A 72,089-nucleotide genomic window follows, 5' to 3' on the forward strand; every position below is an offset into this window, starting at 1 on the left:
TCCCATTACAATTTTTCCAGGAACTATTTGAAGATCGTGATTTAACTTACTTAAAATTTCCCTGAAAACCTCTGTTTTTGTCTGCAGCTATCTGGGCACAGCAGTTTCGGCATCCATTGAAGAGTTGGCACTACTGTAATCTTTCAGTAGGAACTGTGGCGAGGCTGAACCAATGGAGACATTTATGTGGTTGCCTTTTGTTTGTGCTGCTAATCATTGCTCCTTTTCAATTAGGCCTTGCACAAAATGAGTTTTTTCCTTGCTAATTGAAGTGTATGATCTGTGCTGAGAGCTTATCTTCAGCATAAAAAGTCCCTTATTAAAATGAGTAGCAATTTGTAAATTGATGATTGAGAGGGACTTTCTCTCCACAAAATTTCCCAAAATATCAATGATTTTATTATTTATTCCACAAAGCTTCACTATAGTTTTCATGTTTGGTCTTGTGGAAAATTTAGCAGAATTTATGCTGCTGTGGTTGAGACTCTTTAAATTTATGTCATTCTTCCTGACAACTCAAACTAGATCCTGTCTATAAGTGTTATAATAAGTTAGTACTAGTTTTTTTGGTCCAAATGTTTTTGATGTCTATCCATTTTTATTAGATTAATTTCCTGTTAATGTTTTAAAGGCCCCACATATGCCCATGATTAATTTGTATGTGTGAGACAGATGGACATTTTTCCAAAATACTCAATACATGTCCTTTTTGTAATTAGATGATATATAGTTAAAGAACTTCAAGAGGAATATCAAATATTAGGCAGTTTGTATAATTCCAGAAAATATTGATGTGATATGAAGTGTATTTAAACTGTTCCAGAAAAATCTATTTTGGATTTTTATGCTATCTCACACTTTCTCCTTAAGTCTGTGTATATGTATGCTACTCATCTCCTAAAATGCTCTCAAGGTACATTTGCTCTTTTACTTTGGAATTTAAGGAAATCACTTAATTATACATTTACTATATTTGAAAGGCAATGAGATAGGACAGGCACACAATGAAATCTTTTTTTTTGTTGGTTTACTGCCCAAATGTCCTCAATACTCAGGGCTGGGCCATGCCAAAGCCAGGGGCCTGTCTCTCATTCAAGGTCTTCTAATTGGATGACAGGAATCAGGTTACTTGAGCCATCAGTATTCCAAGGTGTGCATTAACTGGAACCTGGAACTGGAAGCAGAGGTTGAACCCAGGTGCTTCAAAATGACGTGTGGGCATCCCAAGTGGTGTCTTAACTGCTGTATCACGTGATTGCCTCTCAGGAACAAAATCCAATATCAATAATGGAGAACAGATGAACACATTTTAGATTTGGGATGAATTCCAGAATAACTCAGCACTTGCCTGAATTTTCTCATAAAAAATGAAGTGCCAGAAAACTGTGGCAGCATTTCTAAATTTGTGAAATATTTTAATTTTGTATCCCTTCTCTTTATTTCAAGGTTTTCATACCTTGGTTAGTTGTGTTGGTTTATTTGCCTCCTGGTTGCTATTGAATTCAAATCAATAAAATTATAAATTTAATGTCTGAAAGCATCATGAAATAAGCTAAATACAGTATTTAAAACCAGAAGCAAAGATTCTAGATATGATTTGTATAATGCACAGAAAAGAAGAAAAAAAAAAAACAGAAAAAAACACCAAAATTTCAAGTCTGCTAAAATCATCATTCATGTTCCAGCTAGAATTGTCAGGAAGCAACATGGATATTTTATAGCACCTCTCAACAATAATATTATGGCTGTGGAATTTTGTTATAATGCATCACAATATGTTATCTGAGATGACCAAGAATTAGTATTTATATTTGTTTCTAATATCCTGTGGTATTCTGTTTTAGAGAATTCACTGTTTTATAACTAAAATCACTAAAAATTATATTGGCTGGCGCCGCAGATCACTAGGCTAATCCTATACCTCCGGCGCTGGCACACTGGGTTCTAGTCCTGGTCGGGGTGCCGGATTCTGTCCGGTTGCTCCTCTTCCAGTCCAGCTCTCTGCTGTGGCCCGCGAGTGCAGTGGAGGATGGCCCAAGTGCTTGGGCCCTGCACCCCATGAGAGACCAGGAGAAGCACCTGGCTCCTGGCTCCGGATCAGCACGGTGCACTGGCAACAGCGTGCTGACTGCAGCAGCCATTGGCGGTTGAACCAACGGAAAAGGAAGACCTTTCTCTCTGTCTCTCTCTCTCTCTCTCACTGTCCATTTTGCCTGTCCAAAAATAAATAAATAAGTAAATAAATAAATAAAAGTTATATTTAGATCCTTAATATATTAAAATTTATTTTTAAGCACAATCATTTGACTGTAATAGAAAAATGTTTTATGAGATTGCAAAATTTTAATCCTATTTTATGTTAAAATTATATATATCTACAGTCCTCAGTGTGACATTTCAATACATTAAAAAACTAATTCCATTAACAAATGAGTTAACTTTCCATTGAGTCACTTGTATTCTAAAGTTATTTTTCTTCATGTTTATCCTCTTCAAATGAACCACATGAACCTGTTTGCTTAATTTTCTTGTTTTTATGTCTCAACAGAGAAGCAGGCGCCTAGTGAAAGTACAGATGTTCTTAGATAATCATCTTGCAGAAATGTGGAGAATGGAGAATCTCAGTGGATATGAAACATTTTCTAAAATTGGATCAGAAACTTTTTAGCACATTTTGGTCCCCTGAAGTAGAAGCTTAAAGGATTGAGAGTAAATCCACTTGTCTCCTATCATATTAAAATGGCAGCATTCCTGTTGTGCTAAAATAGTTTGTTCTGTTAAGCTGAAAAACTAATTCTGTTTTGTTTTGTCTAGAAGAAAACACTTGGACTCAAGATATAGAGTCTTAATCTTGATGCACATTTGGAATTATTATCTTAGAAGAGAAGAATGTGAATAATAATTGATGTTTGGTATAAATACTATCAAATATCCTTCATTTGTTCTGCTTCTTTTCAAAGATCTATCTGGTTCATATTTACTCTTCTTTAACTTCTTAACTTTATTTCTTTCTCTTCCTAAATGCATTCCTGGTTTTGGATGAATTTTTAGTTCAAATCATATGAATGGATTTTTAAAAAATTTTTGCCCACATATGAGTTAAAACTTGAAAACTTATATATGTATATCTACATGTATAGTAATCCCAAGTATTTTCCATCCCTAAATAATCAGAAATACTATTAATCCATATGCATCTTTCTACTTATAAACTATGCCTTTCCCTTTTTTCTTAAGAGTTTTGACATGTGCTATTCTTAAATAGTATCTGTAATGATCTACAAGGGATACTAATGAAATTATTTATCAGAGCCTACTATTGGGAAAATACTTCCTATGCCAATCAAAAACATATGTAGAATGAAGTCTTCATGGTTAAATCATTTGATTTAACCTTACTTATCTTTGAACATGCCTTTTCCATAGTTTACCTATGATAAATTGTATAATTTATGCTGCTACAATTGCTCTCCAGGATTTTCCAATTGGGTATGTTTTCACTTTCCAGCTTTTGCAGGTAATTGAAAGCAGAAACTATGTTTTTGTATCCCTAGAATATCCACAGAGGCATTTAATAAACGGAACTGATTATAAATTTATATTTTTACTTTTACCATTAAATATATTATTAGTTATCAATTGTTATTGGTAAGAAACCATATTAATAACTTAGGAAAGTATACATCTTGCAGTTATCTGACAGGTAAAACTGTGACCATCAAGGAGAGCATGATAAGGAAAAACCAATTCATTGAAGTGCTAATTAACAAGCATTAATTTTACTATTAAACATATATATCCTATATGAGGTTAGGAAACGCAGGACAACTGTTTCTTTTCGTGTATGGCGACAATACAATGACAGTATATTTGCACAAGGCAGGAGTCCCAATTCTAGCATGCTCTCCAGTGTTTGCTGTTCTGGCAAATATATATCCTATGTTACAAGTGTAGAAGCTTGGGCGAGTGTCGGTAATATGTGCTAGTCCCACCTTAAACTTCAGCCCTTCTCTGTGGGCTTCGCTGAAAGTCTGGACACCCTAGACAACAAGAGAGTTTGAGAGACATCTCAAACTCAGGAGATAAAAGCTGAAAGATGCTTCTGTTTTTATCCTCTTTTTCCAAATGGAAAACAAACCCATCCAGAGCAGGCACTCCCTTGAAGTGCATCCTCAGATACTGAAATTACTTTGAAATGCCAGAGCTTAAAGAAAAAATAAAACAAAACAAAGCAAAAAAACAAAACAAAACAAAACAAACAAACAAAAACCTAGCTTTGCGCCATAGCCTGGCCTGGTTACAAATTAGAGGAAGGAGGAAGTTAGCTTCCAGAGGGAATTACTGACTACAATGTGACAGTTCTAGCTCCTCAAGGACCTCAGATTGATCAAGGGCCTAAGGGAAACTTTAAAGAAATATGCCCTATTGGTCCGTGATTCTATAGAAGGACAGGTGATTTTAAAGGAGTGGTTCCAGACCCAGCTGGGTTCAGACATCAGTAGAAAACTCCAAAAACTTGCACTGAAACCTGAAAGCTCCCTAGATAATCTCTTGGGGGAGGGGGCACCAGAGTCTTTTATAACAGAGATGAGGATGCCATTTCAAGTCCTGACTGCTCTAATTCCTATCCAGCTCTCTGCTATCGGCTGAGAAAGCAGTAGAAGATGGTCCAAGTTCTTGGGCCCCTGCACCCATGTGAGAGACCCAGTAGAAGCTCCTGGATCCTGGCTTCGTATCAGTACAGCTCCGGCTGTTGGGGAGTGAACCATCGAATGGAAGACCCCTCTCTCTCTCCCTCTTTCTGCCTCTTCTCTTTCTGTGTAACTCTGACTTTCAAATAAATAAATCTTTAAAAAATTAATAGAGGGTCTTGCAGTTCAGATCAAGACAAGCTTCTCTCCTAATATTGCCACATGATTCCAGAGGTAATGGAAGCTCCAGGATGCAAGTTTGAACAGGTAATCTCCAATACATTATACAGCCAGGAATATCTTAAGGAAATCCCCCAGAAAATGTAGGCTGGGTCCTCTTCACAGAAGGGAATTCCTTCATGGAGCACAGAACCTGCAGGTCAGTAAAGGGCTCAGGCCATAATGCCTGAGACCCATCACGCTTGAGTAAAATCTGAACCTCTGAAGCTCCAACAGACTAGAACCTGGACGACAACCCCAGATTTGATATGAGCAAGGGCAACCATGCATGTGAAGCCACTGAGGGACTCAAGCAGTTGTTTAAGAATATCCCACCTCCAGATAAGTAATTAATTCAGCACAGCTTTTTGCAGCTGAAATTCTGGGTCTTCCTTTAGTCCTCATTTCTCTGATCATCTTTATTTCTTATCTTCCATCCCATAAACTATGATATCACTTTCAAAAATACTCCTACAGTTGTCTCAGCTTTTACAGTATAAACACTTTTATTGCATTTGAATATGCCATAGCAAGGCCCACGCACACAATCCCAGTTGATGTTAATATTAACACAGAAGGTATGCATAGTACAATGAGCTTTGCAATGAGGAAATATAATAAGGGAAACAATGACATGTACTACTGCCACTCACTACATTTGATAAATATTTGAAAGCAATCTGTAGCTGGGGTGATGTACTACCTAAATGTGGAGACAGGCCACACTGCATAAACCAACTCCCAGCTTGATCTGACCAACTGTCCCAAGTCCAGCCTGACCTACAGAGAAAGATGCTCTTTTCCTTTAAGATCTTTAACTTGCCAAGTCAGAATAAATTTCACTGGTAAAATCAAAATGTCAAGACTGTAGCTGAGAACCCCACTCCCACTACATTTATAGTATATACATGTCATCATGTCATTCTCTTGATTTACACTGTAAAAATGAATGCACAGCCGGCACTGTGACTCACTTGGCTAATCCTCCACCTGTGGCACCGGCACCCCTGATTCGAGTCCTGTCTGGGGCGCTGGGTATTAGTCTCGGTTGCTCCTCTTCCAGTCCAGCTCTCTGCTGTGGCCCAAGAAGGCAGTGGAGGATGGCCCAAGTACTTGAGTCCCTGCACCTGCATGAGAGACCAGGAGGATTCACGTGGCTCCTGGCTTAGGATCGGCGCAGCACACCGGCCGTAGCGGCCATTTGGGAGTGGACCAATGGAAGGAAGACCTTTCTCTCTGTCTCTCTCACTAACTCTGCCCGTCAAAAAAAAAAAAAAAAAATGAATGCACAAAGTTAACAAGAACTGACCTCTGTAAGAGATGAAGCAGAAGTGTTTAGCCCAATCAGATGCCAACCTGGATGATATAACACAGCAGATGAGACCAGACTGGTCAATAAAAACCAAGGCATTGGTGGAGCAGGGTCCTTGACGCATGCTATGTGCTGAAGGAGTTTCCTACTAACACCACCTACTTAACGGCAAATACCTCTGCTACTATCCTCACCAAGACTATCTTACTCCTACTAGAAATTCGTGGACTCATGTAGCTTCAAATGTGTAAAAATCAAGCGTTCTCTTATATGCTTGAAATAACCTCCTCTACCACGCACAATAAACTTTCTTACATGCTTTGTGTCCTCGAGGATTAACAACTAGAAGCCATCAAACTCCAGGAGTTGTTCTAGATGAAGCCCTCACGGAAATCTGCATTCTATCAGGGACCTTCAGACTGACCCTCAAAGAACTACTCTGCTGCCATTCCTTAATGATGTCCCCTTTCAGCATGAAACAGAGCAGTTTTTACCCCATATCCCTGCCTGCAGTTAGGTCCCATTCTTTGCTGGGAGTGAGAGATGTGGGGGTGAAGAGTTATGCTACTGGGCAGTTAGTCCATTTAGAAGACAGATCAATTGGAAGACAGTCAGTTAAGTGCACTTAGTTTTACCAAAGCTAGAAAGGATTGCAATCCCCACTTTATTGTTGGTTATTATTCTACTACTCCCCTGATTAGTTAAATCTGGGTTTCATTTTCAGAAAAAGGTCAATCAGAGGGAGTCCCTTCATGTTTATTAAGGGAAGACACTGGCAAGCTTTTTAGCAACTTCTGTCTTGGGATTCCACTCCCGATCGCTGCAGCAGGAAGTTTCTGACTTTCAATAAATCTTGCTTTGCTCACTGTCCCTGTCTGCATGGAAATTCTTTAACATGAGACAAGAACTGAGATTGCCTTCATCCTTGTCTTCCCACAACAACACTACAGCATGGTGTATAGGCTAGCTTTAGGTAAATAGCTTGTACAGAATTGTGTAGAGTTAAAGGAAAGTAAGCTGGATAGCTTCAGAAGAAGTCTATTAAATGCAAGTGCAGAATAAGGGCCCCAAGAAGGTAACTGGTGTTCAGATCAGTACAATCAAACTGAAGGCCAGAACCAGTAATTAAAAACAAACAAAACAAAATAAAAGGACGAACTTAGGCAGCATGAGTTATTTCACAGTCTGGGAGTGTTGTATAAAGAGATATATTTGGCTCCATTACCTTTTATAGGAATGGCTTTGAAGATAGGATGGATTGAAAGTGAAACCTGAGAGCTTCCCTCTGCTCATAACTTGGTAAATCCAATGTAGTACTGTGTCTAGGAGAAACACAAATGTAACACACAATATCAAAAAACTGAGATATGCAGTAGTAGATATTTTATTGCATTCCAATTTAACTTGTCATTTATTTTCAATTTAGAAGATTTAAAAAAAAAAATAGGTCCTGGCCAGCACCATGGCTCACTAGGCTAATCCTCTGACAGCGGCACCGGCACCCCAGGTTCTAGTCCCGGCTAGGGCGCCGGGTACAGGTCTCAGTTGCACCTCTTCCAGTCCAGCTCTCTGCTGTGTGCCGGGAGGGGAGCGGAGGATGGCCCAAGTACTTGAGTCCCTGCACCTGCATGGGAGACTGGGAGGAAGTACCTGGCTCCTTGCTTCGGATCGGTGCAGCGCTGTCCATAGCGGCCATTAGGGGAGTGAACCAACGGAAGGAAGACCTTTCTCTCTGTCTCTCTCTCACTGTCTATAACTCTCTCTCTCTCTCTCTCTCACTAACTCTGCCTGAAAAAAAAAAGGGTTTTAGAGATGACAAGACATGTTTCATTAATTCAATGATATACATTAATCACAAACATGAAATTCATATTTTACTAGCATGTTCTAATAAGAACAGTGAGATAGATAAGAACACTATCATAAAAGTAAGTCGTTTATATATAAGAAGGTAATGAGTATGATGGGAAAAGCAACATACAAGATGAAGGTGGGAAGGGATTAGGTAGACCAAATATGGGAGTCTGAGAGAAGAAATTTTACTTTACAAGAGTGGAAAGATTACATAATGTATTTTAAATGCACTTTTCATAATATAAAATTGATATGAAATACTACAGAACATTTACAATATACAGAAAAAAAGAAGAAAAATAAAATTGCTGCTTATTCAGATATGTTTCCTTCTTTCCTTCCTCCCCCTCCTCCCTCCTTCCCTCCTTCCTTCTTTCTTTCTTCCTTCCTTTCTTTATTCCTTCCTTTCTTTCTTCCTTCCTTTCTTTCTCTCTCTCTCTCTCTTTCTCTCATTCTTCCTTTCTACACTTACCTTCTATTTTATAATGTGAAGACTATGGCAGGCAGACTTCAAGGGAAAGATCAAATAATCAATGATGGAGTTGCTAATTTTGAAATTTGGGCTAAAATCCTAGAAGCTACTTTCATATGGCTGTTAAATTTGAGAAGAGAGAAATCTAGTATAAATTAGGTAGACAGAGAAAGTCAATAATATCATGAGCTACTATGCCTTCACCAACAATGGAATGAACACAGAGAAAATACGGTGATGAAGTAAACCATCGCTCGCACCAGTCAGTCACATTACCAGAGGGTAAAAAGCTCTTCAGTGTACTGTGTTGCTAAGCAGAACTCTTGATGAGTTGGGTGTTGTAAAAACGTACTTTTTAAATTCACAGCAGATTTATTGCGACAGATATAATTCCATCATAAATTGACAAACATGTATGCTCTTTCTGCTGAAGGAATATTTCTAAAATCCTCTAAGAATTGGGGAAAGCAGAACTAGATCCATTATGGTAGTCTGTATAATAATAGTCTGTATAAATACTTTCAAATTCCTTTCATCATTATATAGCATTAATGATTTATTTAGCATTTCTAGTATAATAATATATTTTAAGGATTTATTTATTTATCTGAGAAGCAGAGGCAGAGAGTGAGAGTGAGAGAGCGAGTGAGAGAAAGATTTCAATTTACTGATTCACTCCCCAGATGTCCACAAAGGCTGGAGTTGAGCAGATACAAAGCTAGGAACCAGGAACTTCATTCAGATCTTCCACACGGGTGCAGGGGCCCAAAGACTTGGGCCCACTTCTGTTGTTTCCCAGGCCATAGCAGAGAGCTGGATCAGAAGTGGAGCTCCTGGGACTCAAACTGGCGACCACATGGGATGCTGGCACTGCAAGTGGCCTTACCTGCTATGCCACAGCGCTGGCCCCTAATATAATAATATTTTATACTACAATCAATATTCAGTTTTTTAAAAAAATCACCCTTTATGAAATTACCTTTAGGTTGTGATTACATAGCTTATGTAATTAATTAAGCAGCTGTTTGAAATCCATATCACACTACTTAACTTTATAACCTCTCATAAAAATGATCTCCTAACCTACCATTAAAAGCCTTTCCTCTAGACCTAATTTTGCCTTTATTGAAATTTACTTTAACTATCCATTATTGGATTGTAGTATAATATAAGAAGAAAAACGGAAGATCGATTTTCATTATATCTCCTAGTCACAATAAGGGTTTTCTACTTTTTCAATAATAGAGTCATATCTAGCATTTTTAATAAGGGACAAAGAGCTGCCATGTTAGTATATAATGTCATATTTAAACACCTCCCAGAGCTTCATTTCACTATCTTTTGAAGTACTGGTTTGATTATCTTTCTGAATTCTGATGTTCTTAAAACTATTAAGTGTCTTCCTAGATATTTATGTTCATCTAATAGTAACAAAGTCAAGAGCCTTGTCATATTTCTTGCATTTTGTTGCCAACTTTCTACCCTTACCCATAACGTTATAAAAATATTAATAAAATATCAAATAGCATTTTGTGTCTACCATGTATCACATGTTGTGCTGTGCAATTTGCATTTATCATATAATTATAATACTATGGAATAGATATTAATTATACCTACACAGCTTAGTTAATTGTAGGATACTGTGGTTATGTAACTGAGAAATTATAAATAGTATACAATTTAGGCATGGGTCTGTATCTAGTAACTACCTTTTGTAAGTACTGTGAGATCTTGCTGTCCAAGAATTCACTAATCATATATTTAAAACTAATATTTACTTGTGACACTTGAAAGTACCTATCAAGAAATAAATTATTTATTTAATGATACTATACCTATGGATACTTATAACCTATGCCTAGATAACTGGAGTGTTAAACATTTGATAATAATGAAGCTATTATTGATTTTTAACAACTGCCTTTTAATATGTCACTTACTTATATCACAGACTACAAATTTGTATCATTGATTGAATCTAAGTTTAGGCAAAATTCCTCTAAAATCTGTCCAGACAATTATAAGTGCATATTCTATCACTGTGGTCATATTTAATCACAGACCACACATGCATGGGAAATGTTGTAGTGAAGGTTAGTCCCTTTTGTACAACTATGGGCTGTCTTTCTAATCTACACTTTTGCACAAGAGTGATGGGTAGTACCTCCAAAGAATTAGTGTCCTGACCTCAATTTCAGTATTTCTACAGGGTAAGGATGATTGTAACAATCAGACATAATACAGCACGCAGAACCTTCAGGATTTCCAATGCAAAAAGAATATTTTCCATTAATTGAAACAAAAGGCAAAGAAAGAATGAACCGCTTAATTTTACATTATTAATTTCTATCACTCTTGACCACTGCCAAAAAAATGAAGTCAATTTCCTTAGCTATCTTATTTCTCACTTACACTGGACAAGAAATAGTCATAGAGATGACTCATATAGATGCATAGATTATCACTTCTATATCTGGGTGAGATTCTCCAAATCTGTGTCTCTAGACAACTTTATCTCATGTTTTTAATGCCATCCTCACTTTCACTGTATATTATGAAGATATCACGTTTATCATTAAACAAAATTCCCTCACATTTTTATTTTCTGGAAGAATATTTTCATTCTGTTGCCTTAATCAAATTCTGGTTCTTCTGTGTGAGTGCCGCTTCTTCAGGGCTGCTCAGAGCACTGCTACCATGTATTGGAGCCAGGATACAAATGGGTTCTAAGACTACTCCCTAAGTTGTTTTCAAGCTACTCTGCTTAAATTCCTTGCTCTTCTTTACCAATCACTACATTTTTTGATTACTACCATCTACCTCTTGATCACTGCTGTGAGTTTTCAAGACGTTATTATTTTTTAAAGTTTTATTTATTTATTTAAAAGGCAGAGTTACAGAGAGGCAGAGGCAGAGGCAAAGACAGAGTTGACAGAGGTTTTTCATCCACTGGTTCTCTCTCCAGATGGCTGCAACAACTGGAGCTGAGCTGATCCGAAGCCAGGAGCCAAGAGCTTCTTCCAGGTCTCCCATGTGGGTGCAGGGGCCCAAGGATTTAGGTCATCTTCTACTACTTTCCCAGGGTATAGAAAAGATCTAGATTGGAAGAGGAGCAGCCAGGACTCGAACTGGTGCCCATATTGGATGCTGGCACTTCAAGTGGTGGCTTTACCCACTACGCCACAGCTCCAGCCCCGAAGACTTTAATATGTGGTTCTTCTTTGTACACATGGGCTGTATTAGTCCAAGAAACTCAATGTGCATATGGATTTTTTCTAGCCATCACTCATAATGTCTGGACATTTCCAAGCCTACATGCATGATCTTATTAGAGCTGAATATGAATATTCACACATACTCCTTATGATGAGGACAAATGCAAGTGGTATTCCATTTATTCTATTCAGATTTATTATAACTACAGACATCAGGAAAAAATGAGGAATTCCTTCCCAGGTATTCTGTCTTGATACCTGTTAGAAAAAGGATAGGAGATATATATATATATATATATATATATATATATATATAAATTTTTTGACAGGCAGAGTGGACAGTGAGAGAGAGAGAGACAGAGAGAAAGGTCTTCCTTTGCCGTTGGTTCACCCTCCAATGGCCGCTGTGGCCAGCGCACTGCTCTGATCCGAAGGCAGGAGCCAGGTGCTTCCTCCTGGTCTCCCATGGGGTGCAGGGCCCAAGGGCTTGGGCCATCCTCCACTGCACTCCCTGGCCACAGCAGAGAGCTGGCCTTGGAAGAGGGGCAACCGGGACAGAATCCGGCGCCCCCGACCGGGACTAGAACCCGGTGTGCCGGCACCACAAGATAGAGGATTAGCCTAGTGAGCCGCGGCCCCGGCCAGGAGATATATTTTTAAGAAATATTTATTTATTTGAGATGTATCAACAGAGGAAAAGAATGCTCCCATTAACTGGTTTACTTCCTGGTTGCTTCCAGAGCCTGTACACTAGCCAGTATCTGGGAACACAATTCGTGTACCCATATGGGTAGTAGAAACTCAATATTTCAGCTATCATCACTGCCCCCTAGGCTGTGCATTTACAGGAAGACTTGAGTCAGGTGCTACAACTAAGTATCAGACTCAGGCACTCCAATGTGACACTGTTGCCGTAACTTACTCCCTGACAGGGCAAATATCGGCTCCAATATAGTATTTTTTTTAAATTATTTAAAGATCTATTTATTGATTTGAAAGGCAGAGTTATAGAGACAGAGAGGGAGACATTGAGAGAGAGAGAGAGAAAGAGGGAAAGAGAGAGATACCTTCTACTGGCTGGTTCACTTGCCAAATAGCCACACTGTTTGGGGTTGGGACAGGAAGGGATTAGGAGTCTGGATCCCCATCTGGGTCTCCTACCTGGGTGGGAGAGGCCCAAGTACTTGGGTCATCTCCACTGCTTTCCAAGGCACATTAGCAAGCAGCTAAATCAGAAGTAGAGCAGCTGGAAGTTGAAGTGGCACTCATATGGGGTGTTGGCATCACAGGCATCAGCCTAACACACTGTGCCACAATGTTGGCACCCAGAGATAGATTTTAAGAATGAAACTGACATCTTATGATTTGATTGTTTTTACCCCTTATTATAGGTAGTGGAATATTGAATCTGTGATTATAAAGTAAATTGAAATTATTTTATTGCAAAAATTAAAGGGAAAAAAGGGATGGAAGGAGGGGGTATTGAAGGAGAGAGGGAAGGAGAGAAGTATGGTACATATGAAATCTGGTCTCTATATTAATAAAAAATTTAAAAAAAAGAAAAAATAGCACTTTTCCTTCCAGAACTACAAATTATTTTTAATTTTAGGGCTCAAAATTGTAATAATTAAGACACTAATATGTTAATGTTTTCTATTGTACCAACATAATCTTTTGAGTATCTGTACATTTTGTTAACCTGAATATTCTGCCTTTGAAATCTTAGACCCTAATAGTCACACCTGGAAATTAGCATCTCATCTGTACATATTGTTATTCATTGACTCTTAGTTCACTATTTTCGAAGACATTTTGACACTTAGTCCCTTTCACTAGTTTTAACCACTTGATATTAGTGTGAGTCTGAGTTTTTTGTTGTTGTTGCTGTTTTGTTTTGTTTTGTGTTTTTAATAGGTAGAGTTACAGAGAGTGAGAAGGAGAAACAGAGAGAAAGATCTTCCATGCAGTGGTTCACTCCCCAAATGGCCACAATGACCAGAGCTGTCAATCTGAAGCTAGAAGCTAGGGGCTTCTTCCCAGTCTCCCTCGCAGGTGCAGGGGCCCAAGCACTTGGGCCATCTTCTATTGCCTTCCCAGGCCATAGCAGAGAGCTGGATCAGAAGTGGAGCAGCCAGGACTAGAACCAGCATCCATATAGGAATGCCGGTGCCTCAGGTAAAGGATTAATCCACTGAGCCACAGAGCCAGTCCGGTCCCAAGCCCAAGTTTTTTACTTAATTTTTTTTGTTTCAACTAACTGTAAAATGAGTTAATATTGACATCACCCTTATATGCTAGTTGTAAGAATTCATCAGGAACAACAAGAACAATGCCTGACACATAGTAACCATGAAATAATTAGTAGCAATTCACATGAATCATCTTATTAACATCATTGGCATTATTCTATTATTATTTTATGGATTCTCTAACTTAGGTTTTCCTCAGTTCTCTTCCATCTTTCATCAGGATCCATCATGTTCTCTCCCTTGCATGTTCCACGACATTACTCATTTTACCTCATCCTGGACACATGCAGCAAAATGTCAGTTACAATATATTTCCAAAGTCACTTTCTCAGCTGTACTTCTGAGTGCTGCTGAAGAAGCATCACATAGCAAAGATACCAGTGTCTGTAGAAATTCCTGGTTTTCCACATCAGCTGCCAGTTCGATACCATTTGGTAATTCTAATGCAGCTCATCAGTCAGAGAGTGTGGTGATCGGAAACCTTCACTGCGCCCTTAATTTTCTTTTGTGCATTTTCTCCTCTTTATCTAGAGTTGATCTTGTTTCCTGAATTTCTGTATGTCTCTTGTTAACAGATTCCTCTACACTTGAACTTATGAATATTCCTTTTTTTTCCATGATTGAGGAAAAAGTACTCTTTTCAAGTCTATGTCATCACTCAGAGTTTAATTTTATCATTGTATCCCCTACATCTTTTGGGGAATTACTTTATCATGCATGGTTATTTCTTTCAATTGAAATAAACATATTCTAATATGTTACATTAAGCAATCACATACACACCACACAAACACACACACTCAAACTTTAACTATTTTTCTTTCAAGCTCTATCTTGCTATAGCAAACTCTCAGAAAATGGAACCTGTGGTCTTCGTCTTTATTATTTCTTCACTCAGTCCTTACCAATTTGGTTTATTCTATCAATGCACTGAATCAACTGTGGTAAATGAGCTTATGAAAAATTACTCTAATAATGAATATCCTATATAGTTATTACAGAATCTATTTTGGGGCCAGAGCTGTGGCATAGTGTGTAAATCCACTGCCTGCAGTGCCAGCATCCTATATGGGTGCTGGTTCTAGTCCCAGCTGCTCCACTTATGATCCAGCTCTCTGGTATGGCCTGGGAAAGCAGTGGAAGATGGCCCAACTCCTTGGGCCCCTGCACCAGTGTGGGAGACCCAGGAGGAAGCTCCTGGCTTTGGATCAGTGCAGCTCCGGCCGTTGTGACCAATTGGGGATTGAACCAGTGAATGGAAAACCTCTTTATCTCCCTGTCTCTCCTCTCTCTGTGTAACTCTGACCTTCAAATAAACAAAAAAATCTTAAGAAAAAAGGATTGTTTCTGTCTGTCTATCTATCACCTATCTAACTCTGATGAGCCTCGATCACCAGAACTTATATAAATTCATTTTTAGAAAGAAAATAACAGCCTCTAGAGCAAGCACACACGGTGCAACCTCTTTTCACTGTGCAGAAACTTAGACTTCCAAGGAATGGCAAAATATTCTTATCTAAAGCAAATGTGGCAAATGACGCAACTGATGCTGCTTTAAGAAGTTGTGATATTTTCCTTCCTTTTTCTGTTTTAATTTTGGCAGAAAATTTAAAAATCAGATGTTAGAGGAGCTTTCTCCATCATGGTATGCTTTGGCTAAAGATGGTAGTGGATTAGATAGTCGCTGTCAGGCTATTCACTGGCTCTGGGCATTGTGCAGGGCCTTGTTATGGCTGCAGCGTGAGGTAAAGGCTACAGATGGAGAGAGTGGTGAGGATCTTCCCATAGACCCCAAAAGTAGCATCTTCAACCAAAGCTTCAACCCCATCATAGCTTATCACTGTATTCAGCTGCTCCTTAATTTTTATTTATGGAAAGCTTTCAGGAACGAAAACTAATGGATTGCACAGGGATTTTGGTGTCAGATACACCTGTGGTTTAGTTTTATATATCCCATTTTCTAGCTAAGTGAATTTTGCCAAATTATTTATTTTTGGACCTCATAAAAGGGCTTATGCTTTCAAATTTCAAGGCTGTAATATATAAACCTATAATATAAATAATAGAAACTTCATTTTATTTACAAAGTTGTATTAGTATTATTGCACTATTTGTATAAACAGTCATGACTTTCTGACATAACAGAAATGCTACAGATAGAATGGAATTCAAATCAGTACTGTATGGGAGCTGTCACTAATACAGCTTTACTTGGAATTCAGGATAAATGAGTAGATTTTCATTGCTCTTGCCACAAAGGCAAAACAAATAAAAGGATAATCATGAGAGATGATTGGATGTATTTTTTTTTTTTTTACTTTGTGACCTTTTTACTAGCAATATCCATCCCATTAAATCATAAGATATACCTTAAGTGAAAAATGAAATTTATTTAAAAATATTTAATTTTATTCATATTTACTTCATAGAATCTTCAGTAAGCTAAGTCACTGTGATGCTTCAGTGTATACTCTTTATAGTTTCTGAGTATTTGCTGATTTGTAACAAAAAATGCTAGCCTGTTCTTGAAGGTGGAAATTGTGGTCCAAATGTTCACAGTTGAAATTTCAAAGTGGCAGGATCAGCACTGTGATGTGGCTGAAAAAGCCACCGCCTGCAATGCCAGCATCCCATAAGGGAGCCAGTTCAAATCCAGGGTGCTCCATTTCCCATCCAGCTCCCTGTTAATGTGTCTGGGAATGTAGTAGAAGATAGTCCAAGTCCTTGGGCTTATGCACCCATGTGGACAACCTGCATGAGGCTCCTGGTTCCTGGCTTCAGTTGGCCCAACCCTGGCTGCTGCAGACATTTGGGAAGTGAACCAGCATATAGAAGATTCTCTCTGCCTCTCTCTGCCTCTGCCTCTCCCTCTCACCTTTTGTAACTCTCATTGAAATAAAGTAAAAAAAAAAAAAAAAATTTCAGAGTGATGATAGAAGCTAAAAGGAATGATTCCATAATTACATAAAAAGAATCACATGAAATATATTTATTAAAATGAAGACAGTTTTCTACTCTTAGATATTCTAAATAATCAATTCCTTACTGTACAGATTTGTGATAGAAAATGCTTTCATACTGAGTTCTGCTATAACATCCTTTATGTTATTAGCTGAAAAAATATCAAATTGATTAAAAATGATAGTCAGACTTTGAAATTTACTACAGTAATTGTTGATCATTTATAGTGTGAAAATTTAGACTTGTGGAAATAATGTTCATCATATTGACATATACGACAAACAGAGGGTTTGGTGGTTATCAAACAGCTCTGCTCTGTTTGGCATTCCATCATCTTCAAGAGCTGTTTATGGACTCATATATTCTACAACCATGAACATTATGCCTTATTTGGAAAATGTATTATGACAGAAAAAATAATAGCAGAACATTAGTCAAGTAATGATTTATTGCCTGAAAGTGCTTTATCATATAATTCAGTGTATGAATACATTGAAATAAAATACCTATATCAAATGATAAAATGGGGATTTGATTTTATTTACTTTATTTGTACCTGATCTTAATTTTTTTGATTATATTATAAATTATATAAACAGATTTAAGATACGTATCTGAATATTGTTAAGCAATATATAAATTACAGGTCACCCAATATGATTTCATTATTTTACATAACTATATAAACAACTTTCAGCACAACAAAAATATTTTAGAGATTTTTTTATGTTAAAGTAATACAAACCTTTGCTTTGTATTGCTTTCTATATTTGTGTTGAGTGCCAAATAATAATTGTACATATGTGTTAGATACAATGTTTTACCTTATGTAAACATTGTGTAATGATCAAATAAGGATAGCTAGCATATCCTTAAATATTTATCATTTATTTTTGTGAAAATATTCATAATCTTCTTACCTCATTATTTTATAATATGTAATGCATTATATTAAATCATAATTGCATTATTTGCAATAAAACATGATAACTTATTTTTCCTATTTTACCAAAACACTGGGAAATTTTAAAAACACAACAATATATCACTTTATTCCAATTAAAATAGCTATTTTTTCAACTTTATTTAGTAAATATAAATTTTAAAAATACAGCTTTTGAATTATAGCAGCTTTACCCCCATAATTTCCCTCCCACACACAACCATCCCATCTCCCACTCCCTCTCCCATCCCATCCTTCATCAAGATTCGTTTTTGATTATCTTTATATACAGAAGATCAGCTTAGTATATACTAAGTAAAGATTTCAACAGACTGCACCCACACAAACACAAAGTATAGAGTACTGTTTGAGTAATAATTTTACCATTAATTTGCATACTAAAACACATTAAGGACAGAGATCCTACATGGAGAGCAGGTGCACAGTGACTCCCATCGTTGATTTAACAATTGACACTCCTATGTATGACGCCAGTAATCACCCAAGGCTCTTGCCATGAGCTGCCAAGGCTATGGAAGCCTCTTGAGTTCACCAACTCTAATCTTATTCAGACAAGGCCGTAGTCAAAGTGGAAGTTCTCTCCTCCCTTCAGATAAAGGTACCTCCTTTTTTGGTGGGATCTCACTCACAGAGATCTTTCATTTAGGTCATTTTTTTTTTTTTTTTGGCAAGAGTGTTTTGGCTTTCCATGGCTAAAATACTCTCGTGGGCTTTTTAGCCAGATCCAAATGTCTTAAGGGTTGATTCTGAGGCCAGTGTGCTATTTAGGGCAGTTACCATTCTATGAGTCTGCTGTCTATCCTACTTCCCATGGAGGATGATTCTCTCCTTTTTAATTCTATCAGTTATTGTTCGTAGACACTGGTTTTATTTATGTAATCCCTTTGACACTTAATCCTATCTTTTTGATCAATTATGAACTGAAACTGATCACTTTGACTAGTGAGATGGCATTGGTACATGCCACCTTGATGAGATTGAATTGGAATCCCCTGGCACATTTCTAGCTCTACCATTAGTGGTAAGTCCGAGTGAGCATGTGACAAACAGTACATCCTCTCCCTCTCTTATTCCCACTCTTATATTTGACAGGGATCACTTTTCAATTAATTTTAAATCCCTAACAATAATCGTGTGTTAATTAAAGAGTTCAACCAATGGTATTAAATTATGCAACCAATAAAGATTCAATAACCAGAATCTATAAAGAGATCAAGAGACTCCACAACAAGAAAACAAACAACCCACTTAAGAGATGGGCCAAGGACTTGAATACACATTTTTCCAAAGAGGAAATCCAATTGGCCAGCAATCCCATGAAAAAATATTCAGGATTACTAGCCATCAGAGAAATGCAAATCAAAACCACAATGAGGTTTCACCTCACCCTTGTTAGAATGGCTTACATGCAGAAATCTTCTAACAACAGATGCTGGAGGGGATGTGGGGAAAAAGGGACACTAACCCACGGTTGGTGGGAATGCAAACTGGTAAAGCCACTATGGAAGTCACTTAGGAGATTGCACAGAAACCTGAATATAGTCCACCATACAACCCAGGCATTGCACTCCTTGGAATTTACCCAAAGGAAATTAAATTGGACAATAAAAGAGCTGTCTGCACCTTAATGTTTATTGCAGCTCAATTCACAATAGCTAAGACCTGGAACCAACCAAAATGCCCATCAACAGGTCTTTAATCCATGTTGAGTGGATTTTTGTGTAAGGTGTAAGGTAAGGGTCTTGCTTCATGATTCTGCACGTGGAAATCCAATTTTCCCAGCACCATTTATTGAATAGACTGTCCTTGCTCCAGGAATTAGTTTTAGATCCTTGATCAAATATAAGTTGGCTGTAGATGCTTGGGTTGATTTCTGGTGTTTCAATTCTGTTCCATTGGTCTATCCATCTGTTTCTGTACCAGTACCATGCTGTTTTAATTACAACTGCCCTGTAGTATGTCCTGAAATCTGGTATTGTGATGCCTCCGGCTTTGTTTTTGTTGTACAAGATTGCTTTAGTTATTCGAGGTCTCTTGTGCCTCCATATAAATTTCAGCACCATTTTTTCCAGATCTGAGAAGAAGGTCTTCGGTATCTTGATTGGTATTGCATTGAATCTGTAAATTGCTTTTGGGAGAATGGACATTTTGATGATATTGATTCTTCCAATCCATGAGCATGGAAGATTTTTCCATTTCTTGGTATCCTCTTCTATTTCTTTCTTTAAGGTTTTGTAATTTTCATCGCAGAGATCTTTAACGTCTTTGGTTAAGTTTATTCCAAGGTATTTGATTGTTTTTGTAGCTACTGTGAATGGGATTGATCTTAGAAGTTCTTCCTCAGCCATGGCATTGCCTGTGTATACAAAGGCTGTTGATTTTTGTGCATTGATTTTATACCCTGCTACTTTGCCAAACTCTTCTATGAGTTCCAATAGTCTCTTAGTAGAGTTCTTTGGGTCCCCTAAATAAAGAATCATGTCATCTGCAAAGAGGGATAGTTTGAGTTCTTCCTTCCCAATTTGTATCCCTTTAATTTCTTTTTCTTGCCTAATAGCTCTGGCTAGAACCTCCAGAACTATATTGAATAGCAGTGGTGAGAGTGGGCATCCCTGTCTGGTACCAGATCTCAGTGGAAATGCTTCCAACTTTTCCCCATTCAATAGGATGTTGGCTGTGGGTTTTTCATAGATTGCTTTGATTGTATTGAGGAATGTTCCTTCCAAACCCAGTTTGCTTAGAGATTTCATCATGAACGGGTGTTGTATTTTATCAAATGCTTTCTCGGCATCTATTGAGATAATCATATGGTTTTTCTTCTGCAGTCTGTTAATGTGGTGTATCACATTGATTGTCTTGCGCACATTAAACCATCCCTGCATACCAGGGATAAATCCCACTTGGTCTGGGTGGATGATCTTTCTGATGTGTTGTTGCATTCTATTGGCGAGAATTTTATTGAGGATTTTTGCATCTATGTTCATCAGGGATATTGGTCTGTAATTCTCTTTCAGTGCTGCATCTTTTTCCGGCTTAGGAATTAAGGTGATGCTGGCTTCATAGAAAGAATTTGGTTTCCGGCAAGATGGCGGAATAGGAAGGGAGCACACTGATAGTCTGGGGAGAGATAGTTTAATAAAAGTGGAGATACTGCAGGTTCAAGGAAGAGTAGGGGAGGAAACAGCAGAAGAAACTCTTCCGGAACGCGTGACTCACAGCGCACCTGCGTGGAGAGCGTGGGAGCCCACATTTCGGGACATCAGCGGCAGACTCAACACACCAGCGCTGGAACGCGAGGTGAGCCGAACCTCAATAGCCCGAGATACCGGCAGGCAAGCGGAGAGAGGAGACTAGAGGGAATGACCCCCGGGGGGGGGGGGGGAGTTCACAAGGCTAACTGGAAGAGAGAGAGAGAAAAAAAAAAAGGTGACTAGTACGGACACGGGTTTCTCTCTCTCCGCTCACCTCTCAAGGGTGAGCAAGACAAAGAGCAGGCGCCATCTTGGACATACGTCATAAGCAGAGCGACCTCAGGTCTGCACCGGCCCTGAGCCTAGCAGAAAAACCTGACTCTGGGCGGGGCGAATTAACAGGAGATTAGGAGCTAGTAAATTTGTGGTGCTACTGAACTGAGACTGTGAAAAAAAAAGAGACGGTGGGGGAGAGAACTCACGGAATTCACGTGAGCACTCTCCAGAGACGCTACAATTCCGTAACTTTGGCAACCCAGTGGGAGGCTGAAGGAGAATTTGAGCCCACTCTGAGGGCCGAACAGATTCCCTGTGGGGATCTTGGGAAAGAGCTTCCGATCTCTGGCTCCTGTGGGTATATCATTTGCCTGCTAACTACCTCCAACTTTGTTCAGCTGTGCGGAATTACTTCCCTTTTGAATCAAAAAAAAAAAAAAAAAAAAAAAAAAAAGAGAGAGAGAGAGAGAGATTTACTACGCCTAACCTGGGAGTGTCACCTTTGGCACACCAAACAGAGCTCTCAGGCCACACCCATCTCAAGCCCTAAGGCTCCATCAAAAACAGATAGTCCACTTAATCTAGAGTCATAGTATAACAAGAAAAAGCACCACAGTGAAGAAACCAAATATCTCCAATATGCCAAATAACAAACGCAAAAACCGAGGTAATAAAAACAAGGAAGTCACTATGACGCCCTGAAATGAAAAAGACACCCCAATTCAAGATTATGAAGATGATGACATAGAAGAAATGCAAGAAGCAGATCTCAAAAAATTGATAAGAACATTAAGAAGTTCTCAAAAACAAATTCTGGAACTACACAAATCCTTAATGCACAAGATAGAAAATCTCTCTCGTGAAAATGAAATATTAAAGAGGAATCAAAATGAAACGAAACAACTAGTACAACAGGAAACTGTGATAGTGACTGAAGTGAAGAATTCAATAGATCAAATGAAAAACACAATAGAGAGCCTTACAAACAGAATGGGAGAAGCAGAAGAGAGAATATCGGACTTAGAAGACAGAGAACAGGAAAGGATACAGTCAGACCAAAGAAAAGAAGAGGAAATTAGAAATCTGAAACATATTGTCGGGAATCTTCAGGATACTAATAAAAAACCCAACATTCGGGTTCTAGGAGTTCCTGAAGGCATGGAGAGGGAGAAAGGATTAGAAGGCCTTTTTAGTGAGATATTAGCAGAAAATTTCCCAGGTTTGGAGAAAGACAGAGAAATCCTAGTACAGGAAGCCCACAGAACCCCTAATAAACATGACCAAAAGAGATCCTCACCACAACACATTGTAATTAAACTCTCCACAGTGAAACATAAAGAAAAGATCCTAAAATGTGCAAGAGAGAAACGTCAGATTACTCTCAGAGGATCTCCAATCAGACTCACAGCTGACTTCTCATCAGAAACTCTACAAGCTAGGAGGGAATGGCGAGATATAGCCCAGGTACTAAGAGAGAACAACTGCCAGCCCAGAATATTATATCCTGCAAAGCTATCATTTGTGAATTAAGGTGAAATAAAGACTTTTCATTGCAAACAGAAATTGAAAGAATTTGTTGCCACTCGTCCAGCCCTGCAAAAGATGCTTAAAGATGTGTTACACACAGAAACACAGAAACACGGTCATCAATATGAAAGAAGGTAAAGGAAGGAAACCAAGGAAGGAAAGCTCACAGCAAAAGATCACAGGGAATTCAAAGCATATATTAGAACTTATCTTTGGCAAATGGCAGGGCAAAGTTACCACTTATCATTAGTCACTTTGAACGTGAATGGCCTGAACTGTCCAGTTAAAAGACACCGATTGGCTGATTGGGTTAAGGAACAAAACCCATCTATTTGCTGCTTACAAGAAACACATCTTTCCAACAAAGATCCATACAGACTGAAAGTGAAAGGCTGGAAAAAGATATACCATGCCAACAGAAATGAAAAAAGAGCGGGCGTAGCCATCTTAATATCGGACAACATAAACTTTACCACAAAAACTGTTAAGAGAGACAAAGAGGGACACTATATCATGATTAAGGGATCAATTCAACAGGAAGATATAACAATTATCAATGTATATGCACCTAACTACAGGGCACCAGTTTATCTAAAAGATTTATTAACGGACTTAAAGGGAGACTTAGACCCCAATACAGTAGTACTGGGGGACTTCAATACTCCACTCTCAGAAATAGACAGATCATCCGGTCAGAAGATCAACAAGGATACAGTAGATTTAAACGACACTATAGCCCAAATGGATCTAACAGATATATACAGAACTTTCAATCCTACAGCTAAAGATTTTACATTCTTCTCAGCAGTACATGGAAGCTTCTCTAGGATTGACCACATACTAGGCCATAAAGCAAGTCTCAGCAAATTCAAAAGAATTAGAATCATACCATGCAGCTTCTCAGACCATAAAGGAATAAAGTTGGAAATTAGCAACTCAGGAATCCCTAGAGCATACGCAAACACATGGAGATTGAACAACATGCTCCTGAATGAACAATGGGTCATAGAAGAAATCAAAAGAGAAATCAAAAACTTTCTGGAAGTAAATGAGGATAACAGCACAACATACCAAAACTTATGGGACACAGCAAAAGCAGTGTTAAGAGGAAAGTTTATATCAATAGGTGCCTACATCAAGAAATTGGAAAGACACCAAATAGATGAGCTTTCAATTCACCTCAAGGATCTAGAAAACCTACAGCAAATCAGACCCAAATCTAGTAGGAGAAGAGAAATAATTAAAATCAGAGAAGAAATCAACAGGATTGAATCAAAAAAAAATTACAAAAAAACAGCCAAACGAAGAGCTGGTTTTTTGAAAAAATAAGCAAAATTGACACCCCATTGGCCCAACTAACTAAAAAAAAGAAGAGAAAAGACCCAAATCAATAAAATCAGAGATGAAAAAGGAAATGTAACAACAGACACCACAGAAATAAAAAGAATCATCAGAAATTACTACAAGGACTTGTATGCCAGCAAACAGGGAAACCTATCAGAAATGGATAGATTCCTGGACACATGCAACCTACCTAAATTGAACCAGGAAGACATAGAAAACCTAAACAGACCCATAACTGAGACAGAAATTGAAACAGTAATAAAGGCCCTCCCAACAAAGAAAAGCCCAGGACCAGATGGATTCACTGCTGAATTCTACCAGACATTTAAAGAAGAACTAACTCCAATTCTTCTCAAACTATTCAGAACAATCGATGAATGATACCTTTTCAAGTACATTGTTATTTGGATTGCAATTTAGTACATATCCAAATAAAATCAATGTGTCACAGAGACATTTGCATTATCATGTTTTATTACAGTACTATTCATGAAAGCAAACCTAAAATCCTACATGAGGAGTAAGTGTACAGTGACTCTTGCTGTTAACTTTATAATTAACACTTATTTTTGATGTCAGTGATCACCTGAGGCTCTTGCCATGCGCTGCCCAGGCTATAGAAGCCTTGAGTCCACAAACTCCTTCAGTATTTAGGTCATAAGCAAAGTGCAAGTTTATTCTCCCTTCACAGAAAGTACATCCTTCTTTGATGACCCCTTTTTAATGACCCCTTCTTTCCACCAGGGTCTCACTCAAAGAGATCCTTCATATAGATGTTTTTTGTTTGTTTGTTTGTTTGTTTTATCACTGCTTGGCTTCCCATGCCACAAATGCTCTCATGGGCTTATCAGCTGTCCAGAATGATTTAGAATTGATCCTGAAGTCCAAGTGCCGTTTAAGGCATTTGCCACTCTATTAGTCTGCTGTGAGGACTGTTTCCCATGTTAGAAATTCTCTCACTTTTAACTCTATCTGTTGTTACTACTGGAAACTTGGTCTTATTTATGTGACCCCTTTAACATTTAATCATATCTATATGATCATTTAAACATTTAATATGATCACTTTAACATGTAAGATGGCATTAGTACCACCCAGCTTAATGGGATTTGGAGTCCCATGGCAAGTTTTTAGCTTTATCCTTAAGGGTAAGTCTGTAGGAATGTGTGCATAACTGTACAGCTCTTATTTTTTGCTGGGATCTATTTTCTTTTCTTTTCTTTCTTTTTTTATTTTTATTTTTTTGACAGGCAGAGTGGACAGTGAGAGAGAGAGACAGAGAGAAAGGTCTTCCTTTGCCGTTGGTTCACCCTCCATTGGCCACCATGGCTGGCACGCTGCGGCCGGTGCACTGCACTAATCTGAAGGCAGGAGCCAGGTACTTATCCTGGTCTTCCATGGGGTGCAGGGCCCAAGGACTTGGGCCATCCTCCACTGCACTCCCTGGGCACAGCAGAGAGCTGGCCTGGAAGAGGGGCAACTGAGACAGAATCCGGCGCCCCAATCGGGACTAGAACCCAGTGTGCCAGAGCCACAAGGCGGAGGATTAGCCTAGTGAGCCGCGGCACTGGCGTGCTGGGATCTATTTTCAATTGACATTATATACCTATGTTTAATTCTATGTTAAGTAAAGAGTTCATCCAATAGTATTAAGTAGAAAAAATAACAACAACAAAAAAAGCCATAAAAATATTTCCTCGACAGTCAAGACAAGGGTTATTCAAGTCATTGCTTCTCATAGTGTCAATTTTACTTCTACAAATTTCCTTTTAGGTACTCTATTAGTTACCACATCAGAGAGAACATATGGTATTTGTCCCTTTGGGACTGTCTTATTTCATTAAGTATGATATTTTCCATTCATCCATTTTGTTGCAAATGACCGGATTTCTTTTTTTTTAACCACTATATAGTATTCAAAGTTAAATGGATAAAGAAGACTAGTGTCTGCTAATACTAACTGAAAGAATTAAAAATGAGAGAACGATCCAACGTGGGAAGTAGGATACACAGCAGACTCATAGAATGGCAGATGTCCTAAACAGCACTCTGGCTCAGAATCACCCTTTGAAGTATTTGGATCCGGCTAAAAAGACCAAGGGAGTATTTCAGGCATGGAAAGCCAAGACACTGTGGCAAAAAAAAAAAAAAATGACCTAAATGAAAGATCTCTGTGGGTGAGATCCCAGCGGAAAGAATGGGCCATCAAAGAAGGAGATACCTTTCTCTGAAGGGAGGAAAAAACTTCCACTTTGACTATGACCTTGTCTAAATAAGACTGGAGTTGGCAAACTCAAGAGGCTTCCATAGCTTGGCAACTCATTAAAAGAGCCTCGGGTGATTACTGATTCCATAAATATGAGTGTCAATTGTTAAATCAACAACAGGAGTCACTGTGCGCTTATTTCCCATGTAGGATCTCTGTCCTTAATGTGTCATACTATGTGAATTAACGGTATAATTAGTACTCAAACAGTACTTTATACTTTGTGTTTCTTGGTGGGTGCAAACTATTGAAATCTTTACTTAGTATATACTAAATTGATCTTCTATATATAAAGATAATTGAAAATGAATCTTGATGTTAATGGGATGGGAGAGGTAGCGGGAGATGGGATGGTTGTGGGTGGGAGAGAGGTTATGGGGGGAAAATGCTGCTATAATCCAACAGTTGTACTTTGGAAATTTATATTTATTAAATAAAAGTTAAAAAATGTTAAATGTATAAACAATATATGGCATATGGATTCAGAGAATACTCTTGGTCATAAACAGGAGGAAGTCTTGCCATATGTGGCAATATACACAGATCACAGGGCATTAGGTATGTTAATTTTAAAAGGCACAGAAACCCAAATTGCAAGTGATAGAATTTATATGCATAATCTAAAAATGTTGTTCTTATAGCAATAGGAAATGGAATAGTGGTTATGCGAGGTTGGGGAGTGTATACATATACTTAGAAAATGGGAACAATACTTTTTAACTTAATGGTATTCACAAATTATTTTATTTATTTGAAAGGCAGAATGACAAAGAAAGAGAGTGAGACAAAGAGAGAAAGAGATCTTTCATCTATTGGTTCACTCCTCCCCCCAAAATAGCCACGAAGACTAGGACTGGGGCAGGACAGAACCAGAGCCTGAAACTCCATCTGGGTTTCCCACATGGGTAGCAGGTGCCAAAGCATTTCAACCATTATCTTCTACTGTTTTCCAAGATGCATTAGCAGGAAGCTTGACTGGAAGCAGAGTATCTGGAACTTGAACCTTTGCTCTGACATGGGATGCCTCTGGCATCGCAAGTTCCAGCATAACCTTCTGCATCACAATGCCAACCCAAACTTCTTATTTCATTTTATTTTGTATTTCATTTTTCAAATTTGAAAGGCAGAATGGCAGACACAGACAGTCAGAGACAGAGAGATCTTTGATCCACTGGTTCACTCCCCAAATGCTTGCCACAGCTGGACCTGGGTCATGGCAAAATAGGGAGATAGAAACTTTACCTGCATCCCAAAGCCCCCACTTACACGGATGGCAGGATCCCAAGTACTTGGTCCCCTATCTGCTGCCTCCCAGGCTCATTGGAAGGAAGCTTGATGGGAAGCAGGGGTGGGGCTTGATCTCAGTCTGATATGAAAGCTTAAATAGCTGTGCCACAATGTCCATCCGTTTTGTATCTCATTATTAAAAGCCTTACCTATTCTTATGAGGTGCATAACAAAAATACAATTTTGAATTCAGAGATTTACAGGCCTGTTTGGACAGAACCCTGTTTAGACAATTTCTTTGATCACTCCATGACATCCTGATAGTAAAGGGGAAGATGGGCAGGACATCCTGTAATCAAGAGAAAGTAAAACTTAAGTGCAATGATGGAAACACTAACTAATGTTAGGTGAGCATTACATATTATATACATCTATAATAATATCACACTGGTACCCCAAAATCATGCATAGTTATTGTGTATCAATTAAGCAGAGTATTGCAAGAATCCTACCCAAAGTTGCCTCATCCACGCTAAGAGGGTATATACCAAGATTTCGTCATTTTCTCTGAACAGTGGATTCATTTATACTTTATAACAAGTAATACTTTCAGGACATTATTCCTTCCTCCTGAACTGTGACACATATTATTTAATTATAGCATCTGCTTTTGAGTCAGAAGAGAAGAAAGTAATTAATAACAGCTGTTGTAAATAGTCTGCATTTGATCTTTGCTTTACAAAGGTTGAAGATTCAACTAAGTTCTGCAAAAATAGCAAATACAGACCATGTAATTTCTTTTGCTAAAATTTCATCTTAACGATGCATCATATCCTACCTTACCTACCATATACTTAGTGTCCATATGCTCACATTAAGACAACTAAAATAGTGGTGTTTTCTGAATATGCCAGTTTTGAGGATAAACTGGGCTTAAGCAATGGCACACCTGTGTGATAATTGGAAAAACATGATTAAATTTAGTTAATATAAATTATTATTTGTTAATAAATTAAAATTAATTAGTTAGTAGAATATAACATGTTTTGTTAATGTACTTTTATGTGTTTTCCATGGATTTTTGATGCATATTAATGTTCTATAAAATGTCTCTTAAACACAGAGGTAGATCCATTTCCAAAATGGATAATGAAATGTAAAATTAATGAAAAATAATAACTAAAAAGTAAGTGTTACAAGAACTTCATAAAATGCTCCTATTAAACATTACTATTAGAGCTAGCTCTGTAGCACAACGGATTAAAACCCTAGCCTGCAGTGCCGGCAACCCATATGGGTGCCTGTTCGAATCCTGGCTGCTCTTCTTCGGATCCAGCTCTCTGCTATGGCCTGCAAAAGCAATAGAAGATGGCCCAAGTTCTTGGACCCCTGCACCCATGTGGAAGACCCAGTAGAAGCTTCTAGCTCTTGACTTTGGATCAGCTCAGCTCTAGCCATTGCATTCATTTGGGGAGTGAATCAGCGGAATGCAAAACATCTCTCTTTCTCTCTCTCTCTCTCTAGCTCAGCCTCTCTCTTTAACTCTGTCTTTTGAAATAAAATAAATCTTCAAAAAACAAAAAAGTAAAAACCAAAAAAATCATTACTATCATATCTGTGTGGAATATGAATTGTATTGCTGAAGTGAGAAGTAGCAGCTGCTGTCTCTACTCTGCCAGTATAACCACAGGTCTCTTAATATTTCTGTGATTAGCAGCCTTATTTCTGATGGCCAACACCTCTGTCATGGTCAGAGTATAACCCTAGGATTCCTGGAATATGCTTTGTTCACAAGTACAACAGGTTCAACTTGACTTGGATTTAGTATCTCTCTAGAGGCAGTCATTAAACAATGAAAGACTGATGGACATAAAACTATCAGTTCTCCACCTCCCTTGCCTGAGTGATTTTGAAGCACACATTTTAAGGTGTTGCCAAGATGTCCCCCTGAATTAAGGATCAGTCACTCACTGTAACAGCTGCCTTAATAACCACCTTTATTGTCTGCCTTCACTCTCCTTTGGTCCATTCCCCCTCTCCTTCCTCTCCCATTAACAACATGTGTTTGTGCCTTCTCTTAGAGTTTGCCTCTTGAGGCAGAGCAGGGAGATCAATCAAAGCAATACATATCAAGAATTATGTTATAGCTTACTATGGAGACTGATGCATTTTCTCCTAAAACATTCAGTTTTCCAGATTCTGATATGATGTACTCATTACTTTCCAAACAATGAATATTTTAGTGACTATTCTCTCTAATGTATCTGCATTCACTTCTAAAGAAATATTCAAAAGTCTCCAACAAAACTCTAAAAATTGAATCTTAATGACTTACGACTGCTGACATCTTCTAATTTAGTATAAATAAACAGTAATAAAAGACTCTGAAGAATTGGAAACATTTCTCAAGCTGTTTGTCAGCTAACCAAATATCCATTGATGAGTTGAAAAACAATGGAATTCCTGTCAATGATATTAAACATCGATAGCTACTACTGTAAAGATATCTAAAATATTTGTTTCTGCTATAGGCAGATTTTTTTAAACAATTCTTTTATTTGGGAGGCAGAGTTACACACACACACACACACACACAGAGAGAGACAGATAGAGAGAGAGAAGGATCTTCCATCTGCTGTTTCATTCCTCTTGTGGCTGTAAGGCCTGGAGCTGGGCCAGTCCAAAGCCACTGGCCAGGAGCTTCTTGTCTTCCTTGTGGATACAGTAGCCCAAGCACTTGGATCATCTTCCACTCTTTCCCAGGTCATTAGCAGAGAGCTGGATCAGAAGAGAAGCTGCCGGGGCTCAAACCAACGCCTTATGGGATGCCAGTGCTGCAGGTAGAGGCTCAACCAATCATGCCACAGCATGAGCCCTGCATATGTTTATTAAAAAGAGATCAAGTGCCCAAACTCGTGACTTTCGCCCTGAGGATTAGGATACCTATGTGATATTCTTAACTACAACTGTCAAACAATGGAAACAAAGCTGTAACTACTTAAGAATTCATATTCATTTGAAGAGGAAGGAAGGGTAAAAATGAGTTTTAATAAGAACAATGAAAAGAATATTTGCATGTGTCTTTATCTATCTTATTCAACCTTATAATTTATTTCCTTTTGCTTTACATTTTCCTTGTTTGGAGAACAAAACAAATCTGTCAGAGGGAAATTCATCATCAGCATCAACATTAATTGTTGCAGAATTTAATTTTCACTGTGACTCATTAATATGAATTTTTAAAATGTGCTTTGTCACTCTGTTCTTATGCTTAATACTCAGATTTTTGGGGTAAAAATTACATATTTTATATTAAAAAACTGGCTACCTGTCTCTGTTATCTACCAATCTCTCATTTTACCCTTCTTTAACATTTAACAATGTTAGCATTTAACAATGTTTAGCATTTAACAACATCCCTTTTTATCATCCTTTATTGTAAGAATTAGATTGTTATTTTCCATAGTAGCTGGGGAAAAAAAAAAAAAAAACAACCTTCTCCTTGACTTTTCTCAGTACCCTGAGATTATCAAAATTATTTTTAAATGATTAAAATCATATAAAATTAATTTTATAATGATTCTGTATTTCCTGATCCTGGTAAAATCAAGCTGTCATCAGACAGTATGAACTCAAGAGTTATCTCAGCAGTATATTATCCTTATGCATTGTTATAAATGGAAGAAAAAATTTTACAAGTTTCTTTCACTTTCTGTTTAATATTCTATCTTTGTAAACCAGATATATTCTTAGTTGTTGATAAATGAGCTACTGGGAATCTTAAAATTCGACTTCATACTCTCCTGAATGGCTGTTGCTTAATTTATGGTAACCTGCCATTCCTTATCTAACAGCTCTGCATTCAGTGTTTCTCTTAATGGACTCCATTTAGCTCAGGAAATTTATGTTTCACATTATCATGGGTTTTGTTTTTCTGGTAAGACGAGCATCAAAATATCATAAAAGAAAGGGAGAAAAAAGAAAATTCAAAGGAAAAATTGTACTTGCAGGCCTAAAAGAGATGATTGGTTTTATTTTCTACTCCATAATAAATAAAATAGCTAATATTGTCTTAACTCTAGAGGTGACCTGATGACTTTAAATAATGAAAGGGAAATGATTTATGGTGCAGCATTTTATGCTATTACATTTGGACATGTACAAATGATGTGCAGAATTTCTATAATGCATCAATTTGCCCATGTTATCTAAAGGTACAGTACCTTTCTCTTTTTGGAAGAATATGTACTTCTGCTGTATAAAAATTACCTTGAGTAATACTCAGAACAAAATATCACCAATTGAAACTGAAATATCAGTACAACCTGGGAAATATGTATTGCATTTAACTTTATGTAATGAAGCAAAACTTATGATATATAACTGTGCTTCATATAAGTACTTAATTAAATCTTGGAAAGAAACAAGCATATGTCTATATGAGATATTTTCTAGATATTGGTATTAGCGATATGTTAATTTGATTTTCTAGTATTCATACTTATATTTGGTAGTTCAGTTCAAAAATTTATTACAAAGGTAACTCCTTATCAAGATTCAGGCAAAATGCTTTAAAAGTCCAGACAGCTTCTTCTATGACAAAAATGATAATTTGTGCATATATATGTACACACATATACATATGTTGACACAAATATACATATATTTATATATAATGTATTATGTCAGGATTCCATGATTAAAATTCGAAATATATATATATATATATATAGCCATCTGGGAATATTTAGCTTAATCAGGTAGTTTTTCTCTGTCTTTGTAAATAATGTAAAGACAATCTTCCAGGAATACTCTAGGAAAAGTAAGGGTCACTAGATCAGAGGGAGGAATGGGACTTAAGAATGGGATAAAGGTTCAAATTATTTGTCAGGATCTCCCCCTTTCGGAACTGGCCAAGTTACCGCGAAGGAAGAGTCGAGGAGAATGAGGAAGGTCAAGCTAAACACACTTTATTGATACTCTAGGCAACTAGGAGGAGAGATCGCTCAAGCCTACTCCTGCGGGCACTAGGCACTATGGACCAGGAGCTTCTCCCCGTGCGCACTAGACACTATGGACTGGGGAGAGAGGCTGAGCAACCTCTGGTTTACAGCAGCTGAGGGTCCCCTTATATACAGTTTCTAGAGGCTAGCCCCACCCACATTTCGACCCCCCAGGGTCCCGTCGTCATGGCAATGACAGTTCCTGGTTAGGCCATCTAGTTAGGCCATCTGTTTTCAAATCTTACCAGCTAGGGTGGTTATTACTACTCTGCTTTTCCTTCAAGCTGCACACTACGGCACAGTTACTTTCTTTCAAAGGGTGCTACAGTTACTTTGTTTCAAACGGCGCTACAATTGCTTTCTCCATGAATGGTTCCCTAACATTATTATCATTGCTTTTAGTCAATAATGAGAAGTTAATTAAAACTAATTTGACATCAAGAAAATTCATTGAGCTGGAAGAATCAGAAATATGATACTGTTGAATATGTGTTTTTCTTATTTATCTATTGACTTAAGTTTGCTAACATTTGACTTTACAGAGATTAATTTCTTTAGTTCAGAAAAGTGTTAGTTCACTTTTGGAATGCTATATCAATTTTTTTTTCTCAAAAAGCATTGATTTATTTAATGCTTGCTTTGTAACATTCTTGTTTGAAAGAAAGTACACAGGGCCAGGGCTGTGGCCTAGCAGGTAAAGTTGCTGCCTGCAGTGCTGGCATCCCATATGGGTGCAAGTTCCAGACCTCGCTTCTCCACTCCTGATCCAGCTCTCTGCTATGGCCTGGGAAAGCAGTAGAAGATGGTCCAGGTCCTTGGGCCCCTGTACCTGCATGGGAGACCTGGAAGAAGCTCCTGGCTCCTGACTTCAGATCGGCACAGCTCCAGCCATTGCAGCCAACTGGGGATTGAACCAGTGGATGGAAGACCTCTCTCTCTCTCTCTCTCCTTCTCTCTCTGTATAACTCTGACTTTCAAATAAATAAATAAATAAATATTTAAAAAAAAGAAAGTACACAGACATAGAAATAAGCTAATGTATCACACTTTTAAACACTGCCAATTGTTTTTAAGTTTCAGTAAATTTTAATTTGAATAATTCTTAAAGTGTGATGGTTACATACTTTAGAAAAATGATTGCTTATTTTTTCTATTAAATTAGTGTCAACATTTGTCTTGGATGTTCATTAGCTGATTGTTTTTGTGAGCAAAAAAATAGAGATTGTATCATTTGATCATTTAAAGAGGAGTGACAGTTATTAAAATCTGGCTTTGGTTTTCAGGTGAATTAGTAGGTTTAGCAATTCAGGAAACAACAAAACAACTCTGGATTAATTATATTCATATATACCATTTTGGAATAGTTTATAATTTTTTGTAACTTAAAATGTTTTATGTTTCAATAAAATATTTCAATTTATGTACAGTGAATATAAGCTAAAATGATAGTGATCCAAATAAAAATTTATCTAAAAAATTATGTTTACTAGTTTCATGTGAAAGGCAAAGACAGAGAGAGACAGAGATCTTCCTTCTTCTGGTTCAATCCCCAAATGCCTGCAACAATGAGGCTGCGTTAGAACAAAGTCCAGAGCCCAGAACTCAACCTTGATCTTCCACATAGGTGGCAGGGACACAAGCAGCTACTTGAGCCATGTTTACATTAGTAAGAAGCTGGAGCGGGGAGGATAGCCAGGACTCAAACGTAGGCACTTGGACATGGAATGTGAGTGTCCCAAATAATGTCTCCAGTGCAGTGTCAAACACTGACCCCAAGAGAAATAATCTTCAACTATAGACTCACAGATACACGGATGTTCAATACTCAATTGCACTTTACTCCCAGCATGTTTTGCTTTACTTTAATTTTTGTGTTGATTTTCTTATGAAATTAAATTTTTACCATATTGTCATTAGTCTGGGAACTTATGGATTACTAATAATTTCCCATTTATAAAATTTTAACCTGTTTATAGAATGATTTAAATATATTAAGGTATTTATAATTCTACTCAGTAAAATGTTTACTCTTTAATTGAATGACATTTTTCATTAACAATAACTATGTTGAATAATTGTAGGAAACCCTCCTAAGTTTATATTCTGTTTGAGAATTTATTCTCTCTTCTCTCCGTAGATTATTTGGACATTATTGGAGTAGATATAAATTACTCATATAAAACATGTATAATTATGTCCACATTGGAATATCTTGAATCCATGCTAATACAGCCTAATCCGAAATTTTGAATGTCTTTGCTATGTTTTTGTTTTCTGCTTTATTCTTTCTCCAGCAGAACTATCTATAGAGATTTTAAAGTGTTTAAGGCAACAGTGCTACTCACCACCGATTTGACTTGTTCATACTTTAAGTTTAATGATCCTTAATCTGGGATGGTCTTTCAGATTTACAATGAATGATCAAATGACTAGAATTTATGTGTCTTTTCTCATAATTCATATTTATTTTGAATAATCTCTTTGGATTGTGTCCTTTTGAAGTTGAATTCTTTTACTTTGGCAGAACACGCCCAGTCAATTTTACTGTCAGCTAAAGTCCATTTTCTAGTTAGCTCAAGTCATGAGGTTGTCAGTAAACTTGGATTTCAGAAATAGGCCTTATTTTTCCAGGTAGATGCAAGGGATGTAAGTAATTTTTGCTTGTTTTTATAGCATCGTTGGTTATAGATGGATGCCTAGCAAGTGTATTACACCATAAAGGAATTATTTGTTTGAACTGAATTAATGAGCACACAATAAGAAACATTTTAAAGATAGTTAAAAGCCTTTATACAGGAAAAGGAGATGCACAAAAATGAAACCAAGAATCTAGAAGACAGAACAGGGAAATATGGTGCAAAACTCTAAGAATGGTAGAAACATAATTCTGCCTGGAGTTTGGATGGCTGTGTGCATCCAGTGTCCCCCAATTTTTAATGGTAGTTTGACTTGGATTGAACCATGCACCTCCTGCTCCCCACCACCCCAACACACACACTAAGACACCAGTGTGGCTGTATTTTGAGATAAGGCCCTTAAGGAAGTCATTCGGTTTCGATGAGGCCCTAAGGGAAGAGCCCTAAGCAAACAAGACTGGTGTTCATATGGGAAGAAGTGGAGACAACTCTAGTGAGTGCCCACAGAGAGAGGGGCCTTCGAGGGTAAACCAAGAAGGTGGACATGTGGTAGCCAGGAAGAAAGGCCTCGCAGAAACTGATCTTTCCAGCAACTTGATCATGGACTTTGAGTCTCTGGAAATACAAACAAAAACAAAAAGCAACATGAGCAAAACAAAAGAAAAAACTTTTTTTTTAAGCTGCCTACTTAAGGGTGTTTTGTTATAGTAGCCTTAGCCAACTAATACAGAGTGCCTAGACTTGTTATTCCATGACTGTTACAACACCCTACATTGGGTGTGGGAGCAGTAGATATTTGTCTTTTGATTTTATAAGAGGAAGTGCACCTGAAGATGCCTGTCCACATGTGGGCCTGATATAGAGCATAAGTATGTCGATTTTTGGGAATCATTGAGCTAAACTTGTAATGGGCTGAGACTGTTGGTTATAGAGGGGAAATGAGTATATACATTTTTTTTTTTTAATTTTTTGACTGTCAGAGTGGACTTTGAGAGAGAGAGACAGAGAGAAAGGTCTTCCTTTTTCTATTGGTTCACCCTCCAATGGCTGTTGCAGCCAGCGCGTAGCACTGATCCGAAGCCAGGAGCCAGGTGCTTCTCCTGGTCTCCCATGCGGGTGCAGGGCCCAAGGACCTGGGCCATCCTCCATTGTACTCCCAGGCCCCAGCAGAGAGCTGGACTGGAAGAGGAGCAACCGGGGCAGAATCTGGTGCCCCGACCAGGACTAGAACCGGTGTGCCAGCACCGCAGGCAGAGGATTAGCCTAGTGAGCTGCGGCACCGCTATGAGTATATTTTTCACACAGAAGTGATGTGAACTGTGGCCAGTGAACAGACGGTGACAGATTTTATTTTTCATTGCTTGTAAACTCAAATTCAGACATGCCACACATTTTCTGCAATGAGATCTTTATGGTTCTCCTGTCAAGAAATGGCTGAGTGACCTGTTTTCTTGAATTTAGGCCACCTGTAACTTATTTTGTAATGAAGAGAATGAGGGAGAACTGTTGCCATATTATGAAGCTAGGTTATAAGAGGTGATGTTCTTTTCCCTTGTTTGCTGATATACTTTGCTTTGGAGCCTTGGGTTACCATATAAAAATTTCAGTTATCAGAGCTGGCATTGTGATGTAATGGGTAAGCCACCACCTGTAATGCCAGCATCCCATATGGGAGACAGTTTGAGCCACGGCTGCTCCACTTCTCATGCAGCTCCCTTTCAATGTGCATGGGAATGTAGAGGAAAATGGCCTAAGTCCTTGTCTTTTGGCTTCAGCCATTTGGAGGGAACCAGTTGAAAGATCTCTCTCTCTCTCTCTCTCTCCCTCCCTCCCTCCCTCCCTCCCTCCCTCTGTAACTCTGCCTTTCAAATAAATAAATCTTAAAAAATCCAGTTATCACTGGCCCAGGTCACTTAGAAAAAATTTCTTTTCCAAAATTTTCTACCAAGGACTCTGTGAACATAGCAAAATGATTATTTTAAGCCATAATATATCATGTTACATTAACGACAATGTAGTATGTTTTCCATGAAAAGTAATAGCTTAAAATGTAAGTTGTATGAAGAGAACGAGATGTTTGCACATTATGAGGAAAATCAAGTGCTTGTATGCAAGTGAAAAGATCACACGACATTACATGTGGAAGACTTAGACCATTATGACTGTGTCAGGAGTAGCAGAGTATTTTTGTAATTTAATTTTGCACACTAGTAGGAGTTGTAGAGGTTAATATTTAATTGGTAGTCCTTATGTTAAAGAGTAACATAGCAAGTCACCTGTCAGAGTAATTTTAGAAGCCATAGGGTGGCTTTGTAAATTTTGTTGAAAGAGTACATGTATAGAAAAGGGAAGAAAGTGTATTTATAGAATAGTAAGATAAGGGCACGCTGTGGAACAAGCTGTCAAATAAGAGACATCGAAAATGCTTTAAAATAAGAACTTTTCTAACAGTAAAGAAACTTTGCATATGTCCATTGGCATTGCATTTTGCATGTGTTAATTGGTATTTGGAATCAATCATTAAACTTCAACCTCTTGGAAAACTTGTGGTTAACAAGGCAGGGAATTATTATTGAGTAAGACTTCAAGATAATTTTTATAAAAAAAGTATTTGACATTTCTGGGCATGGTATGAAGTTTGATTAAAAACTCAGAGATATCAATAAGTAGACATTTCTACAACCTGAAAAATGTTCAGTATAATATATTGCAGGTATGAGGGAGAAAATTTGACCCCAGAGACTTTTGCATTGCTGTGATTATGTAGATTCTTAATTGTGCCAAAAATGCCTTAGCACCCCCAAGTTGCCCAGGAACACATATTATAATAGGGTTTTAGCTATGGAAGTTTCAGGATAATGAAACATGATGATTTAAATATGCTATCCAGGAACATTTCAGGATAGGTTAAAAAATTTTAGTTAGTAAAATTGCATTAATTTATTTTAGGGACAAAATGCATAAATAAATACTTTATTTAATTCTATCCATCCTGCACATACTATGAGCTTTAATTGCATTTAAACAAAGGGTTACTATATTCATTACTAAATGAAAACAATTTTTTAATTTTGGATATTTCTGTATTTTGATTCAAATGACAACTAGGCATGTGCCCGATTTTTAAAATTTTTGAATTACTAAATGTTATATAAATTCTAGGTGACAACCATCACAGTGTAAAGTTCATAATGCATTAAAAGGAAAACCCAAACTATTTGAAAGCTTAATATAAAATAATTACATATGTTTGTTTCTTAAATAGCATGTTTCTCATCAATTCAATTAGTAGATTATTTTTTCTTAAAGATGTAGTTATGTATTTGTAAAGAGTTACAGAGAGAGAGAGACAGAGACAGAAACAGAGACAGATCTTCCTTCTGCTGATTCACTCTCCAGGTAACTGCAATAGAGTGGGAGCTAGATAGGAAGTGGAGCAGCAAAGTCTCAAAGTGCTGCCCATATGGGATGATACCCTCCCAGGTGGCAGCTTTATGTGCTACACCATAATGCAGATCCCAGGTTATTTCTTATAGTAAGATGTGCAATTAGGGACATGCTCAAGCTGACTTACCTCAAACGGTAGAGTTAGAAACATACCAGGGGATTCCAATTCAATCCCATCAAGGTGGCATGTACCAATGCCATCTCACTAGTCCCAGTGATCAATTTCTGTTCACAATTGATCGTAATGATAGGACTAAGAACCAAAGGGATCACATAAACAAGAATAGTGTCTGCAAATACTAGCTGATAGAATCAAAAAGGGAGAGAATGATCCAACATGGGAAGTGAGATACACAGCAGACCCATAGAATGGCAGATGTCCTAAACAGCACTCTGGCCTCAGAATCAGCCCTTAAGGCATGCGGATCCAGCTGAAATGCCCATGAGAGTGTTTCAGGCATGGAAAGCCAAGACACTCTGGCAAAAAAAAAAAAAAAAAAAAAAAAACCTAAATGAAAGATCTCCACGAGTGAGATCCCAGTGGAAAGAACGGGTCATCAAAGAAGGAGGTACCTTTCTCTGAAGGGAGGAGAGAACTTCCACTTTGACCATGACCTTGTCTAAAAATTATCAGAGTCAGTGAACTCAGGGGGCTTCCATAGCTTTGGCAGCTCATGACGAGAGCCTAGGGTGATTACTGATGCCATAAACAAGAGTGTCAATTTGTTAAGTTAACAACAGGAGTCACTGTGCACTTACTCCTCATGTGGGATCTTTGTCCTTAGTGTGCTGTACATTGTGATTTAATGCTATAACTAGTACTCAAACAGTATTTTTCACTTTATGTTTCTGTGTGGGAGCAAACTGTTGAAATCTTTACTTAATGTATGCTAAACTGATCTTCTGTATATCAAGAGAAACAAAAATGAATCTTGATGTGAATGGAAGGGGAGAGGGAGTGGGAAAGGGGAGGGTTGCAGGTGGGAGGGATGTTATGGGGGGGAAGCCATTGTAATCCGTAAGCTGTACTTTGGAAATTTATATTCATTAAATAAAAGTTTAAAAAAAAATTCTTCCTTTACATGAAGTGTTCTTTTGTTTATGGCTTTGTTTTATACATTCTTTGATCACTTGACTGTGAAATCATACAATCTGTGCTGAAAGGGGTAATCAAGTCTATTATGCAGCAAAGATATACCTAATATTCCAAGGTTAATCATACGCAGTATTTTGCTGCATTATTCTAGATAAAAGTTTTAAACAAAGGAAGCTAACGTAAGGTTAGGGATTTGTTGATATAATTGTGAAGGGCAGGAAATATTTCCTAAGAAAATTGCTTGTATATTTATCTAAGAAATCAATAATTAAAAGATTTAAAACATCATCTATGCAATTATTTTTCCAATGTAAATATTCCTTCTTCTGCAGGCCAGAAAAATGGTGACCATTTTAGGCTTGAATTCTTCTTGAATACCCACTTGGCATTCCTTAGAGCTGATTTATGTAGGACTTCATCCAAATGAGCCAAAACTTACATTTCTACAATTACCAGTCATGTATCCTGTTCTTTGGGCACACATGAAATAAAACTGACTGCCACTCTCCACACCTGTCATAAAGCATCATGACATAGGGAAGATATATTTTCTTCTGATGAATAATTTTAGCCAATGTCAGCAGTATTACCCTTTTCCTAAGAAATTCTGGTTTGTACATCATTGTACAATTTATTATCCAGTGTTTCCTGGGTTGTTTTTCCCTGCTTTCATACATGTTTTGCTTTCTTATTTTATTGTTTACCTGGCCTTGATATAAGGCTGACTTATTTTTATATGCATGTGAAATGAAAATAATTATATACATATATATCACTAAGCACAATATATATGCAGATACATATCAGAATATCTTTGCTAATATATGATTTTTCCTTTTTTTATTTAGCTTGAAAAACATCATACAAATAAAATTTTCCAGAACACTTATAATTTTGTTCATTCTCTGAGGGCAAGTCCGTTTATGGAAGAATTATGGGAAAACAGACAAATGGATGAGTAAGAAGAAAAAAGCTTCATCATAAATGAATAAGGATTTTTTTCAGTGTTTTTAAGCTCTGAGCAGTGAATTGATGGCTTCTAGTTTCACACTGGCAGTCTTTTACCTATCTCCATCTCAAATTGTCTACTAATTTTGCAAATGTGAGAGTTGCATATGAAATATGAAACAACTTATTAAAACATACCTAGTGCACTGTTAAAAGGATTACATTCCATTTTCGGAGCAGCCTCATTTCTAGAAACCAAAATGTTTCATACTTAAGCAGGGAAAATCAGCAGTTAGGAATGGTGAAAGAATACCTGTAGGAGGTAGCAGAGTGAATTTTTAGACATGAGTTATCTGTCTTCACAGATAATGGATATCCTCTATGTAATACATATTCTGATGATGTCCATTATTAAAATTTTTTTTAAAAATGAAAATTGAACATTCTTTGATGCTCCTGAGAAACAGCTGGGAAATTAATGTATTGAATCAAAGATAAATTTCTAATATTACTTTATTAAAGTGGATATAGTGGATTATAAATGTGCTTCATTAATTGATGAGCTATGAACCAATGAATATGACACTTCTAGCTCTGTATGGCAAAGCTTGCTTTCCACTAAAGTGAAGATACAGTAAAAATGTAAAACACCTGATTTAAAGCCAAAATAATTGCAAGTTGTAGTAAGTCCATGATGGGAATAATAGGAGATTGAAGAAAGATTTGTATTAGGTGATCTGGGACATCCTTTTGAGAATCTGACACTTAAAGCAGCTGAGGAAAGTAAAGGAATCAATTATCTAAAAAGTGCAAAATGTATTCCAGGCATAATTGTTTATGTGTTGAAAATGATTAATAAAGAACAACATGTCTTGATAAATATGAGACTGAGAGTGGACAAACGATGTTTCAAATATAAGCCATAATGAATTAGTCATAGTAAAAAGTGATATATGATTTTAAGAGTAAGTGCAATGAGGATCCACCAAAAATTTAATTAGTAGGAAGTAGTATGACATGATTAAGGTTTGAGAACTTTGGTGTCATTAATACCAAATACTGATTAGAACTGGTGAAATGCAAACACTAGGGGAGTTGTTATGTTGTGTAGTGATACATGTAAACAGTCATGTATGAAAGGAATGGCAGGGGCTGGTGAACCTGCATTACATATGGATGCTGGTGAACTCCTGGCTGTTCCACTTTCAATCCAGTTCCCTGCTAATGTGCCTGGGAAAGCAGCAGAAAATGATCCAAATTTCTGGCCTCTGACACCCATGTGGCAGACCCAGAAGAAACTCCTGTCTCTGGCTCCTGATTTCTGCCTGGCCAAACCTCAAGCATCACAGCCATTAGGGGAGTGAACCAACAGATGGAAGACCTCCCCCCCCCGCTTTCCCTCTCTCTCTTTCGCTTTCAAATTAATAAAATATATCTTTAATAAATAGATCTGTAAACTCTTAAAAAGAAAACGGAATAGTAGTGTTGATTAAGAGCAAAAGAGGGTAGAAATTGAAGCATGCCTTAAAATATTAACCGGCAAAAATGCTGCCTTTGTCATTGCTGACTTAGGGAAATTTTTGTCCTAATGAACCAAACAACATCTGCTTCCCTTCAACCTCTGAGAACTGATTTTTTTTTGTCTTTGTAGGTACACAAAATAAGAATAACCCATCTTTGTCCTATCTATCATAAAACTCTTATATATTCTTTTTTTTTTTCAAGATTTGTTTTATTTATTTGAAATATAGAGTTACAGAGCGAGGTAGAGACAGAGAGAGAGAGAGGTCCTCGGTCCACTGGTTCACTCCTCAGATGGCCGCAATGGCGCAGCTGCCCCGATCTGAAGGCAGGAGCCAGGAGCTTCCTCTGGGTCTTCCACACTGGTGCAGGGTCCCAAGGACTTGGTCCATCTTTTACTGCTTTCCCAGGCCACAGCAGAGAGCTGGATCGGAAGAAGAGTAGCTGGGACCAGATGTTGGGATGCTGGTGCCACAGCGCTGGACCCAAAATTCTGATACCTTCTTGAAACTCCATTATACACAAAAAATACTATTTATTCTGATAGATATGTGGTTAGAAGTGAGAGCTCTGATAATTCTTGGGTTTCATGCTTGAATGGATGCTGGTGCTACTTAATTTGATGAGAGATGTGAAGTAGAAAGCAGGTTATTGAGAAAAGTCTAGATTTCTTATTCACACATCTTAAATTTGATACCAAGTTGTGAGTTCCGAGAAAATGTGATCAAAGATGAGAAGTGTCAACTTATATATAATCGCATTTTGAGCTTGGAAGACAGGTTAAGATTGAAAGTACAAATTTTGAAATCATCCACCTGAGGATGGTATTGAAATCTTGGGGAAATGATGAATTCATTGGAATGTGTAGTGTGAAAGAAGGTTCCAGTTCGTGAAAAATAAAATTTTTAGGTACAGCCAAAAAACAAAACCCAGAATGCCATTATTCAGAGGTAATAGTTTACTGTGAAACTAGTCTTAAGTTGTTAACAGCAGGTTAAAGAATGAAGATTATGAAAATAGGGTTGAAAAACCTACTTTAGATATCAATGCTCATATATTTGAAATAGTATATTTTATTTTATCCTCTGAAATTCTTGTTACACCAATTACCCTCTTATATGTGTCCAGTTATTTTGATTCCCATGGATTAAATTTGCAAATTTGCACTATTTTGGTAAATGCAGATATCAAATCTAGAAAATAATTGTTATAAATATTAAGAGTAATAGCATATAGCTTACAACTAAACTAACATAATAAAATATTATCAATATTAATGATGTATGATGTAAGCAAAGTAAAACTTTCAAATTCTATCATGTAAAATACAACCTGAGATAGGTTTTTGGAGAGTTTTAAACACTCTTTTTAAAATAAAGAATGTTGACTTTCAACTAGATTCTCTAAACAAAATGTTGACATTGTAAAATATGAGCTATTTCATTTTAATAGCTGAAGTTGTTTAAGATAAAATCTACTTTTTGAAAATGTGCAAGGTAACAAACAGTGATTTATCAGTATAGTATTTCAGACTACAAAGGAACAGCAGAATGCTTTCAATTAAAGATAAGAGGAAATGTACTCTAGAAACTTAAACATCTTCCTGTTATTTGGAAACTTCCAACATTCTGTAATATGAGAAGCTATATTTATTTATATTGTGTTTAACTTACATTATTGCAAAAAACAAGACAATATCACCTTTATTAACTAGTGTTGATTTCTCTCCATCTCCAGCAATTAACTCCTTGTATCCTATCCTGGTACACATAAGACACTTTTAAAATTTTAAATTAAGCAATACATATGCCACTTATATTTATGTTGAAATAAATTTTGTTTTTATAATTGTATTTTTTACTTTTTTATGTTAATGTGGTGATAATACAACCAGAACAGATTCATTGTAGTCCATTGAAACAATTTTGAGAATATAATGGTATTCACTTCCTGTCTCCCTACCTGTCTCTCTTTCTTTCTTTTTAAATTTTGAAGATAACATATGGACACTATGGGAAACAGTGACTTGATCAGACCTTGTCCTGACTGTTGATATACAATTTAATACTTTATCCTTTTTAGTATTTTTTTTGTTCTAGTTAATACTATTGGTTGAACTCTGTAATGAACACACAATTATTCTTAGGTGTTTAAATTTAACTGAAAAGTGATCCCTGTTAAATATAAGAGTGGGAATAAGAGAGGGAGGAGATGTACAATTTGGGACATGCTCAATCGGACTTGCCCCAAATGGTAGTTAGAATCGTGCCAGGGGATTCTAATACAAGCCCATCAAGGTGGTATGTACCAATGCCATCTCACTAGTCCAAGTGATCAATTTCAGTTCATAATTGATCACACTGATAGGCCTAAGAGTCAAAGGGATCACACAAGCAAGACTAGTGTCTGCTAATATTGACTGATAGAATTAAAAAGGGAGAGAAGGATCCAACATAGGAAGCAGGATACACAGCAGACTCATAGAATGGCAGATGTCCTAAACAGCACTCTGGCCTCAGAATCAGCCCCTAAGGCATTTGGATCTGGCTGAAGAGCCCATGAGAGTATTTCACTTCAACAGGTTTCCTTTTTGGTACTTGGTTAGTTGTCACCAATCAGGGAGAACATACGATATTTGTCCATGGGACTGGCTTAATTCACTCAGTAAAAAGGAGGAATCTGTTTTTAATTCTAACTTGGCCCATTTTCAAATATATTTACCTTATAGAGTGTCTTACTAACAAGTTTAAGCTTGGGGTAATGAAAAGAATGTATAAATACTAAAATAATTGCAAGGTTCTCTGTAGCTGACATTATGCACCTCTTTCTGAGTGCCTTATAGCAAGAATAGGAACTTGTAAACAGAATTTCGAATATCTGCCAAGTATATTAACCTGTTCAGCTCATCATATAATATTAATAGTCTCATAGAGAATATACCCAAATTCACCCTTATTTTCTTTTAGTTTTTAGACTATTTATTTCATAATATTTCCTTCCGCTTAATGGACCACAGACTCTCTAGTAATTTAGTCTTCCCTAGATCTTCAGAAGCAGACAAAGGTCCATTAACTCCTTCAGGTCTCCAGGGATCAGTTACTTTTCTCCAGTGAGTACTAACACTGAAGAAAACACGTAACTTACTTTAAAGAGCTGCTATCTATACCATCAGAAACTGTAAATTTAATTTTTATATTCATCAAGGTGATATTTATGCATTCATAAAAATTAAATAGTGTTAAAAACTGTTAATAAGATGATTAACATCCTACTCCCTCCTTGGTTAACTCTACAATGGGTACTTACAATGAACTTCTGCCAAATTTTTAACATTTCTTTTGGTTTATGCTTTTCTATTTTAAATGCTATTGAGTTCTTGACTTGTTGAGTTTTTATGTGATATAACAATTTTATTGTATTCATTGAATGTTTCATGTTTTTTCAAAAAAAGTGTCATAATTTTATAATTTTATGTTCCTTACAGTTTCTGAATATATTCTTTTTTTTTTAACTTTGATTTAATGAATATAAATTTCCAAAGTACAGCTTATGGATTACAATGGCTTCCCTCCCACCTGCAACCCTCCCCTTTTCCTCTCCCTCTCCCCTTCCATTCACATCAAGATATTCTAATGAGGTGGGGTTTGATATAAATCAATACTCAGTGCTCTATTATTGTCATAATAGAAATATGATGAATGACGGAGCTAAATAATATATTAAAATTACATTTCACCTCCAAAGTTTGCTTTCTTATGTTTTAATGGTTTATGTTTTTCTAACCTAATGTCAAACATTTTTTGGTAATACTTGTATATTTCAGCTCATTTTTTCACAAGTAGAACATCTCTGTTCTCTGTAAAGATTTAGTTTATGAGACTTGAGCCTCTAGTTCAGATTGGCCTGATAATTTCCAATTCCTCCCCATTCACATTTTGAATTGAAGCCCTAAAACACCAATAGGATGCTATGTGCACATAGGCAGGATGTTAAGTAGGTACATCAATATAGGTCAATTGTGCACTGAGGTAGTTGTTTCCTTGTGAACCTTCAAAATTTATATTGGCTTGATTTTTCTAGAGCAATTTTATTGTTCTCCAGAGTGATTGCTCACTCCTCTGCCTAAGTGATTATATTTGCTTTCTATATCTGCATTTTAAAATACCACAGATTTGGTAGCTTAAAAAAAAAAAAAAAACTTTTGTTTTTGTAAAACAGTAATATGGGCATTGCTAAATTGGATCATCTGAGGAATCACAAAGCTGACATTGGGATGTTGGTTGAAATGAGTTCTCATGCAGAGCTTGAGATTATCTTTCAAGTGCAAATTGTTGGCAGAATTTAGTTCATTGCATTTGTGGACTGAGGATCACAGCTCTTAGAAACTCCACTTCAGGAACTGGGTAACACCGCTAATAACCTTTATGGACTAAATCAGTGATTCTATGTTTAGGGAAATATTAAGCCTTTTTCCAAAGTGCTAATCTGATTGGGTGGGACTTCGCAGAATAATCAGCCTTTCACTAGTGCAAAGTCAACTTATTAGGAGCCTTCATTACATCTACAAATCTCTCACACCTTTGTAGGGTAATATGGAGAGAATGATACTATAGTCATAGAGCTGCATACACACAAGGTGAAAATATATATGGCTTTGATCACTGCATATCATTTTAAGAACTCTGACTACCATAGAATTCTAAGCCTGTCTGACAGTTTTCATTGGTGAGGGATAATGAAACTCTCAATATATCCCAGTGAACCCCACTTTCTTTTTCTTTTTTAAATATTTTATTTATTTATTTGAGAGGTAGAGTTACAGACAGTGAGAGGGAGAGAGACAGAGAAAGGTCTTCCCTCCGCTGGTTTACTCCTTAGATGGCCACAATGGCTGGAGCTGTGCTGATCCAAAGCCAAGAGCCAGATGCTTCTTCCCGGTCTCCTATGTGGGTACAGGAGCCCAAGCACTTGGGCCATCCTCCACTGCTTTCCCAGGCAATAGCAGAGAGCTGGACTGGAAGAGGGGCAGCTTGGACTAGAACCGGCACCTATATGAGGTGCTGGCACCGCAGGCAGAGAATATATTTACTGCACCATGGTGTCGGCCCCATCCACATTTTTTTAGAGCAAGACTTCATCTCTGTTCTCTGTGTCTGCTGTCACTCAAGTGGGAGAATATGCCAGAACTCTCCTACAAGTGTAAATATGGGATCCTGTAAATTTCAAATCTTTCCTGGTTTCAGCAGCGTACTTATTCTGCCTTTCCATGACACCTACACCTCCAATCCGTGAGAAGAGTCAAATTTCTGTGGAGTGAAATGGCTTGCCTATCACAGACACGTCCATCTGTAGCTATTTATGTTTACACTGCGCCTGCTCTGCCAAGACAGTTAGCACCTTCTCCATCTGTTCTTCATCTTTATATATTGTTGTAAAAGGGTAGAATTTTGTTCTCAGCTTTTATTTTAAGTTGTGCTTGCTAAAAGCCATTTCTCTTAGCCCTTGTATATGATTTCTGAGAGAAAAATAGTACAGAAAGCTCTTTCATTGATCTTAAATATTTTAAAACACATTTATGATTATAGATGTTAGAGAAGCTTGGTATCAGTATATTAGGCATTTTTAAAATATTTTAAATTTCCACTCCTTAAGATTTTTATTTTTCTTTTGGGAGATTAATTCATTTGTTTGAAATTAAAATTACAGAAAGAGGGAAGGAAATACAGAGGGAGAAGAGAGATCTCCCAATTACTGGTTCACTCACCAAGTGGCTACAATGGCTGAACTGGGTGAAGCTGATGTCAGGATCCAGGAACTCCAACCAGGTCTCCCAAAATGGTGGCAGGGGAGCATGCATTGAACCGGTCTCTGCTGCTTTCCCAGGCACATCTGCAGAGAACTGGATCTGAAGAGGAGCAGCCAGGACTTGAAAGGTCACTCAGAGGATGCTGTTGTTGTAGGCCGTGTCTTAACCCAGAGTGCCACAATACTGACTCCCCTTAACAATTTTCTAAGGAAAGATCAAGGATTGGAACACTCATTTTGGATATAATTTTCAAATAGCATTGTTGAACATAGATTTTTCTTCTGAAGTACCATATATAGAAATGTGTAACAGCCCAAAATGCATATTAAAGCAAATAAAAATAATTTAGTCATTGATAAAATACAAGAATATGACATTAATTACACTGTAGAGATTCACCTTGTACCCTCTGCAATGTTGTAAAAGAAAAAAAGTCGGGCCGGTGCCATGGCTCATTTGGTTAATTCTCTGCCTGCAGCGCCAGCATCCCATATGGGCACCAGGTTCTAGTCCCGGTTGTTCCTCTTCCAGTCCAGTTCTCTGCTGTGGCCCAGGAGGGCAGTGGAGGATGGCCCAAGTGCTTTGGTGCCTTCACTTACATGGGAGACCAGGAGGAAGCACCTGGCTCCTGGCTTCGGATAGGCACAGGGCCAGCCATAGCGGCCATTTGGGGAGTGAACCAACGGAAGGATGACCTTTCTGTCTCTCTCTCTCACTGTCTATAACTCTACCTGTCAAGTAAAAAAAAGTCAACCCAGAATAATAAAGTGAAGATCTCATTAATTAATAAAGAAAATGGACTATTAGGAATGATGAAGACATGAAAATATAGTTATGATATGCTCTAACCCACCCACCCAAATTGATTTATAAGTTAAAAATGTGTTTTTTAGGGTATACAACATGATGTTATGATATATGTGCACATTAGGGAAGAGCTAAATAAAACCACTTTATATGTTTAAAAAAGAAACATTAAGACTTAAAACACAATGTAAATAATATGTACAACATACAAAAAAAGTGCAACATAGAAAAAGTAAAATGGCCTTTAAATGGAAAATAAAAATAAATGGAAGTGAAAAGACCTATAAAATGAACAGAAATGAAAGTATTTGTCACCACACAGAGTTATCTGTGGTACTTGTTCTCAAACAGATTTTTTTGTGTGTGAGTTTGTATGCAAATTGTTGACATCTTTACTCAGTATAGAGTTGATCTTCTGTGTACAAAGTTATTTGAAAATGAATCTTATGTAGAATGGGACTGGGAAGGGGAAGAAGTATAGGAGAAGAAGGAGTGGGAGTGTGGGTGGGAGGAATAACTATATTCCTGAAGTTGTACATAGGAAATTTGTATTTTCTAAAAATGAATAAATTAAAGAAATCTGATGCAAAAAATTATACTTAAAGATATCCTGCACACAGAAACAGAAATAGCATCATGAAATAATGTGAAGGAAAAAATCTAATAGTAAAAATACAAAGAAGATCCAAAGCAACAATAGGAATATTTATGGAACAATGGCAGGATCAAGTCATTACTTATAACAATCTTTTTTTTTTTTTTACAGGCAGAGCGAACAGTGAGAGAGAGAGAGAGACAGAGAGAAAGGTCTTCCTTTTGCCTTGGTTCACCCTCCAATGGCTGCCACGACCGGCACGCTGTGGCCGGCTCACTGTGCTAATCCAATGGCAGGAGCCAGGTGCTTCTCTTGGTCTCCCATGAGGTGCAGGGCCCAAGGACTTGGGCCATCCTCCACTGCACTCCCCGGGCACAGCAGAGAGCTGGCCTGGAAGAGGGGCAACCAGGACAGAATCCGGCGTCCCGACCGGGACTAGAACCCAGTGTGCCGGCACCGCTAGGTGGAGGATTAGCCTATTGAGCCACGGCGCCTGCCCTATAATAATCTTGAATGTAAATGGCCTACAGTCTCTAGTTAAAAGATATAGATTGGCTGAACAGATTAAAAAATAAGGCCCATCTATTTGGTGCCTGAAAGAAACACATCTTAACAAAGGTACAGGCAGACTCAAAGTAAAAGGATGGAAAAGATATTCCATGGTTAAGGAATAAAAAATGAGCAGGAGAAGTCATCCTAATCATACAAAATAGGCTTTAAGACAAACCTAATAAAAGATATGAAATATGCATTATGAAATAATTAAAAGATCAGATCAAAAGAAATTGTGACTGCAATAAATGTGTATATACAAATGCTAGGGCACACAGCTATTTAAAACACATGTTAATGTATCTGAAAAGAGACATAGGCTCTGATACAATTATAAAGAGGGAATTCAATACATCACTTTCATAAATGGATAAATCAGTTGAACAAAAAGTCAACAAAGAAGCAACAGAGCTAAGCTACCCTATTAACCAAATGGATCTAGTTGATATCTACTGTATGTATCATCTACCAAAAATTTGCTCTCAATATATTAATAAAATTAAAATTAAAAAAATTTAAAGAATTTAAGAAAAAAAACCTGGAGGCATCATGATACCAGGTGTCAAGATGTACTACAGGGTATTTGTAATCAAACCAGACTGATACTGGCATAAAAATAGCCAAATAGACATGTGGATTGATTGAATAGATCAGAAACCCCAGAAATTAATCCACACATCTACAACCAATTTTTCACAAATTAGCTAAAATAGTTCCCTAAAGAAAGGACAATCTCTTCAACAAATGGTGTTGGAAAAATGAGAACTCTGCATGCATAGGTATGAAAGACTGCTGCTTATAATTTATATAAAAATTAACTCACAATAGATCAGGATCCTAACCCAAGGACTGAATTCATCATATCACTAGAGAAAAACAGTGTAAACAGTGCAAGACATTGTTATAGGCAAGAACTTCTTGGATAAGACCACAGAAGTATAGGCAATAAAAGCAAAATAACAGAGAATGAGATTACATCAAACTAAGAAGCTTCTGCACAGCTTCAACAAAATAAAGAAGCAACTAACAGAATGGGAGAAAATACTTGCAAACTATATATTTGATAAAGGATTAATATCCAGAGTGTATAAATCGCCCATGAAATTGATCAAGCTAAAGAGCTAGTGAAATGAACAGACATTTTTCAAATGGCAAATAGGCACATGAGATTAACCCTCTATTAAGTAGAGAATTCAACAAAAAATAAGAAAAACAAATACTGTTCCGCAACAGTAGAGACAAGGGCTGTAATAATTCATATTATATTTCTTATTCTGCATAAAATAATGATCCTAAAACTGCACACTTTGGTCTTCTGTTGAAATAAGTTGTGTATAATTAATTTTATGCATTATTTCACATATGTTATTGTATGTTAATTATAAATTATACATTATTTTGATGCATTATGCATTAAGTATGTGTTGTGCATTAGTTGTATGCATTATGCATCACTTTATTTATTTGTTTGTTTATTTTTAAGGAATTTATCGATTTGAGAGGCAGAGTTATAGACAATGAGAGGGACAGACTTAGAGGTCTTCCATCTGCTGGTTTACTCCTCAGGTGGCCACAATGGCTGAAACTGAGTTGATCTGAAGCCAGGAGTCAGAAGCTTCTTCCATGTCTCTGATGCATGTTCAGGAGCCCAAACACTGGTTTCCTAGAACATAGCAGAGAACTGGATTGGAAGAGGAGCAGCTGGGTCTCAAACTGGCATCAACGTGGGATGCTGGCACTGCAGGCAGGGGATTAACCTATTGTGGCAATCTGCCTGACCCCATATTATTTATTTTAATTGAAATTTAACATATTTACTAATTTATTCCAGTTGTGAGTAAAGGAAAGCAAGAATACATTGGTTTTGTTAATGATTTCCCTATGTCATAGCAGTTTCAAGAATTGATACTAAAGTTTTCAGAATGTTATAATATAGGATTTTAGAGCTAAGACTGGATTCAGTGGAAAATAATGCAAATGCTGATGGATAACATTCACACTAAGAGCAAAAGGGATGAGCAGTAGTACATATATGTAGCTATGCTTTAAAAGCTATGCTTTTAAAGCTATGCTTTAAAGCTATGCTTTACTAAAAGCAATTTTACATTGTAAAATATTTTACAATAATTTCAGGCACATTTTCAAAATCCTCATGAGAAAAATAAGTTTATAGATTTTTGAAATCATCCTTATTTACATATGATTTGATTTATTAGTAAATGCAAACAATACTTTGATATCTTTTAAGCTCTTGTGGAATTTAAATATAGTGCATTATCAAAACAATTTGTAATACAATTTTTTAAGATAACATAATCAAGCCAATTCTTCCCACGTAAGAGTTTGCATTTTATTTTCATGCTTTGCAGTTGGTATTTTAATGGATCACTTTAACCACATATTTGTTCCATGACAACCTGCTCAGTTCTGCTATGTCACACCTAAACACTGGAAGTCATTGTGTTAAATCATCTATAGAATCTTCCAAAATGGTACATTGGAGAAAGAAAGTAAATATTAGGAATGCAAATGATCCAATTGTGCTTTGGGTGGTGTTATATTAACTTTTCCTTTCTTTAATGTACTTTGTGATAGAAAATCAGATGATTTTGAATTATTCACCACATTCTCTTGCAGTGTGAACCTCTTTTTATTGTGATTAGACTTTTACATTAAGTGTTAATGCTTTTTACTAAGAAGCAGGTTAATTGTGCCATCTATTTTCAATTAGCCCTAATAGAGAGCATGTATAGCTGTAGAGTCTATTGTGCATGTCCTTACAGAAGTGAGGAAATGGAGTAAAAGTCATTATTTTGATGTCCTGATATATTATACTCTGTATTATTTTAGATTAACAAAATGAATGACTAATGTTCCGTGCACATTTGAGCCATGACAGCATTTTTGATTCTTAATAAATCTGAATACTGGGTGATAGCCAATCTTTTTTATAGTAAATTTAAATTTAATTTATATTATCTCAATACTTTCAGTCCCTTTATATAAAATTTGATTTATAATCATTATTTACTTTTCAGCACTAACCAGCAAATTTTAAATTATTTAGGTCCTTTGTTATACAGAGCATATATACTAAACTTTAATGAGAGTTACTGAAAGATACAGTTATTACTACAAATGGAATGCAAATTTTTTACTTTTGTAGTTTTCTTAAAGCACACAAGCACATGCATAATTATGAGGATTTGCGTATGTGTGTGTGTGTGTGTGTAAAATTTTATTCTGTGTTCTCATGAAAACTTTCTAAATAACAATAAATGCTTATTTTAATGACTGCTAAAATTAGAATATTTAATAACTGGGAATGCTTTCACTACACTTTTAAAATGAGGTGGCCATTATGGTGCAACAAGCTAAGCCAGCAGACACCTGTGTTCCTCACTAGAGTGCCTGGTTTTAGCCCTGGTTACTCCTCACTTCTTTCCTTATATTAAGGAATTTATCAATACATTCGGTTCTCATGATCAGAAAAAATGTATGGTAATTACAACAAGATGATTCTCAATAATTCTCTTGTTAATATAATATACATACAAAAGGAATAGAATCCATGTAGTCCATAGATAGAATTTGAAGAATATAATCATATGATACTTCCCTTCTTTCCTATCTCTCTTCCTTTCTCCTTCTCTTCCTTCCTTCCTCCCTCCCTCCTTCCTTCCTTCCTTCCTTCCTTCCTTCCTTCCTTCCTTCCTTCCTTCCTTCCTTCCTTCCTTTTCTTCTTTAATTTTTGAAATAACAGTGTTAACTTACTTTATAGTGAAAGGCTTACTGCTGCAATAAATAAATATTTCAGCAAGTAAAAAGTAAAATGAACATACTTCGGGGGGAACATAGACAAAGGCTATAAATAATAATCAAATGTAAAGATGATCAAACTTTAATCACAGATCATTAAAACTAGAATAGTATTTAATTCTTTTTTTAAAAGATTTATTTTAGTTATTTGAAGGGAAAGGTTACAGAAAAAGAGAGGGGTAGAGGGATTGAGGGAAGGAGAGGGGGGGGAGAGAGAGAGAGAAAGAGAGAGAGAGATCGATCTTCCATCTACTGGTTTACTACCCAAGTAGCTGTAACTTTCAAGAATGGGCCAGGCTGAAGTCAAAAGCCAGGAATTCATCCTGGTCTCCCACGTGGGTGCAGGAGCCCATGCACTTGGGCCATCTTCCATTGCATTTACAGGTGTATTAGCAGGGAACAGGATCAGCAATGGAGCACATGAGACTTGGACCAGTGACACTGTAGGCAGCAGCTTAACCCGCTATGCCACAACACCAATCCCAAGAGTATGTAATTCTTCACTACTGGATTTACAAAGATATAAACCAAGTGCACAAAACTATAAACTATATTTGCAGCAATATTGATGCAAATATATGTTTCTTTGTTTTTATTTTTATTTTTAATTTTGGCTACCACATATAAAGTAGAATATGTGGTATTTTCTGTGTCTGACTTATTTCACTCTACATGATATGTCCTCCAGTTGCATCCATTTTGATGAAAATAGTAGAATTTCTCCCTTTTTTAGATCAGAATAATTGCCCATGTGTGAGTGTGCATTTTTGTGTGTATACATATATATATATATATGTAATATTTTCTTTATTCATTTATTTGATGATGGACACCTTTGTTGATTATGTATTTTGGCTATTGTGAATAGTGTTGCTGTTAACATGGTGGAGGTGGTATCTCTGACACAATATGCTCATATCATTTGGATATATACCCAGAAGTGGGGCAGCTGGATCATATGGCAAGTCTATTTCTATATTTTTAAGATATATCCATATTCTTTTCCAAAGGGGCTGCATTAATTTACATTGTTACCAACAGTGCATAAGTGTTTTCCTTTCTCCACATTCCTACCAGGATTTGTTAGTTTCTATCTTTTGGAAAACAGCCATTCTGACAGGGGTGGCGTGTTATCTCTATTTGGTATTCATTTGCATTTCTTGATGGTTAGTGATTTTGGACATTTTATTCAAATTCTTGGCTTGCCACTTATATTTCTTCTTCCTTTTCATCCAACTTCATGATAATGCACCCCTTGGAGGCAGTCAATTATGGCTCAAGTTTTCGGATTCCGTACACCCATACAGAACACCTGAAATAAATCCTGGGCTCCTGGGTTTGGCCTGCCCCAGTCTGGGCAATTGTGGGAATTTAGATAGTAAATCAGCAGATAAGTGTTTCTGTGTCTCTCTACATCTCTCGCTATGTCACTCTGCTTTCATATAAATGAACCATAAGCTTTATACCCATTATATATCATAAATGGTTTATCTGAAGATCACCAATAAATCTAAATTAAGTCAAATGACAGAATTGACAAAAGTGATTACACTTGATTGAAAAACTTGATATGCTGATTTATTTTTATTTGGGTAAATTCACAGGAATGTGTTGCTGGATCATATTGTATGTCTATAGTCAGTTTTCTGAGTAATTTCCATATTGTCTTCCACAGCAGTTGCACCAGTTTACATTCCTACCAACAGTGGATCAGGGTATTTTTCCCCCCACATCCTGGCCAGAGTGTGTTATTTATTTATTTCTGTGTAACAGCCATTCTAACTGGAGTGAGGTAAAACTTCATTATCATGTTTATTTACATCTCCCTGATGGCTAGTGAACCAGAGCATTTATGCAAGTGTCTGATGGCCATTTGAATTTCCTCTCATGATAAAAGCCTGTTCTAGTCCTTTTCCCATTTCTTAAATGGATTCTTTGTTTTGTTATTGTTTAATTGATCAAGCTCTTTTTAGATTCTGGATATTAACTCTTTATCAGTTAAGTAGTGTACAAATAATTTTCCAATTCTGTCATTTGTGTCTTCACTTTGCTGAGTGTTTCTTTTGCAGTGCAGAAGCTTCTCAACCTGATTTAATTCCAGTTGTAAATTTTGGCTTTGATTGCCTGTGTTTCTGGGTTCTTTCCAAGAAGTATTAGCCTATTCCAATATCTTGCAGAATTTCCAATTTTCATTAGCAATTTGATGATATTGGGTCATAGATCTAGGTCTTTGATACATTTTGAGTAAATTTTTCTGGAAGGTGTAATGCAGGTGTCAAGTTTCACTCTTCTGCATGTGGAAATCCAGTTTTCCCAGCACTTTTTATTGAAAAGACCGTCCTTGCTCCAGGAATTTATTTTAGCTTCTTTGTCAAAAATAAATTGGTTGTAGGTGTGAGGAGTAATTTCTGGAGTTCTTTTCTGTTTCATTGTTCTACACATCTATTTTTACTGGTGGCATCAGGCTGTTTTGATTATAAGCAACCTGTGGTATCTTGAAATCCAGTATTGTTTCATAAGATGACTTTAGTTATCTGAGGTCTATTATATTTCCATAAGAATGTTAGCATCATTTTTCCCATATCTGAGAAGAATGCATTGGTATTTTGATGGGATCACATTGAAGCAGTAACTTGCTTTTATTAGTGTGGAAAGTTTAATAATATTGATTCTTCCATGCCACGAACATGAAATATTTTCCATTTTTAAATGTCATCTTCCATTTCTTTCTTTAATATTTCATAATTATCATCATAGAGCTCTTTGACATCCTTGGTTAAGTTTATTCCAAGGTATTTAATTTTTTTAGCTATTGTGAATGGGATTGACCTTAGAAGTTCTTTCTCAGTCATGGCATTGCTGGTATATACAAAAGCTATTGATTTTTGTGTGTTGATTTTGTATCCTGCCACTTTAAAAAACTCCTATGAGTTCTGATAGTCTCTTAGTTGTCTTTCTTATCTCCTATATAAAGAATCAGGTCATCTGCAAATAGGGATAGTTTGACTTCCTCCTTTCCAATATGTATCTCTTTGATTTCTTTTTCTTGACCATATTTAAAAGTAATGGTGAGAGTGAATATCCTTTTTTTTTGTTCCGGATCTTAGGAGTAATGCTTCCTGAATTCCCCATTCAATAGGATGCTGGCTATGGGTTTGTAATAAATTGCCTTTATTGTATTGAAGAATTTTCCTTCTATACTTAATTTGCTGAAGGTTTTCAAAATCACAGGATGTGGCATTTTGTCAAATGCTTTCTCTGAATCTATTGAGATACTCACATGATTTTTGTTCTTCAGTTTATTAATGGATATATCACAATTGATTTGCAAATGTTGAACCAATTCTGCATACCAGGAATAAATCACACTAGGTTGGGGTGAATGATCATTCTGATGTATTGTTAAATTGCATTAGATAATATTTTGTAGAGGATTTTTGCATCTATTTTCATTAGGAATATGTGTCTACCATTCTCTGTTGTATATTTTTCTGGTTTAAGAATTAACATGAGCCGGCGCCGCGGCTCACTAGGCTAATCCTCTGCCTTGTGGTGCCGGCACACCAGGTTCTAGTCCCGGTCGGGATGCCGGATTCTGTCCCAGTTTCCCCTCTTCCAGGCCAGCTCTCTGCTGTGGCCAGCGAGTGCAGTGGAGGATGGCCCAAGTGCTTGGGCCCTGCACCCCATGGGAGAACAGAATAAGTACCTGGCTCCTGCCTTCTGATAGGCACAGTGCGCCAGCTGCGGCGGCCATTGGAGGGTGAACCAACGGCAAAGGAAGACCTTTCTCTCTGTCTCTCTCTCTCACTGTCCACTCTGCCTGTCAAAAAATAAAAAAAAAAAAATTTAAAAAAAGAATTAACATTATACAGGCTTCATAGAAGGAGTTTGGGAATATCCTTGCCTTTCAATTATTTTGAAAAGCTTGAGAAGAATTGCAATTAGTTTTTCTTTAAGTGTCTGGTATTATTCAGCACTGAAACTGTCTGCTGGTGGGCTTTATTTTTTTTGGGGGGGGTCTTTATTATTAATTCAATCTGTCTCGGTTATTGATTTTTTTAGATTTTTTTTATGTCATCTTGACTCAATGTTGTTAGATTGTGTGTGTCCAGGAGTCTATGTGTTTCTTCTAGGTTTCCCAATTTGCTGGCATACAGCACTTTGCAGAAATTTTCTGATGATTCTTTTTATTTCTGTGGTATCTGTTGCTATATTTCCTTTTTCATCTCTAATTTTATTTATTTGGGTTTTCTTCCTCTTTTATTTTTATTTTTTTAACTGGGCAAGTGGTGTATTTATTTTATTTTTTTTTTCAAAAAAAACAGCTCTCCATTTTGATCTTTTGTATTTTTATTTCAATTTTATTTATTTATTCTCTAATTTTAATTATTTCTTACTCTTACTAATTTGGTGTTTGTTTTGTTATTTTTTTAGGATCTTGAGATATATTGATAGATTATTATTTGGTACCTTTCCAAATTTTTCATATAAGTGTCAACTACTATAAACTTCCCTCTTAGTGCTGCTTCTGCTATATCCCATTAGTTTTGATATGATATATTTTCATCTAAATTTGTTTCTGTTTATTTTTATTTCTTTTTTGATTTTTTTCTATGACCCACTATTCATTCAGGAATATGCTGTTCAGTCTCCATGTGCTGCATATGCTTTAAAGATTCTGCAGATTTTGATTTCATTCCACTGTGGTTAAAGATGCATGGTATGATTTTGATTTATTTGAATTGACTGATAACTTGCATTATGATCTAGCATATGGTCTATTCTGGAGAAAGCTCCATGTACTGATGAGAATATTGTGTATTCTTCTACTCTAGGGTGAAAATTTCTGTAGATGTTACTTGGGTCCATTTTGTCCAAAGTGTCAATTAGCTTTGTTGTTTATTTGTTGATATTCTCTCTAGTTGATCTGTCCATTGATGAAAGTGGAGTGTTGAAGTCCCCCATTAATATTGTACTAGAGTGTATGTCTCATATTAGATCCTTTAACATTTCTTTTAAATAGACAAACTCCCTAAAATTGGGTGCATATGTATTTATTATAGTCACATCTTCCTGTTGAACTGATCCCTTAATCATTACATAGTGCCCTGCTTTGTCTCTTTTAATAGTTTTTTTGTGTTCAATTCTATTTTGTCTGATATTAGGATTGCTACACCTGCCCTTTTTTTCTTCCATTAGCATAGCATATATTTTCCATCCTTTCACTTTCAGTTTGCATTTATGTTTGTTGATGAGATATGTTTTTTGTAGGCAACAAAGAGTGGGTGTTTTTCTCAATCCATTTAGCCAGTTTGCGTCTTTTAACTAGAGAGTTGAGGCCATTTACATTCAAGGTGACTATCGATAACTAAGGAGTTGACCCTGCCATTTTTCCATTAATACTCCTATTGTTCCCTTTGGATTTCATTTGTACTTTTACTGAGGGATTTTCTGCCTTCACAGTCTTTCATAATGATAGCTTTCTTTCTGTTTCTGTGTATAGCACATCCTTAAGAATTTTTAGTAAGGCTTAACAAGTGATGACAAATTCTTTCAATTTCTGTTTATTATGGAAGGTCTTTATTTCACCCTCATTCATAAATGAGAGCTTTGCAAGGTAGAACAGATTTGGTTGATATTTTTTTCTCTTAAGTCTTGTACTGTTTTGCCATTCTCCCGCAGCCTGTAGAGTTTCTGATGAGAAGTCAGCTTTGAATCTAATTAGAGATCCTCTGAAATTAATTTGGTCTTTTTCTTTTACATATTCTAGAATTGTTTCTTCATGCATTGCTGTTGAAATTTTAACTACAGTGTGTCACATTGAAGATCTTTTCTGGTAATGTCTACTATGAGTATTATATGTTTCTTGTACTTGGACTTCCGTTTCTTTCTCCAGTTGGGGAAATTTTTATCTAATTATTTTGCTAGGTTCGTCTTCTAGTCCATTATCTGTTTGCACACTTTCAGGAACTCCTAAGACCTATATGTTGGGTTATTTGATAGTATCTCAAAAATCTCCAACATTTTTTGTTTTCTATTTTCTTCTTTTTTTGTTTGTTTTTGTTCTGATTATAAGATTTCTAAAAATTTGTCTTCTAGTTTGATTATTCTTTCTTCTGACTTACCTAGTCTGCTGTTATCTATTGAATTGTTCAAGTCTAATATTTCATTTTGATTTCTCTTTAAAATCTCGATTTCATGGTAAAAATTTTCATTTATGTCATGTATGGTTTTCTTTGGTTCATGAATTTGCTTCTGATTGCTTTTGATTAATCTTTTGAACTCCATTTCTAGCATTTCATCAATCTCTTCATCTCATATTCTAATATTTAAATGCTGTTTGTGCCTCTTGGGAGTCATGATGTCTTTCTTTGTTTCTTGGATTTATACATTTTCCTCTGTTGGCTTTTATCTTTTAACTATGTTTCTGTTGCTTAGTGGAATGTCTGCACTTTCAGTGAATACTAAGAGATGTGTGCTGGGTATGTCCAGGGAGCACTGGTCAGTCCTGTGTGGTGGAGTAAGTATCCAGGGTAATACTGATTCTGTTTTTGGTCAATTTCCTCTAACAGAAGAAGGAGAGGATGGTCACCTCTGCTGGGGTAATCACACCTTCACTTCCATTCCGGCAATGTGAGCAATGCCTGGGTGCTAGCCCGCAGTGTATTCAAACTCATCCATGCCCCTATACACACCACACAAATGATCTGCACAGTCCTCACTCTGATCATGGTAGCACTGCAGTGACCCACACAAGGCAACCAAGGAGCTATGTGCATGGAGCTGTACCAAGTGATTTCCCAGAGACACAGCTACACTCTGCACCCTCTCATGTCACCACCAACACCCCACTGTCTCAGTATACATGTCTCCCATGGTCACTGAGTGCAGATGTTCCATTCTGCCCTGACAACCTGTTTAGTCCAAAGAGAGGCAGATGTTCCCCAAGCTAGCTCCACGTAGGTGGTTCAAGCCCCAAAGTCTGTGGAATGTTGGGAAGCTTGGGGTGCCTCACAGTCATACTTGGGTGTCCAGTCCCCTGTCAATCCTCTCCACCAGGCTCAAAATCAGTGAGGACTGCAGGTTTTTCTCTCCACTAGAATCTCTGGATCACACACATACACAAGAGCTCTTTCCCTTCCATTGCTGCCCATAGTTCCAAGAAGGTGGCATCCTGTGTGTGCCAGTTGCTGTGTGTGTGCGCAAAGGCTTCCATAGGTATTGCCCAAACCCAAAATAACACCCTCCCTCTCTCAGCCTGGGCAGTGCTTGCTCTTGTGGGGAGGATGAGGTGAGAAAAACATGCCCCTTTTACCTCCACTGGGTCTATGAGTAGCTGCTAGCCCCTAGGTTTCCAGGCTGGATTCAGGTTGTGCTCTGCCTTCAGCTGTATCACCACAGATTGCTGTAATGGGCTCACCTCCATCTCCAAGGTGCCACCAGCTCTGGCTCTCTGCTGCTTCAGTTGTGTGTTGTGTCCATGTGTGTTCTGCGTGTCTTCTCCTTCCACACAGGTCCACAGAGCTGTTCTTCCTTCCATGGAATTTACACTGTGGTTTTCTTTCTAATTATCCCCTGAAAGTGCACTTCCTACATTTTTCTTTCTTTCTTTCTTTCTTTCTTTCTTTCTTTCTTTCTTTCTTTCTTTCTTTCTTTCTTTCTTTCTTTCTTTCTTTCTTTCTTTCTTTCTTTCTTTCTTTCTTTCTTTCTTTTTACTATTTATACCTAGCCTAGTATAGTATGTCATTCCCTATTCTACCATCTTGGAACCCAACACCCTCTCCCCCAACACTCACTGCTTTTTCTGTCCTTAAATTTGGACAATTTTACTAAAATGTACTTTGGAGAAGAACTTTTTTGGTTGATCTACATAATATCCTTGGAATTTCATGCATCTGAATGATCTATTCTGCTATTGAAGCCCATTAATATCTTTTATTTCACTGAATATTTCATCTACAAAATTTCTTTTTGTTTCTCCTTAATAATGTTTATCTCATTAATTAATGTTTCATGCATGTCACTATTGTTTTCTTTTAGTTATCTAATTGTATTCTCCTATGTCACACTGAGTTTCTTTGCAATCATTATTTTGAATTTATTTCTGGCATTTCATTAATCTTCATTTTGGGATCTTTTTCTGGAGAGTTATTGTGTTCTTTTGGAAGTGTCATCCTACCACGTTTCTTCATTTTTCCTATGCCACTACCATGGCATCTGCACATCAAGTGTAATAGTCCCCTCTTCCTTATAAGTTAGGCTTTATTTCAGAAGAGTTTATGGTTTAGACAAAATAAGATGTCAGTTAGCTTGTTATTTTGTTTTTCAGTGTAGGTGAGCCCAGAAGTATAACCTTTGGATGATTTATTTTATTTAATTCAATGTCAACTGTCTCAACAAGTAACTTTGAAGCAGTTCATAGGGGTAGAATTGTGACTTTGAGGTGAACGTAGGTTTCTCAGGTTGTGTATCCTTGATCCCTAGAGAGTTGACTGTTGGTTACACTAGCAATTGTGATAGCCAGTGACACAATTGGTGTTGAGTGACACACAGTGAATTGCCCCTTTGTCGCACTGGAAAACCTGTGTGAGACTGGGGCTTCTGCCACACTAGTTTTAGGACTGTGTGTCCTGTGTGGGACCTTCACAGGTGCTTCTGGGAAAGTGAGACTGGGGCTAGGCTTATAACATGAAAAGCCCTAGAACCAGTGCTGAAGGATGTGAACTGAACCCTGCTCCAGTCCTACGGGCGGCTACAAGGTATAAAGGAGCTTTTGCATTGGCAGGTTTGGGTCTGCAGAGATAAAACGCAGGTTCTTCCCTACTAACTGCTTGGTAGATTCCAGTGAGTTTGAGGAAATTAGTACTGATTGTTGTATTTCTGGTGTTTCAGGGTACAGTGGGATTATTATTCAGACCTCTCTGGTTGGGATCCAGGCACAACAATAGTGGTAGCCACCTACCTGGAACAGAACAAAGCAGTAGAACACTACAAATACTGCCTGTGTGTTAGAGTTACTCCAAATACTGTAATACTGATATCAACAGTACTGGTTCTATAAGGTTCAGATGGAGTAACCCTATTTCTCATGAGTCATGCAAGGATGATTCTGGTTTTATGCCTGGGTTTCTCAGCACCATGAGCTATACGCTCAAAGGGAACTTTCCAGACTGGGTACTGATGTTTTATGGGCTAATGCAAGTGCTAGTCCCAAGAGGCTGAGGGGAACCACCCTGAATTATATAGAGTGAGTGATCACAACTCCAGGGCTTCTGCCCTAAACTTCCAAAGGTTCAGAATGCTGGTATCTGCATTCTGTGATCTGGTTCCTTTTGGTAACAGCTTGATGACATGCTGTCTGTTGAATCAGAGCACAATTCAACCAGGATTCTGCTACATCAAATTGGGACTGGTACTTGACAAGGTGAGATGTAGGTGGGATGGAGGCAATGTATCTTCAGAGCAAAGTAGTCACTCAGACCCTAATCAGCTTCCATGGCTGGACTTTAAGTCAGTTCTAGTTGGTATTGTAGTGCAACAGAAACTTCTTCCTATCTTGTATGGGGAATACAGGTTTTCCAGGTGGCAGGCACATGCAAGTTATGTTTCTTTGAGCATTCAAATTCTAGATCAGAGTGCCTATGATTGATTCCCACCCATACTTTTGATCAAGCTTCCCACTAGCATGCACTTATATAAGCAAAGTACATCTAGTCAAACCATCAAATTAACATTGAAAGAAGAGTTACTCACTTTTGATGTTAGAGCCAGTATCACATATTGCATTGGGACATTATGCCTGGAAGTATCCTTCAACGTGTAACTACTCCTCAGTCTTTGTTTTGTTGTTTTTTGATGACTTCAATACTTTAAAGATCTACAGGTTAGTCACTTGGTACAGCATGCATATTGTGTTTGCTAATAGTTCCTGGTGATTAAATTTTGGTTCCATTTTGAGGACAGTAATACCACAGGATAATGCAGTTACTGCTCTGTCAGTGAAATTTATCTATAGGCACACAGTGTGTTTGTCCATTATTCATGATGCTACTTTTTATCATACTTTTAATATGTTGTCTACAGTATGTACATTAATGTAAATGAAAGTTAAAGAGTTTAAGGTACTTGACACTTTTAGTTTGTATAAATAACCTGCTTCCGACAGAACAATTACCAGGTAATATTGGAAGTCATTTTGAGTCTCACTTGAATCTATTGTTGCTGTGACTATAGACTATTGGTGGCCATATTGGTTACCTGCTTGTTATGGCAATGAAAAACAACTGAGGCACCTGATAAAAGGTTTAAAGGGTTCACAGTATTGCATATCCAAGTCCAAGATTGTGTGGCAGAGTTGATTTGGCCTCTGATGATATTAGTGAATGGTAGCTGTGGAGTGAGAGCAGAGGAAGGATCAAATGATGTGTTAGGAAGGAATGAGAATGGGCACAACTCAGGCTTGTGTATGTCAACTGTCTTCCAAGGATCACTGTTCAAAGGGCACACCTCCCATGACCTAAATGCTTCCCACTACACCTATCTCCCAAACACCATTATTAATTGAATTCCCACCCTTTTGGTATCATTAACTTATTACTTTAGAGGTTAAATATTATCACGAATACAAGGACCAATTATATTCAAAATCTGCAAGTGATTTTTTTATTTCAATTCTGATTATATTTTGTTAGGTGATATTTGCTTGATTTTATTGTTCTTTGTTTCTTGGCTTTTCCCTCCATTGTCAGTATGAACTTCTAGACTTCTCTTTTTTTAAATATTTTAATATCCTTGACTTTCACTACATTTTTAGAACACTTGAAGTAGTCAGATTTGGTAAATTTCTATTCCATCATTCATAGAACTTTTTATTAATTTTTGCAGAACACATATTTCAGCTTCAATTTATACTAATTTTTGTCCCTGCACTGCAAATAACCATTTATTTTCAATAATCACTGTTTCCTATTTCTGGATATTAAGCACGTTTTTTGTTACTGACAAATATGGATGGGATTAAGAGTTTCCAAACAGTTTTCAACTGGTGTTATAATTATTGGTAAATATTTTAACTTTATAAGTTTGTAACAATGTTCTTTAATAAATGTCGCTGGTAGAAACTGATTTTTGAGATACCTCTGTTTGCTATTAAAATAGATACATTTATAACCATAATAATGGTTTATAACAAATATTCCTTATGTTTATTGTTGTGGAATTTGTGCATGAACAATGAATAATTCAAGAAGTGAATCTGATTGTATAACATTAGCTTGTAATTATTTATAAGGAAGAAAAGCTGTTAAAATTAACCCAAATGGCCAACATTACAGTTTAAAAGAAACATGTACTTTAATTTGTTAAACTATAACCTTTCTGTATTAGAAAAATACTTTGACACAAACACTTTAGAAATGCTAGCAGAAAATCCATACTCTATTTCTTCACATTGGTTTTGTGACATTGTGTTTGCTGATATTCGACAAGGGATAAGTTGGGATTGATTTCTTCTGCTACTGCTCTTTTCTGTTGTATTATGGGAAATTAAGGAGCTAAAATGAACTGAGTCCCTCATAACCCCATAGTCACTCATGTGGGCAAAGCTATAAAAGGCAAACCAATGTGCTTTCTTGGACTTAAAGGTCAACAGACAAGTTTAAATTGAAGCAATTATGAAAATGTTAAAGTCTATGAGGAAAAGAAGTGATTTGTGCTCACTTGACTAAAATTGATTTTAAAATCGAAATTGATTTTCTATACTTTTTGGGAAATTATCTGACCCCATTTCTAGATTATCATCAGGTAAATGCCTCTGCATTTGAATACTGAAGTCCAACCATTCCAACCTTGATTATTGTAGAAAATTATGGAAATTGAAGGGCGCTTAAAGAATGTTCAAAGATGTTTCTATGTCAGGAAAATTAGATGTAAAAGAAGAGGTATATTTAATCAATGGAAGAATAATTTAATCTAGATAGATGAAAAAGTATAGTCTTTTCTTATCTCAAAGATAATTTAAATCCATTAATTTTTGATAAAAATCTAAATTGGTTTAATTTTGTGGAGAGAAATTTAGTAAAATCTTTCAAATTAAGGTTTATGTATATTTTTTGACTTAGACATTTAATTACAAGAAATACACTATTTAAAAGTACTTGCAAAATTATATTTAATTATATTCCTTGGGAAATTCATTGCAATATTTTGGAGTAGATGGAAAATTATTAAATTTCCATATTATAGGATGACTTAAATACTTTTTGCTATATCCGTGTAACAAAATTATATGTAACCATTTAAGTTACTTTTATAACTTTTAAAGAAAGACTCCCAAGAGTTTAATACTTAATATAAATACGGGACATATTTGTAACGATGCGTTTATTGTGTTTACTTCTTTGATAAATAGACATACAGAATGAAGAGTGTGAATTGTATATGCATAATGTAGTTATTATGAATAGTTTCTACCTATGGGAAGAAATATTATTACACATGGGTTAGGTAGAATTTATTTTTCATTATGGATATTTTCCCACATTATAATTTTCTAATTAGACAAGTTATAGATAGATAATACATATTCTTATAAAATACATATTCAAGCTAGTACTACTGTGATAGAATGATTTCCATAAAAGTTTTTACTAAATATTTGAATGAGAATTGAGAGAATTAATGAATATTGTGAAGCTTCTGAAAATTGATTTGAATTGATGCATTTTAGGGTCCATGGTTTTGTTTTTTTTTGTTTTTATTTTTTTTTTTTGACAGGCAAAGTTAGACAGTTAGAGAGACAGAGAGAAAGGTCTTCCTTCCATTGGTTCACCCCTTAAATGGCCGCTACTGCTAGTGCACTGCACAGATCTGAAGCCAGGAGCCAGGTGCTTCTTCCTGGTCTCTCATGCGGGTGCAGGGCCCAAGGACTTGGGCCATCCTCCACTGTTTTTCCGGGCCACAGCAGAGAACTCAGAGAGCTGGACTGGAAGAGGAGCGACCGGGACAGAATCTGCAGCCTCAACAGGGACTAGAACCCCAGGTGCAGGCGCCGTAGGTGGAGGATTAGCCTAGTGAGCTACGACGCCGGCTAGGGTCCATGTTTTAATAAAACAAAATTCTGGGTTAAAAACAGGAATTGTAGGGTTCAGTACTATGGCTTGTAGGGTTAAACCAGTGTCTGTAATACCAGCATCCCATACAGACACTGATTTGATTCTTGGCTGCTCCACTTCCAGTCCAACTCCCAGTTAATATATCTGGGAAAGCGGTGGAAGATGGTGCAAGTGCTTGTGCCTTGGCATCCACTTGGGAGGCCTAGATAAAGTTCCTGGATCCTGGGTTTGGTCTGGCCCACTAATGGCTGGGAGCGTTTCAGTAGATGGAAGATTTCTGTAACACAGCCTTTCAAATAATCTAAAAAAAAATTAAAAAAATAAATAGGAATTGTATATTAAAATACAGTTTAATTAAAAAAATCTTCTTTCCATTCAACATAATCAAATAAACAAATAAGTTCAAATTAAATCTACAGCAAGAATATATTTGTATTTTCACTTTTAGGTGTTTGCTTCAAATATGATCATTAGCATATAATTTACATACAAATATGAAATGGAAATATGCTCAATTATTAACAAAGTTTATGGCTTTGTTTCTTGGACCACCTGTTCATTAAATTTAGCAACTCCATATATCTTAACTTCAACAAAAGTTAGAGAAATGCTGACTCAACTTGTTGTAGAGAAACCATTGGTTTTTTACATGGCCTTAACATTTCACTGATACATATGCATATTCCTCTACTTCTTCTTAGCCAATACATCCATATGTTTTGAATAATAAATTGACAGATATATGAAATCAGGATATATTGCATATTTTTCGAGTAAAAGCTATTTATTTGTTGATTCTATGTTTTGACAAAGAGGATGTTTCTAGATGAGACTAGCATTTTTGTCAGCAGAGAAAAGCCTTCTGTAATGAGTAGGCTTTAAACAATGAACTGAAAGACTCAATAGAAAAAAAAGTTTGACTTTCCCTTGAATAATGGAGAATTCTCCAACAGACATCTTTTAAGACATGGGCTCTTGTCACCTGACAGTCTTTGAATATAAAAATCAACTCTTCCTGGACCTCTTGACACCACCTTGCACATTAGACTAACCAGGCTCCATGACCACAATGACTGTATAAGTTAAGTCTTCATAGTGAATATATATCTGGAGATATGTCAAAATGTTTGTGAAAATGAAATCTAATGATAATTTTCATTACATTTAATATCAATTTAATTACTTTTTTGTGCTCAATGTATATGGGTTTTTAGAATAGGCATTTTCTTGGGCTGGAGCTCACTGCTTGCAGTGCCAGCATTTCATATGGGTGCTGGTACGAGGTCCAGCTGCTCCACTTCTGATCCAGCTCTCTGCTATGGCCTACGAAAGAGTAGAAGGCGGTCCAAGTCCTTAGGCCTCACACCTATGGGGGAGACCCAGAAGAAGCTCCTGGCTCCTGGCTTTGGATCTGCTCAGCTCCAATCATTGTAGCCATTTGGGGATTGAATCAGCAGATAAAGACCCCCCCGCCACCCCACACTGGCTCGCTGTAACTCTGCTGTTCAAAAAAAATATTTAAAAATAGAGTATGCATTTTCCATGAACTTTTTGAAGACCTCAGTATGTTTCTGTGTGTGTGTGTGTGTGTGCATATATATCTCCTATTGGTTCTGTTCCATTCTAATGATTCAGACTATTATCTGAGTTATTAGCTTGTTTACTCAAATTGATGTGGTCTTTTGTAATGTTTTTTTTTTTTTGCTTAATAATATTTAAAAGATGTAGAAAACATTTGCAGAAATTTATAGGTAATCCAACTTTGTACTCTGAAGGCTTTTTTCTTAATATTTTTCATATCAATTGACACGGAGTAAAGAAATGAAGAACCAGTAAGCGTGGGTTAAGAAAATAAAAATAAAGAAATGTACAATTCAAATATCAATATACATTTATTTAAATAAAGTTGCTTATTATTAACTTATGAATGTGCATTCATATTTTTCATTGTCAGTGGGAAGCAGTAAATCTTTAATGCATTTGAACCTAATGCCTATTTTTTTTGAAATCCATAGAGCAAGAGTCATGGAAAAACAATTCTTTGAACACTGAGTCTGGGTAGCCATCAGAACTGGTATTTATGGGTAACAGAAATACTCATACATTTTACAGTGATGTGTGTGTGTGTGTGTGTGTGATTTTAAAAACTTTATCAATTGTAGAACTTGTAGATGAGTTCCTCTTCCCCAGGTCCAAAGACAGAGTTAACAAAATTTACATGCAACTTGGGAATTGAGACTTGGATGTTTGTGCTTTCTTTTGTATGAATAACAAGGACTGAATTAAATAACTACACATATGCTTATTAATGTTTTATTTGATTCACATTTCAGTGTTCTGTATATTACACCATTCATCTTATAGGCATCAGAATGAATTATTTGTATGTTGTAAATATTACTACAAAATATATCCCCTTGCTACTTTACAGCAAAATTATTTCTGGATTATTATCTGGAATTAATTTTTTAAATAACATGGATCAATGACCAACAAACTGAAGTATTTAGTTCCCTGGATATATATTATCCTATTGCTTAGTAGATGTCAATGATATGATACTTACTCCTTTCTGATTAAGTGTCTGTTGAACCTCAGATTGCAATAATCAAAGGGTGGTTCAATTTAAATTTTAGATTATTTAAGGAGTCTTCAGTAAAAAAAAAGACATTATAATATGCAATGATTACTGTGATGTTTTGAAAAAGGCTGTTAAATCCAGTGGGGATGTTCATCAGCATACTGTAATCAGCAAGTACAGAAAATGTCTAATTACAGTTATTTGGGTGACAAGTTGATGTCGTAGTGGCATTGAAAACAGAAAAGGATGCCTGGCTAAACACTTGTAACCATAAGAGCATTTGAAAATACATCAGTATCTAGGAGGATGTCTCATTATATGTCTGTATTAATTTGTCTTACTCTACAAATTCCAAATGCAGTCATCACCATTTCTTGGCTAAGCTTTTTCTATGAAAGAAATATTATATTTTGTATGGAAAAACAAAATTCTTGATATTAAAAAGGCTGCATTTATTTGCTTTATTTTATTTTAATGATTAAATCGGTGCTTATTCATTTCAAAATACCATTGATTTGACAATCATCTTCTTGTTAATACAGAACATACACCATTACTTTTTACTTAATAAGTATGTTAATATAACCTATGTATTTAGAAGAGGGAGACTTAATTTGAACTATTCTTTTTTGTGTCAGAGAAAGCACCTTTTAAATACTGGTTCATTAGCCTCTTATGGATACTGTAACAAATCACTTCAATCTTGTGATACTATTTCTCTCACCATTCTGGTGGCCACAGCTTAAGAAATTACAGTGTAGGGGCCAGTGCTGTGGTGCAGTGTGTTAAATCCCCAGCCCCCAGCGCTGGCATCCTGGATGGGTGCCAGTTCATGTCCTGGAGCTTCCTCTTTTTTTTTTTTTTTTTTTTTTTTTTTTTTTTTTTTTTTTTTTGATAAGCAGAGTGGACAGTGAGAGAGAGATACAGAGAGAAAGGTCTTCCTTTGGCTCACTGTGCTGATCTGAAGGCAGGAGCCAGGTGCTTCTCCTGGTCTCCCATGGGGTACAGGGCCCAAGCACTTGGGCCATCCTCCACTGCACTCCCTGGAAACAGCAGAGAGCTGTACTGGAAGAGGGGCAACTGGGACAGAATCCGGCACCCCGACCGGGACTAGAACCCGGTGTGCTGGCGCCACGGGGCGGAGGATTAGCCTAGTGAGCCGTGGTGCCAGCCGGCTCCTCTGCTGTTCCAGCTCTCTGCTATGGCGTGGGAAAGCAGTGGAAGATGGCCCAAGTCCTTGGGCTTCTGTACCTGCATGGGAAATCTGGAGGAAGCTCCTGGCTCCTGGCTTCGGATCAGCTCAGCTCTGGCCGTCGCGGTCATTTGGGGAGTGAACCAGTGGAATGGACCCCCCCGCCCGCCCCCACTCTGGCTCTACTTTTCTCAGTAACTCTTTCAAAATAATTAAAATAAAATAATTCTTTTAAAAAATTACAGTGTGGACAGGGCCATATTTCTTGTAAGCCTCTGGAAGAGTTTCAATTCCTTGTATATTCCAGTCTCTGGAAGCTCCAGACAAAAAACAGCATTTCTGGACTTGTGGCTATATCATTTCACTTGTGAAAAAATATCTGTTCTACTCTGTGTACCTCTCCTCTGTATCTCTGATAGAACATTTGACATTAGTTTAGGGTTCACCCAGATCATCCACAATCACCTCCTCACCTCAAGATCCTTAACTTGTATATGTTTTCCAATGCTCTTTTTTCAAATAGGGTAACGTTAATAGGTTCAATGATTAGGGTAAGAGCATATGCTTTTGAGGATAGCCCTACAAAAATGGCTTAATGATAGCATAATCATTATGTTTTGTATTGGAGACAACATATAGGTTTTAAAATCAGATTTCAATAAGATTTGGCCAATCATTTAAGTTAATAAAATGTACATGGGAAGACTGTATGAGGTAATGTAATATTTTTATTGGAAGTTTTTAATTAATTACTTTTTAAGGACTATAAATTTCATATGTACAACTTCAAGAATACAGTTATTCTTCCAACCATACCTGCCCTCCCACCCACATTCCTCCTCCACCTCACTCTCCCCTTCCCAGTACCATTCTCCATTAAGATTCATTTTTAATTTAACTTTGTATACAGAAGACCAACTTATACTAAGTAAATATTTCAACAATTTGCACACACATACACACACAAACTGTTTGAGAACAAGTATTACAGTTATCTCTCATAATACAACTCATTGAGGACAGAGGCCCTACATGGGGAGATAATGCACAGTTACTCTTGTTGTTAATTTAAAAATTAAGCCTCTTATGTATGTCATCAGTGACCACTGAGACTCTTGACCTGAGCTGCTTGGGAAGACATTTATTTATTTATTTATTTTGACAGGTATATTTAGACAGTGAGTGTGTGTGTGTGTGTGTGTG

The sequence above is a fragment of the Oryctolagus cuniculus genome, chromosome 5, assembly GCF_964237555.1.
Source record: "Oryctolagus cuniculus chromosome 5, mOryCun1.1, whole genome shotgun sequence".
In the NCBI taxonomy this organism is placed as follows: domain Eukaryota; kingdom Metazoa; phylum Chordata; class Mammalia; order Lagomorpha; family Leporidae; genus Oryctolagus; species Oryctolagus cuniculus.